We start from the raw sequence: 72089 nt of genomic DNA on the forward strand, positions 1-72089 counted from the left end.
ATTAATGCGCTTCATTTTAATAAATGATTTGGCCAATTTAGCAGTGATACAAACCTTATCGAAACATATAGACCTATGGGCTGGGGTACATGAGGTGTGCGACTATGATTAGAAAAAGTAGCAAAAAAGGCATTTTTTCTTACCTTATGCTGGGCAACAAGTGCTAATATGTCAGTTACAAGTGAAAGACTAGTATTGTCACCATCAGACTATTCTTGATTCAATCTTGTCTTTACATATGCTAAATATTATACAGTAGCAATCAAAAGTTTGGACACACCTACTCATTCAAAGGTTTTTCTTTATTTTTTTGAAGTTTCTACATTGTATAATAATAGTGAAGACATCAAAACGATGAAATAACACACATGGAATCATGTAGTAACCAAAAAAGTGTTAAACAAATAAAAATATATTTGAGATTTGAGATTCTTCAAAGTAGCCACCCTTTTCCTTGATGACAGCTTTGCACATTATTGGTATTCTCTCAACCAGCTTCACCTGGAATTGATTTTTCAACAGTCTTGAAGTTCCCACATATGCTGAACACTTGTTGGCTGCTTTTCCTTCACTCTGCGGTCCAATTCATCCCAAACCATCTCAATTGGGTTGAGGTCGGGTGATTATGGAGGCCAGCTCATCTGATGTAGCCCTCCATCACCCGCCTTCTTGGTAAAATTGCCCTTACACAGCTTGGAGGTGTGTTGGGTCATTGTCCTGTTGAAAAACAAATGATTGTCCCACTAAGCGCAAACCAGATGGGATGGCGTATCCCTGCAGGATGCTGTGGTAGCCATGCTGGTTAAGTGAGCCTTGAATTCTAAATAAATCACGAACAATGTCACCAGCAAAGCACCCCTACACCCTACAACATCACACCTCCTCCTCCATGCTTCACGGTGGGAACCACACATACGGAGATCATCCGTTCACCTACTCTGCGTCCCACAAAGACACGGCAGTTGGAACCAAAAATCAAAAATTTGGACTCATTAGACCAAGGGACAGATTTCCACCGGTCTAATGTCCATTGCTCGTGTTTCTTGGCCCAAGCAAGTCTCTTCTTCTTATTGGTTTCCTTTAGTAGTGGTTTCTTTGCAGCAATTTTACCATGAAGGCCTGATTCATGCAGTCTCCTCTGAACAGTTGATGTTGAGATGTATCTGTAACTTGAACTCTGTGAAGTATTTATTTGGGATGCAATCTGAGGTGCAGTTAACTTTAATGAACTTATCCTGTTGGGGATGGGGGCGCTGTTTAGACTATTTATGCTAATTTGGCTAATTTTTTAAACGGCTTCCCACAAAATCCTTGATCGTACAATATGCATATTATTATTATTATTGGATAGAAAACAGTCTATAGTTTCTATAGGAGTTGAAATTTTGTCTCTAAGTGGAACAGAGCCCATTCTACAGCAATTTCCCTGACATGGAGTCAGATTTGAGAAATGTTGGCCACTCTTCTGAAGTCAGTTAAAAGGGCACTGTCATTGCTATGACTATACGGACACTTCTTACGTCTTCCCCTGGATGCCTTTACGTGATGACGATTCCAATGGGGTCGATTGCGCGTTCACAGGCCCTACAAATGAAAAAACCCTGAAGCTAGTCATTCTTTTGGAGCTGCGTCATGAGCCTAGAGGACACCGGCGCGCACCTGTTCCAAGCGTTAGTTTAGCCTGTTATATTTCTCCGGTCATCTTTTCACTCGTTATAGGAGTTAAAAACATCATAAGGTAGTTAATTTAAAGCGTTTTATAGCAATTTATATCCGTTTAGTGCGATTTTGGGACATTTATTTTTGCAACGATGTGAAAAGTTGGGCACGCTTTTCAGTTCATCCCGAACGCAGTTGACATTTCCACATGGCAAGAGGACAGCTTTCCACCAAAAGACGATTTCTCCCAAGAAAGGATCCTTTGCCCAAGATACTGATGGAAGAACAGCTCAAGGTAGGACATTTTTATTATGATAAATCGTGTTTCTGTCGAAACATTTTAGTGGCTTAGGACGCCATGTTTTTTGACGTAGCTTCGCTTGGCGCAAACTGTATTGAAAAGTAAGGGTAAATTAAAAAATGTAATAACGCAATTGTATTAAGAATTAAATTGTCTATCAATCCCTGTCCACCCTATATTTTTTAGTCACGTTTATGAGTATTTATGTATAAGAGTAGATCACTGTCTAAGTGGCGCAAGGACTTTTTCTTTACCAGCTTGTCTACATTTCACATTGTCTAACCATGATTTTGGTGGCTAAATATAAACATTTTCGATCAAACTGTATATGCATGTTGTAATGTGATGTTACAGGAGTGTCATCGGAAGAATTCTGAGAAGGTTAGTGAAAAAATTAATATCTTTTGGCGATGTTGACTTTTATCGCTCACTTTGGCTAGAATCAATGCTGGGCTGCTAATTGCTATGTGCTAAGCTAATATAACGATTTATTGTGTTTTCGCTGTAAGACACTTAGAAAATCTGAAATATTGTCTGTATTCACAGGATCTGTGTCTTTCGATTCGTGTATGCTGTGTATTTTTACGAAATGTTTGATGATTAGTAGTTAGGTAAACACGTTGCTCATTGTAATTATTCTAGTCCATTTGTGACGGTGGGTGCAATTGTAAACTATGCCATCTACCTGAAATATGCACTTTTTTCTAACAAAACCTATCCCATACCATAAATATGTTATCAGACTGTCATCTAATGAGTTTTTTTGTTGGTTAGGGGCTATAAATATCTTAGTTTAGCCGAATTGGTGATGGCTACTGGTGTTGGTGGACAAATAAAAGATGGTGGATTATGCTAATGTGTTTTTAGGTAATAGATGTACATCTTTACATATTGTGTCTTCCCTGTAAAACATTTTAAAAATCGGAAATGTTGACTGGATTCACAAGATCTGTGTCTTTCATTAGCTGTATTGGACTTTAATGTGTGAAAGTTAAATATTTAAAAAAAATTTTTTTTTGAATTTCGCGGCACTGGTTTTTCAGTGGGGGGGGGGGGGGGTGTGCCGCTAGCGCCACGCTGATACTAGACAGGTTAACCTCTGCAGTAGAGGTAACTCTGGGTCTTCCTTTCCTGTGGTGGTGCCCATGAGAGCCAATTTCATCATAGCGCTTGATGGTTTTTGCGACTGCACTTGAAGAAACATTAAAAGTTCTTGACATTTTCCGGATTGACTGACCTTCATGTGTTAAAGTAATGATGGACTGTCGTTTCTCTTTGCTTATTTGAGCTGCTCTTGCCATAATATGGACTTGGTCTTTTACCAAATAGGGCTATCTTCTGCATCTATCTTCTAAATATTGTGCAACATGAGCTCATGGTCTCTCATGAAGTGTTTGATGGGATTTCCGATCACATTTGCATTTGTATCAGAGTGATTAGAGGGACAATATAGTGCCAGGTAGTTAGCAAGTTTGGTAGGCTACTAATGACCATCAGCAGCATCAGAGCATCGAGAAGCCTAATTACCTAATTACCGTGACTAAATGGTCACATGGAATTGGACTGCCTTCATGACTGGTGACTGCCGTGTGGTGGTAATACAACAGCCCTACTCAGGTGTAAACTGCTGGAGCTGACAGGAGTTTATGAACAGTGAGACAGAGGTGAGGGATCTGAGAACAAGTCCCCACAAGCAGACAGAGAGAGCAAATACAGGTCGCCTCAAGGTAGTCCAGTTGGCTCACTGACAACCTGCTTTTACACACAAACTTACATAGATGCACAAGAACACACACACACTGCACGAGCAAACGCACAAACATGCGCAATATGACTGACAGCACAGGGGGTGGTTTAAGAAAACAGTTTAACTTCTTGAGAATACAGGGGGTGCTGTTTCGCATTAGCAAAATTGCCTCTACAGATTAAACTGCCTCTTATTCAATTATTGCTGTTACTATATGCATATAACCATATACCATTGGATAGAAAACAAGCTATGGTTTCTAAAACCGTTCCAATTTTGTCTCTGAGTGAAACACAGGTCATTTCACAGCACTTTCCCTGAGCCAGAAGAAGATTGCAAGATGTGTATGCTCGCTTCAACGCTCTGCCTATATATGGTCATGCCACCTATGACCCGAAACACACTTCATTCTTCTTCCTCTGGGTGTCAGGAAGTTGTCAGAGGAGAAATTTTTTGTTTATCTTGTACTGACGTGAAATAAGACCTATTTCTTTAGCGTGACCGACAACTTCCGGTTTTCTGGAACGCGCGTTTTAGAGGTGAAATTGTCTTTTGTTATGCTGACGTTACGGATGAAAACTATCTCCGTCTCGAAGTTTGTTTGATACATGTGACCATATCACCGTAATGTATGTTTTTTCAATATAGTTTAATCAGATTATTAGAATTTTTTCGGGAGTTTTGCCGTGTTCCGTTCTTTGAGTTTTTTAACTTTGGACAGGGACCGTGCCAGTCGACCAGTACCCAGGCTAAATGAAGAGGGGAAGTTGCCATTGTGAATGGATTGAACGACTCATCAGGACTAAGGACACCTTGATCAACATTCTGATGAAAGATCAGCAATAGTAAGAACCAATTTACGATGTTATTTCATATATCTGTCGTGCATGTGAACTGGTCGGGCGCGTCCAGCTGGTTCTGGCTGGCCTGGTTATGCTAATTTAGCGCTACATTTTGTTTTCGCTATAAAACATTTAAAAAATCTGAAATATTGTTTGGATTCACCAGATGTTGGGCTTTCAATGTCTGTACGCTGTGTATTTTTTCTGAAATGTTTTAAGACAAGTAATTAGTTATATAACGTTGGTCTCTGTAATTGTTCTAGCTGCATCAGCACTATATCAGATTGCAGCTGCAATGTAGAACTGTGATTTATACCTGAAAAATGCACATTTAAAAAAAAAAAACTATGCTATACCATAAATACGTTATCAGACTGTCATCTTATGAATTTGTTTGTTGGTTAGTGGCTATCAATATCTTAGTTTAGCCGAATTGGTGATAGCACCTGATGGAGTAAGAAACTGTTGGAGTAAGAAAATGGTGTCTTTTGCTAACGTGTTTAGCTAATAGATTTACATATTGTGTCTTCCCTGTAAAACATTTAAAAAATCTGAAATGGTGGTTTTATTCACAAGATCTGTGTCTTTCATTGGGTGTCTTGGACTTGTGATTTAATGATATTTAGATGCTACTATTTAATTGTGACGCTATGCTAGCGATGCTAATCAGTGTGGGGGCGGTGGGGGGTGCTCCCGGATCCGGGTTAGGTACTCTGTAGAGGTTTTAAGTCATTTCAGAAACATTTAAAGCTAAATGTTCTGATCTGTTGCGTCAGCCACATTGCATTAAAAAAAATGTATGCTAGTGGTTGTATTGAATTGGGATCTATCTCATCCCACAACTGTCCCAGACTATGTTTGGAATAGTTATTTATTGCACAGAATAGAATAGGTCGTCTTTTGTATTACAGTGTGGGGGATAGTAGATGGACATAGGCTAGTGATTTTGCTGTTCGTTAGGCCTACTCATCTTGTTGGCTGACGAAAAGTAAATGTGGAAAGTTTTTCCAATATCTTCAATATGCACCTCGGAATTGGTTAAGGACCGATCACATGAAGGAGAGCCATGTGAGTGAGAGGTGCTTAGGAGCGCGCACGGCCACACTATTTTAGGTATTTTCAAGTGATTGTCAAATTCTGAATGAGAGCCTGATGAAGTTTACAGCCTCCGCAAAACACAAAGCAGAGCTCATGCCTTTTTAAGCGACTTTTTTCTAATCATCATTCATCATTCATGTTCTACAAGCCCAATGCTTGTAGAACAACTAAAGTTACATTAATAACTAAGGTAAGCAAGTACCTGTTTCTTTGTTAGCCGCTCAACACAGAATAGCCATTTGGAGAAAATATAATTTCTATTTCATTCAGCTTTGTTCAATTGTATTCTTCATACTTTAAAATTATGCAGCGTAATTCTAAGATAATCGTGTCTGCTAAATTAACTAGTGTAGCCCACAGCCATTTGGCATAACCAGATCAGGACCTAACATAAGGACAACTCAGAGTTTACTATTCTGTTCTTCTGAAATAGACTACATTTGATTAATATCATGCTTCTTTAGACCTGTCTAAAATAAATAATGGATTTATTGCGAAGGTGTAGGTAATATTACATGGATTGATTCTACTTTTTAAAATGTAGATGTTCCAAAGGTCTGCGTCAGTGGCTTGTAGGCTGTGTGTGGAGCCAGGAGATGCTAAGTGAGACTGACAGTTATTTGCTTGACAATCACTGGCTGACTAAATTTCGTAACCACCACAGCCCTACACCTGAGTGCAACGAAAAGTTCCACTCTTGACTTGCGATCTGATCAAAGCAGCGGACATGACCATAGAAAGCTGGCTACAGATAAAATGACTGCCAGGGCTTGTTTCTGTCTCTGTCTGATGTGAGCAAAAGGCTAACAGACAGTATGATGACAGTTTATCAGAAAAGTGTAACAGGTGAAAGCTCATTGGGAAATGTGATTATTATCTACACCGAGCCTTTCCAATCCATCATCTGTACCTGGACAGCTCAGTATGTTAAAGAGCACAGTAGTGGTTGTGGAGGTTAAACTTATGTGTGTGGTACCTGGCGGTATGGCCAAGAGGTATGGGGTTTACCCCTGCAGTTTGTCTCTGTTCCCTCTTCCTGGCTTTGTTCCAACAATGGTGAGGTGCTGAGATAAGTGTCTGAGTGTTGGAAGCCCCAGACTCACTTGATTCCCAGCTAGCACATTTGGTTCCTTGGAAGTTGTGGGAACGTATGTTTTTGGTTTTACATTGGCTGTGGGAACGATCTGAGAACAGAAGTGAACATTTAGCCTTTTCTGGCAACGTTCATTTTTAGGTTGCAGGGAGGTTCTGAGAATGTTTTACTCTTGTTACCTGAAAGTTTTCCTGGGAGGTTTTATTAATGCTCTGAGAACAGAAATGATAGGTTATTTGAAGGTAATTAAATAACATTCTCTAAATGTTGTGACCTTTTTCCCCCCATTCCAGATACAAACTTATACATACGAACAACAACTTACAGATGCACACAAACAACAACTACATATCATCTGCCCAGACCCTCATGCTTACACCACCCATCCCTAGTGCCTGCATTATTGTTTGCCAATTGGCCTTAAATGGTACCAATTCGTTTTTCTCGGTGACCCATGCTATTTCAATATTTCAATAATAATTCATTTGATTTTTCCATTGTGTTAATGATGGCGAATTGATTGAGTGATGAGAAGAGAATCATCTAGCCCCTTTGGGTATCTCACTACACCCCCATATGCCATGTCTTGAAATATGCAGATGGATTAAAAGTATGTTTACATTGTAATACTTCTGAAAGCCAACTTTAATAACCTGTTGGGGATGGGGGCGCTGTTTAGACTATTTATGCTAATGTGGCTAATTTTTTAAACGGCTTCCCACAAAATCCTTGATCGTACAATATGCATATTATTATTATTATTGGATAGAAAACAGTCTATAGTTTCTATAGGAGTTGAAATTTTGTCTCTAAGTGGAACAGAGCCCATTCTACAGCAATTTCCCTGACATGGAGTCAGATTTGAGAAACGTTGGCCACTTTTCTGAAGTAATTTAAAAGGGCTCTGTCGTTGCTATGACTATACGGACACTTCTTACGTCTTCCCCTGGATGCCTTTACGTGATGACGATTCCAACGGGCTCGATTGCTCGTTCACAGGCCCTACAAATGAAAAAAACCTTTAGCTAGCAAGTCTTTTCTTGCTGCGTAACGCGCGTGGAAGACACCGACCCTCTCCTGTTCCAAGCGTTAGTTTAGCCTGTTATATTTCTCCGGTCATCTTTTCACTCGTTATAGGAGTTACAAACATCACAAAGTAGTTAATTTAAAGCGTTTTATAGCAATTTATATCCGTTTAGTGCGATTTTGGGACATTTATTTTTGCAACGATGTGAAAAGTTGGGCACGCTTTTCAGTTCATCCCGAACGTAGTTGACATTTCCACATGGCAAGAGGACAGCTTTCCACCAAAAGACGATTTCTCCCAAGAAAGGATCCTTTGCCCAAGATACTGATGGAAGAACAGCTCAAGGTAGGACATTTTTATTATGATAAATCGTGTTTCTGTCGAAACATTTTAGTGGCTTAGGACGCCATGTTTTTTGACGTAGCTTCGCTTGGCGCAAACTGTATTGAAAAGTAAGGATAAATTAAAAAATGTAATAACGCAATTGTATTAAGAATTAAATTGTCTATCAATCCCTGTCCACCCTATATTTTTTAGTCACGTTTATGAGTATTTATGTATAAGAGTAGATCACTGTCTAAGTGGCGCAAGGACGTTTTCTTTACCAGCTTGTCTACATTTCACATTGTCTAACCATGATTTTGGTGGCTAAATATAAACATTTTCGATCAAACTGTATATGCATGTTGTAATGTGATGTTACAGGAGTGTCATCGGAAGAATTCTGAGAAGGTTAGTGAAAAAATTAATATCTTTTGGCGATGTTGACTTTTATCGCTCACTTTGGCTAGAATCAATGCTGGGCTGCTAATTGCTATGTGCTAAGCTAATATAACGATTTATTGTGTTTTCGCTGTAAGACACTTAGAAAATCTGAAATATTGTCTGTATTCACAGGATCTGTGTCTTTCGATTCGTGTATGCTGTGTATTTTTACGAAATGTTTGATGATTAGTAGTTAGGTAAACACGTTGCTCATTGTAATTATTCTAGTCCATTTGTGATGGTGGGTGCAATTGTAAACTATGAAGTCTACCTGAAATATGCACTTTTTTCTAACAAAACCTATCCCATACCATAAATATGTTATCAGACTGTCATCTAATGAGTTTTTTTGTTGGTTAGGGGCTATAAATATCTTAGTTTAGCCGAATTGGTGATGGCTACTGGTGTTGGTGGACAAATAAAAGATGGTGGATTATGCTAATGTGTTTTTAGGTAATAGATGTACATCTTTACATATTGTGTCTTCCCTGTAAAACATTTTAAAAATCGGAAATGTTGACTGGATTCATAAGATCTGTGTCTTTCATTAGCTGTATTGGACTTTAATGTGTGAAAGTTAAATATTTAAAAAAAATATTTTTTTTGAATTTCGCGGCACTGGTTTTTCAGTGGGGGGGGGGGGGGGGGGGGTGCCGCTAGCGCCACGCTGATCCTAGACAGGCTAAAGCTCTGTCCATAACTTTTTGACTTGATAGCATTCCTAGAAAGCGTGGATTATTGAGTCATTATTGGATTAAGCATACATTTTTCTTAACTGTAATTTCATTAGTTATGCTCCAACTTTCCCTCCATCTTCAGTTATTTTTAAGTCTTGGTTCCAATAGTTTAGTTTATATACTTTAGGACGTTTAAACAATATTTTTAAAATACAGTAACTGTTGTTGTTAATGTTCTTAGTTTTACCCTTGAAAACAGACATGAGAAAAGATTCTGTTGCAAAACGTTTTGCAACATAAACAATTTACTCCAAACGGAAAATGCAAATGAGAGTTTCTATTGGACAAATTCAGATAGGTCGCTCCTCGTATCTCTGTTTTCTTGCGCTTGGTTCTTATATAGTAAACGGTTTCTGTAATGAATACACCCCTGGTGTGGCCAATTAGTGGTCCCGGCCAACACACCTGAACACACTTAACAATTCACAGAATATTGCCAAGAACTGACATAAAAGAGAACCATAAATTCTCTGAATGTTCTGAGAACATTGCTTAAATCACAACATTTTTCTAACATTCTCAGAATGTAGCAAAAATATGACTTTAAATAGAACCACATCGAAACTTGTGCGCAATGGTCTGTGGAAGTACTGAAATTCCCAAAGACGAATGTTGTTTCATAACGTTCTTGAAACATTTTGAGAACATTACTTTAAATAGAACCATGAGCAAACCTGTAGGAAATGTTATGCTGAAGTACCGAAATTCCCACAGAAGAACATTCCCAATGTCAAACCAGTTGGAGGACATTAAAACGTAACCATTTTTGAACTTTTAGGAAACATTCTGTTAACAACCACACTCTTAACAAGCTCTAAGAAACATATGGTTCTCAGATAATTATGTGCTAGCTGGGTTGTTACCAAAGAAATAGAATCACTAGAATCTGCGGAGCCCCTCAGACCGCAGCAATTTGGTTCTGGAGATAATTGTTCTATGGCTGTAACTCTATGACCTTACAGTATGAGATGTATCTGTCAGGGGATAAACGCCTCTGTGGTTTGATATGATGGATGACTGTGTTGATGTGTTTGGGTGAAACGGAAGATGTGAGAGACAGGGAGTATCAGTGGATCTGAGCGTCGTCACACAGTCTGTCACCAGAGACTCTCATCAGACAACAAACATGTAATCGTCTCCTCAGACAGGGACACTGTGGTGCGGGGGTTAGCTGGCGACAGTCGCCAACATCTCTGTTTCTCTGTGCGTTTGTGTTTGTGTTTGTTTACTCCTGTGTGCTCCCGTCCCATTGAATGAAACCCGTGGGACGAGTGGATGAGTATAGGGGCGAGGTGGTTAGTATAGGGGCTCACAGTGCGGCCCGTCAGGGTGACAAGTGAGGCAGGCTGGGACAAGACCACAAGCAGGCGACCTGGGAGTGGGACACACACTGAACACATAGGGAGTGCTTCCCCTATATTTTTCTATGTCTGCCACCTCCTTAACGGTGCACTTCCACCTAAGACTTACCCCACACCATTGTGTTGCCAGTGTTATGTTAATGTAAGCTCTGGTGTAATTGCTATTGCGTCAGTAGTGTGACACTAAAGACTTGGGTATAGCAGAATCAACAACCTCTGCATCATCAAGACAGTTGCCTTTTGAAAAGGTGTTAGCCATTGAAATTTAAATGCCAGCTGGCCTGGCATTGGCCCTAAGTCAGAGCAGGTCCGCCAGAGCCATGGCCCAGTGAGACACAGATGCTGGCCTGCATAGATGGAAACAGAAACGAGCCCTAGCTATGGAACCACAATTACACTGGAGTTTACATTAACACAGTTGCATGGGTTCATGGACGCCAAGGGAAGCCAGGCTGCCCAAATATTTGATCAACAAAAAAATACAAATGATAAAATAATTTATCTTTCGTCTCTCTGTGTGTTTTTATAATTTTCCGTCAATTTGCAAGGGGCTGAATCTTACCGGAGAAATAATCCGAGCGAGGGAAACAGCATCAATCTGTCTCAGTATGTTTAGCCCATGTATCTGATGCTGTCTGGACCAAAAGAGTATAACATGTTGCTGGCATAGAATTTGATTGATTGATGCCAGCAAGCATTTGTGTCTCCTGACCCCTCCTGTCTCAGCCTCCAGTATTTATGCTGCAGTAGTTTATGTGTTGGGGGGCTAGGGTTAGTCTGTTATATCTGGAGTATTTCTCCTGCCTTATCCGGTGTCCTGTGTGAATTTAAATATGCTCCCTCTAATTATCTCTCTCTTTTTCTTTCTCTCTCTCTCTCGGAGGACCAGAGCCCTAGGACCATGCCTCAGGACTACCTGGCATGATGACTCCTTGCTGTCCCCAGTCCACCTGGCCGTGCTGCTGCTCCAGTTTCAACTGTTCTGCCTGCGGCTATGGAACCCTGACCTGTACAACGGGCGTGCTACCTGTCCCAGACCTGCTGTTTTCAACTCTCTAGAGACAGCAGGAGCGGTAGAAATACTCTCAATGATCGGCTATGAAAAGCCAACTGACATTTACTCCTGAGGTGCTGACTTTCTGCACTCTCGACAACTACTGTGATTATTATTATTTGACCATGCTGGTCATTTATGAACATTTGAACATCTTGGCCATGTTCTGTTATAATCTCCACCCGGTACAGCCAGAAGAGGACTGGCCACCCCTCATAGCCTGGTTCCTCTCTAGGTTTCTTCCTAGGTTTTGGCCTTTCTAGGGAGTTTTTCCTAGCCACCGTGCTTCTACACCTGCATTGCTTGCTGTTTGGGGTTTTAGGCTGGGTTTCTGTACAGCACTTTGATATATCAGCTGATGTAAGAAGGGCTATATAAATACATTTGATTTGGCCTCCATTGATAAAACATTTTATAAAATAATTTGGCAATCAGTGTTGACCTGAGCTGAGCTGAACTGTGGGTTGTCCTGGTGCAGCAAAACGCCCCCCAAGGGTGGCCAGTTTGGATTTGGCTTCACACCAATGAAATCAATTTCTAAGCAAAACTTAATTGTCTGTTTCTGGTCTGCTTGTATTGATGTCCTGCAATAGCATTTTTCTTTTTAATCACAGCCCCTATCTCCGCAGGAGGCCTTTTGCCTCTTTGTAGGCCGTCATTGTAAATAAGAATTTGTTCTTAATTCACTTGCCTAGTTAAAAAAAGGTTACAGAAAAAAATACATAAAAAAAGTAGCTAGCTTGCTAGGACAGCCACGTGATATTTAATAACATTGATTGGACTAAATCGTTTTTGGTATCTTTAACTATATGTATTTTATCTTTAAGCATATATAGCATTGTTGATTTGATGAACGTTTAAATAGCCTTGTTGATTTGATAAATGTTTAAATGCAAATTATGCTGGAATAGCGGATACAGTGCTCCTGTTGTTTTTGCGCTGACTCACTGGCTTGGTTTGGCTTCCTCAGTGATTTTACCCACACACTGCTACTGCATTAACATAAAACACTGGCAGCTCACTGGTTTGTGGGTAAATCTCAATGGAAATGCTATGTGAAAGCGTTCATATCTTATCTGTTCTTTCAAATTTTACATCAGTGCCCCAGGCGATATCTTGAGGTGGCCTGCCAAATACAATAGAATCTAGCTTGTGTGCATTAGCTGACAAGCATGGCTGTGTGACAGTATTGCTTCCAGGTACTTTCTGCACACATCAACAGTCAACCTCAAAGCATCGTTACCTATCTCGCCACAAAAGCCACGGTCCTTGCAGAACAAGGGAAACAACTACTTCAAGGTCTCAGAGCGAGTGACGTTACCAATTGAAACACTACTAGCGCACACAGCTAATTAGCTAGCCATTTCACGCTGGTTACAGTTGTCCAGGAATGTCCTCAAGTTTGCACCATCCAAAGGTCAGCTGTGTTGTGATCAATGATGTATATGTAACAGGGTTCTATTGGTGATTCCCCTTGCCACTTTGTTAAGCCAATGGGTTTTTGGTTTTGTCTTACCTTCACCTACTCAATATGGCATCTTATTGGATGGTTTGCGTGGCTTGCGTACGAGGGAGGATGTTTTAGTTAGAATCGTCCCAGTGAACAAGCACCAAACTAGAGGTAAGTTGTTGATTGCAAAGCTCTGTACGTCAAAAGGGATTTTTATACTCCCAAGTGATGATTTGAATGTACAATTTAGATACATTTTTGTAAATGTTATTAGAACACCACACATAAGATGCAGAGTTTTTTGTGCATATTTGTTTTGCATTTTGTTGTAGAGAATTCCAGCTAATACTAGCTAGCAACTTACTGTGTCTGGTGGGGGGGTTCGTATATTTTGTACAGTACGCGAGTGCAGAGTTGGATGGTGAGCCATGCAATTTTGTGCTGTTTCTATCAGGCACATTGTTGAAAATATTATATATTGTAATTGTTGTATCTACGTTGCCCAGTGAACAAGCACAATACCAGCGTGCGTGAGTGCAGAGTTGGATGGTGAGCCATGCATTGCATGACGTGCAATTTTGTGCTGTTTCTATCAGAGTAAATATCCATGACTGGTGCTATCATGACACAAGGCGAGACCCAGATGCAGACATATGAGGCAGATGGTTGGAGTCTTGCAATGTTTATTAATCCAAAAGGAGTAGGCAAGAGAATGGTTGTGGACAGGCAAAAGGTCAAAACCAGATCAGAGTCCAGGAGGTACAGAGTGGCAGACAGGCTCATGGTCAAGGCATGCAGAATAGTCAGGCAGGTGGGTACAAAGTCCAGAAACAGGCAAGGGTCAAGACCGGGAGGACTAGAAAAAGGAGAAATGCAAAAAGCAGGAAAACGGGAAAACCGCTGGATGACTTGGAAACAGACAAGACAAACTGGCACAGAGAGACAGGAAACAAATACACTGGGGAAAATAAGCGACACCTGGAGGGGGTGGAGACAATCACAAGGACAGGTGAAACAGATCAGGGTGTTACAGGTGATACAAGTTGGAGTTCGTGTCGATGATTGTACACAACGCAAGATGAGTACTGTTACATAAATAAACCCTGGACTGCGGATGCTATTTATTGGCCGTTGAGAGACTTTGAAGCCAACGGTCGGCCAGAAGGAGCAGTCCTCCCTAAGAATGAATGGAATTCTACAGTATTTCAATTAAATGTATATAAGTATTTTTGTTTTGTAGTAGGCACAGTAACATTAGTTATCTCTAAAAATGATTCTTTAAGATTTTTTTTTTTTATATACAATATAATAATATAATTAAAAGTATGCATTAAGGTGTCTGTAATAGAATAAATGTGTATTTTTTTGTTGTTTCCATTAATAATGCATTTATATAGCTTGCAAAATTGTTTTTACAATGGTGGGGGAGTGCCAAGATGGTAATCTAGTGTATATATAAATCATTGGTTGGAATCCATTTCCTTCCTCTAATCTTATCAGACAGTATTTGAACTAATGCCACTTTTCAGTTTTATAAATTGACCCATAAACTTCAATATGAATGGGGAAATAATGGATATACTGCACATAATAGAATATTGGAAATAAAATGGTTGTAAACAATCCCAAAGTGTACACGAGAGTGTACATGACAATGTACATGAGCCTTTTGTTATGTGATCTGGACATCTAAAGTGGGCCATAGAAACCCCCTCAGCCCTCTGGTTTCATCAGAGGACACACAGTAGAATTAGCATTCGTCGAAAAAAAGTGAAGTGGAGAGTAACCGTTTGTAAACCCCACATAAACACACTGAAAATACAACAAAAGTAAAGTGGAAGAGTTCATTAAGTTCAGTGAAATTGGTAAGACACAACATAGTAGTTAATATAACATCTGCAACGCTAGACAGGCAACTGAGGTCATGTTTTCTCAATCCATGTATCACTTTGGCAATGTGCTGTACCGCCCATATTCCTATGCAAATAGTCTGGAGCTATAATTGTGGGAATAGCAAGAATGGGTACTGGGACAAATTTATCAAAGATTATGTCTGTGGTAAGAGGAATATTGTACCAACAATCCCACCATTTTCCCAGGGTAAAGCGCTGCAGGCCAAAACTGGATTATGTTCTGACGTACAGTACCAGTCAAACGTTTGGACACACCTACTCATTCCAGGGTTTTTCTTTACTGTTTTACTATTTTCAACATTGTATAATAATAGTGAATACATCAACACTATGAAATAACAGATATGGAATCATGTAGTAACCAAAAAAGTGTTAAACAAATCAAAATATATCTTACATGTGATATTCTTCAAAGTAGCCATCCTTTGGCTTGATGACAGCTTTGCACACTCTTGGCATTCTCTCAACCAATGTAGAAAATAGTACAACTTCTGACTGGTACTGGTACTGTATATAAACAAAAGTGTAATTAATTTAGCAATATTTTTGAGACATAAATTCCAACTGAAGACAATGTAAATATGCGTTTAATGTCAGTCTACTGAACAATCCCCCAGTGAGGCCTTTGTTCTTGTAAAATACCTGCAATAAGATAACACTATCTTGGGCAAAGTCATAACAATCAACTTTCTCAAATGTCTTAAAATGTCATTCATATCTTTGATGCTCTTACTCAACTCTGATCATATTTTTGAACTGTACCAAACAAATAAAAACACAATGTCTTCTACGTACTCTGTATCCCTCTTCTTCTTTCTTTGGGTGGATCCAACAGTTTGTTCCAGACCTGTATGATTGAGCTCGAGGGCATAGTGTGGTGTTCATCTCTACCCCCATCAGCATCCGTGTTTACCAACAATACAGTCCTATTGATGTGGAATGTGTCAGTAAACACAAGGCACACTTACTGTGTCGTTGGACGTGAGGCATCTCGTCAGATTTACTCATCTGAATGGGTGCCCCATCTTACCAAGGGCAGATAGAGATAGCATTATGCCTGCCCTGTTGTATCACTAAAGACGAAAGCTTGTGTCATTTGACAGGGCAAGGTCAATAAGGTGAAGGGAGTGTGTGTGTGTGTGTGTGTGTGTGTGTGTGTGTGTGTGTGTGTGTGTGTGTGTGTGTGTGTGTGCGTGCGTGCGTGCGTGCGTGCGTGCGTGCGTGTGTGTGTGTGTGGCACATGCCGGACTTATCAGTGTATTAGTGTTGACTGTGTTATTATTGCCCCAGTGTTGCCAGGCTGTGGTCTTGATATTAAGGTCCACATTACTCTCCCCCACCTCTCCTTAATTAGAGTCATTGAGTGATTCACCCAGTTGGGATGGTAGCACACCTTTCTCTGTGTCAAATGGGTTTACTGGTTTGGATTGAATGTACTCACGTTAGGGTTGGTACAATGAACTGTGTATGTGGTGTATTACAGTAATATACTGAAATGATTACTCAGGAATTACCTATCTACATTAAGATCATATGTAACTTCCTAAAACAACGCAATACATGTGCAGGTGGACGTTGATGCAATGGGAGATGACAGTTGAAGAAAAAAAATTCAGCGTAGGACACAACATGGATAAATCACGGTCATACTGGTTCAACTCTGTCTTTTGGGATACAATACTGCTCCAAAGTTATTTTAAGCAACTGGAGAGAAAAAAAAGTCTTAATTAAATATAATGTCTGATAGAGCCTTTTCATGTCAATGAATGTCAGCAGGTCTTTTCAAATGAAAATAAAGAACCTGCCTGAATTGACGAGGTAGTGACGAAAATGCCTTTTTTGACCAAGCCACTAGAAATGTTGGGATAAGACAGTGAATCAGGAGAGAAGCGTTTGAACAGGTAGAAGTGATCCACTGTGCCATTCGCCCCCTTTTTGAACAATACCATGTGGTTTCAGACTGAGCGTGTGGATGAGCAGAGAGACGTGTACAGTGAACAGGTAGTGGGGCTTCCAGGATGCTGTTTGCCCCCTTTGGCCTCAGATGTGCCCCTGCTGTGAGCTAGAGACAGACCACCGGCACATTCCACATGTCAAACACAGGACACATTAAGCCTGGCAGCTGTTGATCTATTTGACTTGTTAGAGACATTCATTTACATATTGGGTTTTTATCTGATTATTATATAATTTCTAATTGTTTATGTATAGCGATTGTATTTACCTTAATTAAATCGGCCTGGTTAAGATTTTTTTTTTTTATATATACTTAGGGAGCCTGAGCTGGTTACAGGGAGCCTGAGCTGGTTTTTCCACTACTGTCATGCAGAAAGCTAAAGGCAAAAGTAATCTATCTTTCCCCATAAGCAACACTGACAGAAACAGTTGAAGAGGCACAAGACCGTTAACACAGGGCACACTTACTGTGATCGCTGGTCACGTATTAATCCCCTCTTTATGACACGTCTGAAAGGGGGAGGGCTGTTTCATCCAGTCGAGAACGCATTGTGTCAATAAAAAAAACATGAGGACGGGGTCACTGGAGAATGTGGGTGGGGTGGCGGCGGCGATGGTGCTATAGTTAGAGATGTGTGGCACATGCCACTCGTATCAGCTTTGACTGGGTAATGATGAGGCTGCTGTTGTCATGCGCTGACAGAGTGATTGGACGCCTGAGGGTTCATTAGGCTAATAAGACAAAGTGGGGTGATTACTGTATATCACCTGATCAGGTGGGGTAAATACTGATTATCACAACTCCTCACAAGGAGTCTCTCTCGACAGACAGGTTGCCTTCCACAATCTACCAATGTCTGCTGTTGCTCCTAGGTCTGGGTTTCCGAGACTATATCACAAGGCCTCGTTCATCTGAGGTGATCTCAGGCTATTAAATGTATATCTTTGACTCACTCTTATATCTTACATTTTGGATACTGCAGAAGTGTGGAGTTTAATTAGCACAAGTAAGAGTAAGTATTGATATTTGTCAAAACCAACCATTCACACTTCTTCTCTAACAGAGGAAAGGATGTTTTTTTTATTTAACTAGGCCTACCCCAGCCAACACTTGTCCATTTGTGCACCGCCCTATGGGACTTCCAATCACAGCTAGATGTGATACAGCCTGGATTTGAACCAGGGACTATAGTGACACCTCCTGCATTGTGATGCGGTGCCTTAGACCAATGCGCCACTCAGGAGACCGAGAGGAAAGGAAGCATCAAGTAGAGAACAGAGGCAAATTATTATACCTGTGACTATCACACAACCAAGTTCACTAAGACAAGTGATCATCCTTCCATGTTAAGGGAACCCTCTTTCCCCTTCACTCACCTTCAAGACTGAGTAGTTACAGGGGAGGTGTGGAATGAGGGGGGTGAGGTGAGGAGAGATGGATTGGAGGGCGCTGAGGCCTGCAGAGAGGATCATTATCCACTTCCCCACTCTCCCCATTCCTCCCTTCAATTTCTCACTCAATGTTTCTCTCGTGCCTCTCCACAGATTCTTCCGTGCCAGAGATATACCTGGGAATGGTTCCTCAAGCATGTTCTCTAGTCCCCCTTTGCTGCCTGCTACTCAGAGGGTGAAATAGGGTGCTGGTTCACACGGCTCTAAGCGTTGGGCTACAGATGTTGACCTCAGCATCTTACAGACCTCCTCAGTGGAATCTGTTGAGGTGACATGTTTTTTTTTAGCTCTTGTGAATATTGGAGGTGTGAGATTTTAATGTTACAGTCAGCAGTTTATACATTGCGACGAGGGGAAAGCAAATAGTTCAAGCAAATAAATACATGCCGTATACTGTATGTAATGAGTCTACTTTCACATTGATTCCCAGGTTGTACAATTGTGGATACTCTACATTATGGCATAGAGAAGCTAAAAGAAGCTTCAAGCCGATGGTGTGCTACAAAAATGTTGAAGTCTACATTTAATAATGTGACTTGAACAGAACTCAATTTGAATTGTAAAAAGGGTGGGACAGAAACGGAACAGGCGTGTAGTCTATATTTTACATGTCCAAAGGAGATGAGAGGCCATCCAAAGTTGAAATGCCACACCCACCTCCAAACCCTTGCGGAAGAGTTCATGGGGTTGCTTAAAGATTGTATATCCCAATATGGGGAATAGCACTCAATTGCAAATAGCCTTTTAACGTTTTTAGGTGTGCTGTTCATATAGTTTAAAATGAAATTGATCTGTTAAATAGGTTATTATGTCTCCAAAAGCATGGCTGACTAATGGTGAGAGGCATTAGCTTATACCCTGAACCCAAGAGGGGCAAATAAAGGGAGATAGAGGTGAGGGGGCTGTAACTGTAAGTGGGAGCAGAGGGCAACCTTGAGGAACAAGTTCTGTTGCATATATCTTTTTTCCCTGGCTCTCACCTGCCCCCACCCCCCGTTCAGTGTTTAACGGTTTCTTTGCCTCCCTCATTTCACACCCTGTCTCCAGGTCATTGACTGTAATGGGAGCTTGACTTGTCTTATCTCAATCAAAAGAGCTGGCAATCAGATCTTGATTAAACTGCATGATATGTTTAAGTGTCCTAAATAGCTATTTCCGAATTAATCATGTTTTGAAGTGTGACACTAATCTGTATTTGCCTCTTTAAATCTGTGTTCCTGCAATAAATACTCCCAGAAAAATAGCAGTGAGAATTTCTTATTTTTGTTGTTCTTTATTTTAAAAAAAAATGGAAAAGCTTGATGACAGGACATTTACGTACATCACACACATAACCTACTTTTTTTTTATCCAAGAATCCCTCAAACATTTTACAGATAGTTGAGTTCATATTATAAAGACAGTATATGGAACAGCAAACAATATACATTCGTACAATCAATTAAGAGAGAGGGAAAAAACCATTGTAAATCATCCTCTTTAGTATGAGTTCAGTGAAGTTTCATTCTCTGCTGAGGAAGACGTTGTAGTGAGAGTTTGCCCAAAGGCAGGCTGCCCTATGGAGTACAGTGGCTCTATCAGTTGTGCTTTACACCTCTGTGCCTTCCTGTTGGTAAAGCATTGAGTCCAAGGCTGGGTATAGCTGGCTGCTGAGCCGGGAGAGGACAGAGTCCCTGTAGCCCCCAGGGTAGAGGGGAGGGGAGGAAGGGATGGTAGGGTGCTGCGGATGAGACATATGGACCTCCCAGTGAGGCACTGTAGCGTTGAGAGAGTAGGAGCCGAACCCCTGGGACGGAGAGGCCCGTTGGGGTACCTCTATAGGCAGCCTGGGTCTGTGGAGGGTATCTGCCACTTCTGTGTTTGATACCGTCCCCACTTCAGCCATCTGAGACAGGAAGCTGTTCAGGCAGAGGGAGGGGGCTGAGGAGATGGGGGAGGGGCCGCGGTCAGAGGAGCTGGACACGTCACTCATGTTGTTGGGGTGTTTGGGGCTGGACTCTAATGACTCAGAACCTGAGGAGCCCCCGTCGCCAGGCAGGGATTCCGACTTCCTCTTCCTCTTGCGACGGAAGTTGCCATTGTCGAACCTCTTCTCACAGTTGGGGTCCAAGGTCCAATAGTTACCCTTGCCTATAAGGAGACACATAAGACATGTTTGTTGAGGATTTTCTCTCACATAGTTGGGCAAGAGTTAATATCGGTCTGAGACACATTACACCAATTTTTTTTTAAAGGTTACAAATGTATACATTTCTTTTTTGTAAATCGAAAATTGTGTTGACATGGAACACCTTGAAATAAAAATACCAATTTTTTTAAAACGAGGAAATGTTCTTACCTGGATCATCCTCATCTCGGGGCACCTTCTTGAAGCAGTCATTGAGGGAGAGGTTGTGGCGGATAGAGTTCTGCCACCCGGCCTTGCTTTTGTTGTAGAAGGGGAAGTTGTCTGCTACATATTGGTAGATCTGGCTCAGAGTGAGCCGTCTCTCTTGGGCCCCATGGATCGCCATGGCAATAAGGGCAGAGTAGGAGTAGGGTGGCCTGACTAGCTTCATCAGCTCTTCCTGAGAGGGCATGGAAAACCAGCTCAGGTCCCCTACCACAACCCCCGGCCCATCAACATCCAGATAGGGCCTCTGCGTGTTGTAGTGTTGGGGCACATAGGGCCCACAGGCTGGCCCCGTGGGTCCCCCTATGTAGGGAACACTGTTGAGTTCTGGGCCATTGAACCACAGGTAAGGGTTGGCAGGAGGGCTGGTGTAGTCTCCCAGGTCGTAGGCAGGAGGGGTGGCCTGTTGCAGGCTAGGCACGGCTGGAGGGCTGTAGAAGCTGTCGCTGTACAGGCTGAACTCTGGAGACTCCTGTCCCAGACTTGGGTACTGGGTCCCACATGGAGGTGGAGAGAGGCTCTGTGGCACAAACAACGTCATGCTCACCCACAGACTGGTCTTTGGATTGGCAGCTGGTCTCTTCAGTCTGATAAATGGCTCTGGTAAAAAAATATATAATATCTGGATCTCGCTTTTCTTCAGTATTATCTGTTCCTCTGCGTCTAGCTGAGAGGTGAATTTGCATTTCACTCTGTTCTATTTTGTGTCCAGTACAGGTGCATCACAACCTGCCACCTGTCTCACCTGGTCAATTTATAGTACTACAGCGACACCCACGTCTGCTCTGATTGGTTATTTCTGTGACAGTGTCACACTTTGCATTTGAGTGAGTTTAGGCCTGTTTAGGCGTGGAGGATTCCCTTTGAATTGGAGGTGGAATTCCACCAGTACTCCAACAGCAGTTAGTCTAAGCTCTGTGAAATGTTTTGCCATTTTAATTTGACACCCACCCAGTCACTATGGTTAAGAACATGTTAAAAATTATTGTATTACTGAGTAATGGGAAATTGGTGCTACATTTACAAATATTACAGTAATTTAAAAGCATGCATAACAATTTAGACTCTAATATAATAGGTCACTTATTCTTTGGGGTAATCCTATACATGGGTTAGCTAACAACGTCACAAAAACGATGCACACATATCAATGGGGCAGAAGTCCGGGAGTTGTTGTGAGTCTGGGTGGCCAGATATCTACCAACAAGGAAAAGAAACTGCCATGTGGGGAATAGTAAGTGACTCGTTTCAGCTAGTTTCATCTTGTTCTTGATACCCAACCAGGTCTCAGAGCATTTCGTATCATTCTGTACGTAAATCTACAACACTAGTTTTTGTATGATATGTTATGTTTCGTATGGTGTGTACTAATTTGTGGATGTCCATCATCCATTTCAATTACAATTCGTATAATATGTTTTACAAATTGCAATTTGTACAATATGCTACAAACAGGGCCTAAAACTATGTTTTCCTTCTACCAGCCACTGAGATTTTTTACCAGTCAAAATGTTTTTTAAACATGAGGATAAAGTCTCACGTTAGTAGTTAGATCAACTGTTATGCCTGTGTGCATTGGTTCTAAAAACAAATCTTTCAGCACTTCACTCACAGCGCCCACAGCCCTCCAGCAGGGATTCCTATTTATTAGTGTATTACCAGATATGAAACAAAATTTAATTAAATTCTTGCATTGTAGAGCCCTGTGTGTGACCATCCGCCAACGTGGCTGGTGAATTAGACATTCTTACCCGCCAATGCCAAAATCTACCCGCATTTGGCGGGCGGCGGGTGTTAATTTTAGGGCCTGGTTACGAATGTCCAAAACGTACAATATGTTACGAATTTGCAAAATGTATGACATGTTACGCATTCCAATTTGTTGTGACTAAAAGGTTAAGGTTAGGGGAAGGGTTAGCTAACATGCTAAGTAGTTGCAAAGTAGCTATAAAGTAGAAAGTAGTCGAAAAGTTGCTAAGTAGTTAAAATGCTAAAGTTGTCCGTGATGAGATTCAAACACACAACCTTTGGGTTATATGCCCACCCATTCACCCCGACCAACCATCCTCCTTTCATTTTTGCTTAAAGTAACATTCTGTCTTATGTAACCATACCAAACAGTAACATATCTTACTAATTTAGGTGGCTAATTTAAGTTACTATGTTATGTCTAGAGACCAGGCTGTGATACCATGTCTTGTTTTGAAGTGTTTTTACTCATTTCATGTCATTGCTAATATGGCTCAAAGTCACTGGCTAGCTAACCAACAAATGTAACAATGTATTTGAGAGACAAACAAGTGATCATTGTGCAAATGTATTCATGTTTTCAAGAAACATTGGAGACGAAATATAGTTTACATGTCAACAATCTAAGCCAACCCTATCTGTTTTACAACATAGTTGCACATGCATCTGGTTTTGTTGCTAAACAACCAACCCGTCTATGGTGAAATAACTGGTGTTTTTGTAGGGTTTTTAAATTAACACCGAAAATATGGTCATTGGTAAACACAGGCTTAGGAGATCTTATACGTTTTGTTCTATGATATCATCTTCATCAGCTAATGTCACTTTTTGTGAATTTTGAAGCATTTAGGGATTTTTTTTAAGTACATAAAGGCTTCATAATTCAGAAAGGTCATGACTGATATTATCTCATAGAACCTGTGTTAACCTCAGACCTTATTTTCGGCTTTTATCCCAAAACCCTATTATTTCCCCATTCATTTTCCCCATAGGGACGGCTGAACGAACGAGAGGTAACTCATTTCCGGGTTTTATGATACAAGCTGGCAAGCTCTGTTGTCATGAGTCTTGCCCTGGAGACAGGACCTAGGGGGATACAACCAATTACAGGCACGTATTGACATTCGCGTATTGATTGATTTTACAGCTTTCTTATTGAAATAATATAGAATGATTTTAATGTACTGCTCAAACTCCTTTTAGAAAACAAGGAAGAATGTTTTTTTATTTGTGAATTTATGTGAATGAATATGACATTTCCCCATTAGTACAATTAAATGTGAAATTGTCTTTCTTTATCCTTACTATAGTTAAGGAAACCGAGCAGCACATTTTCCCATAATAAACAAAAGTCATCAAGAATATTATCAATTGGGCCTCCCGGGTGGCGCAGTGGTCTAGGGCACTGCATCGCAGTGCTAACTGCGCCACCAGAGTCTCTGGGTTCGCGCCCAGGCTCTGTCGCAGCCGGCCGCGACCGGGAGGTCCGTGGGGCGACGCACAATTGGCATAGCGTCGTCCGGGGTAGGGAGGGTTTGGCCGGTAGGGATATCCTTGTCTCGTCGCGCTCCAGCGACTCCTGTGGCGGGCCGGGCGCAGTGCGCGCCAACCAAGGGGGCCAGGTACACGGTGTTTCCTCCGACACATTGGTGCGGCTGGCTTCCGGGTTGGAGGCGCGCTGTGTTAAGAAGCAGTACGGCTGGTTGGGTTGTGCTTCGGAGGACGCATGGCTTTCGACCTTCGTCTCTCCCGAGCCCGTACGGGAGTTGTAGCGATGAGACAAGGTAGTAATTACTAGCGATTGGATACCACGAAAATTGGGGAGAAAAATGGGAAAAAAATAAAATAAAAAAATAAAAAATAATATTATCAATTATAAATCTGCAAATATCTTGCCATAATCTCTTTACATGTAGACAATGCCAAAATACATTCAAAAATGTTTCTGGATGCTCATCACAAAAAGTACAGTTAATGCTAATGTATGTTCTTATGTTAGCCATGGTATATTGGCCATATACCACAAACCCCCAAGGTGCCTTATTGCTATTACAAACTGGTTACCAAAGTAATTAGAACAGTACAAGTTTTTTCTTGTCATACGCATTGTATACGGTCTAATATACCACAGCTTTCAGCCAATCAGCATTCAGAACTGAAACCACCCAGGTTATATTAATTAACAAATTAACTCCAGTAAGTTGTAACATAAGGAATAAATACAACATCCCTTTGAAATAAAGCACATGTATATCTATCATTGAACTGAGGGAGCAAGGAGAAACACATTTTTCCTGGATAGTCAACAGGAGGGTATTTCAAAAAGGTGAGTTCTGGTTACACCTCTAAACGGCATGAGAGTTCCAGATGGAATAGTATCAAAGCCTATGGCAAACTCTCTAGGATAGCGTATATGCTATTCTTGCTTGTTTGTTTGTTTAAATGCTTCCTGTATGTATACTGGTGTTTTGTGCAATAAAATAAATAAATAATAATAATAAACAATTTAAATAAACAGGGACGTATGTACCGCCATGGACTTTTTCAGGGTGAGCGAGGGCTTTGATTTCAGTGATCCATGCAGGCTTTACTGCAAACATTTCTGCACAGTCATAGATAATTCAAGCCTGAATTTGGGCAAACAGAGGCATATGGCAGTTGGGTAGTTTTTGCTCTTCATCATTTGTTCCTCCCAAAGATATATCCCACCTTATCAGCTCAGAGTTGTCTCTCTCTCTCTCTCTCTCTCTCTCGTTGCCTGCAAGGACAGGTTAAGTGTTCTATGATTCATTTCCAGGAAAAAAATCTTGGAGGCTGCCAAGGATGGCAGTTAGTGTGATTGATGTAATCCTCTCCTGCTGTGCTGACACAGACATAACAGCATGTCTGTCTCTCCAGGAGGGTTATATTGTCTGCTATTGTATTTTACATACAGTACGCTTTATATCTTCTGTCTCGGCAGAGGAGTCAGGTTTAACATGTATTACACTAATGTAAGGCTTGTGTAAATGATAACAAACACATTTGAGATTAGGGAAATAAAGCTTTTATACACAGATTATGATACCAGTGGTGAGGCATTATGTTTTACAACAGGTTAGTGGTGCAGATGCAACACGCTTACATTTTTGGGGGAATTTGTATTAATATTACACTACAAGATCAGCAGTGAGACAACCCTTTTGTCATCGTCTATGTTTCAGGCAAGTTGGAGAAACAATGGAAGTCGTTGACAAAAGCCAATGAAAAAGATGGGCAGAATTTGGCACAGAGGTCAGTGACGTTTTTCTAGTGTGCCGCCATCAATGACCAATGATTTGTAGAATTTCTGCCACAAGTTTCCAATAAAAAGATTGTTTAAACAGTAAATACAACTACATAAAGGAACATACAGTGTCAGAAATTAAATAATATTGCTTTCATTTAGCCATGCAGGAAAGAAATACTGTTTTATTTGGAAGCCAATCAATTCCATATTATGAAAGCTCAGCAGTAGTGATTGACTGTTTACCCCACTATTTCCTTACTTGGATAATGTATGCTGGTTCTGATTCACAGCAGAGCTTGCTGCTATCTAGGCTTGTAACAGGAAAATAACAGAGAGCAACATAAACATTTACAGAACTAGGCACATATGGACATTTTCAGCTTCTGTGGTTTCCGTACTCAAATAAATACATAAGTAGAGAAAAAAAACGACAAATATTGTTAAACCAGTATTGACTTTTCTTTTTGAAGTCCATCGAGTAAACAGTTGACAGTGGTGTACTCTTCATCCAAGAGTCATTTGGCTTTACATTAAATGACTGTACATGTAAAGACAATGAACTGGAATTCAAAGGTTGCATAATTCATTCCCCCATAATGTTAGTGGTATTCTTTTATTAAAACCAATGTCAATCTTGACTATTGCTCCATGTGGTTGTCCTCCCTCCCCCAGGTTTCTATTAAAAGGATGGATGGAGACCTGCTGGGTAGATCAGGGGACACTGGTTCTGCTGACCTGATTCACGGTTCTTAGCATCAATCAGCAGAAGTGGATGCTGTCTGTAATGGTTGATGATGTGTACCACCATCGGAAAGGTCTGAAACATAAAACACGAACCCATCCATTAGCAGGGGTTCATTCAGCCGTATCATAACAGAAGCTGAAACATACATGTCGGATGGCTGTACATCTAATCAAATCTTCTCGTTGATTTTGGGGCAAAAAGTACTATATAACAAACTTTCAGATTACAGATACATGGGTTCAGTTCACTAAGCTCACTACGTCATCTTCAGAGTGCTTGCTAATATGATATAGAATTACACATGTTACTCTGACTGGTCATAATTAGGGCTATGAATTTATTTTTGACCATTTGACCTGATCAGGAACAACTCCTAGCCTTAGTCAGGATGAATGAGGTAGATATTGTGTACCTCTGAGCCCTTAAGACCAGTTCCCAGCAGAAACTCATTCTGTTCGCAGCGAATCTGGATATTGTAGACTTTGTCCTGGTAAAGCACCATGAGCGTATAGGGCTGGATGGACGAGCGCTTAGAACTGTCTCGTACCAGAAATGCACCATCCTAATCAGCAAATGAAACAGAAAAACACTTCTCATCATAGTGGTGTTTGTGTTGTATTCTATCACCACAGAGCACTGGTGAACTATACATATTTATTGAAATAATATTGTCATTTTGGACATTGGACTATGTATGATATTTCATTGTCCCCTTCAAAAACCATTGTCACGATGAATCTGTAAGTACAGTGCATGAATGAGAGTTATTACAGTCAACCAGGTGTGTGAGTGATATTGGCAGCAGAAGACGCCTCACCTTGTTGACCCGTCTGAGACAGCCCTCCGCTTGGCTCCGTGTCACCTGGCCAACGTACCACTGAGGGTTCATGTCCTACACATTCACACAGGAACACAATCACACATCAATAATATGGGATTTGTGACCTGTTGCTAATTTCTGTAATAGGATTCAGACAAAAACCATGTCACAACAACAATTGCTACGTTTGCAATGTTTCCAAATGTTTCAATAGAAGTGAGTTGTCATCTTTTACGAACCTGTCAAGAATATTTTTTCCATCTTCGTAACATTGCCTAAATCAGAAATGTTTTGTCCAAAAATGTGCAGAAAAGCTAATCCATGCTTTTGTCACTTCTAGATTAGACTACTGCAACTCTCCACTCTCCGGCTGCCCGGATAAAGCACTAAATTAACTTCACTTAGTACTAGACTCGGCAGCTAGAATCCTGACTAGAACCCCAAAATGTGATATTATTCCAGCGCTAGCGTCTCTACACCGGCTTCCTGTTAAGGCTTCCTGTTAAGGCTAGGGCTGATTTCAAAGTTTTACTGCTAACCTACAAAGCAGTACCTATCTCTCCGATTTGGTCCTGCCGTACATACCTACAAGTACGCTACGGTCACAAGACCCAGGCCTCCTAATTGTCCCTAGCATTTCTAAGCAAAAAGCTGGAGGCAGGGTTTTCTCCTATAGAGCTCAATTTTTATGGAATGGTCTGCATATCCATGTGAGAGACGCAGACTCGGTCTCGACCTTAAAGTCTTTACTGAAGACTCATTTCTTCAATAGGTCAGTAGGTCCTATGATTGAGTGTTGTCTGGCGAAGTTGAACGGCAAGGTACTGGATCGACAAACCGCCCTTGCTGTCTCTGCCTGCCCGGGTCCCCTCTCTCCACTGGGTTTCTCTGCCTCTGACCCTATTACGGGGGCTTAGTCACTGGCTTACTAGTGCTCTTCCATGCTGTCCCTAGGAGAAGTGCGTTACTTTAGTGGGTTGAGTCAGACATTATCTTCCTGTCTGGTTTTGCGCCCTGTCGGGCTTTAGTGTCGGAGGAGATCTTCGTGGGCTATACTCAGCCTTGTCTCAGGGTAGTAAGTTGGTATTCTGTTGATATCCCTCTAGTGGTGTAGGGGTTGTGATTTTGCAAAGTGGGTGGGGTTATATCCTGCCTGGTTGGCCCTGTCCGGGGGAATCGTCGGGCGGGGCCACAGTGTCCCACTTGACATTTCCCACATGTTATGTTACAGCCTTATTCTAAAGTTGATTAAATAAATAAAAATCCTCATCAATCTACACGCAAATTCCCATAATGACAAAGCGAAAAGAAAAAACATAAGTATTCAGACCCTTTACTATGACACTAGAAATTGAGCTCAGGTGCATTCTGTTTCCATTGATCATCCTTCAGATGATTCTACAACTTGACTGGAGTCCACCTGTGGTAAATTCAATTGATTGGACATGATTTGGAAAGGCACACACCTGTCTATATAAGGTCCCACAGTTGACAGTGCATGTCAGAGCAAAAACCAAGCCATGAGGTAGAAGGAATTGTCCGTAGAGCTCCGAGATAGGATTGTGTCGAGGCACAGATCTGGGGAAAGGTACCAAAACATTTCTGCAGCATTGAAGGTCCCCAAATGTAACGATCGTCTACTTCGTCCTCCTCCTCAGACGAGGAGAGGCGAGAAGGATCAGAGGACCAATGCGCAGCGTGATAGTTTGACATAGTGATTTATTTAAATGATAGACGAAACACGAAAACACTTTAACAGACTACAAAACAAATAAACGATGTAGACAGACCTGACTTGAGAACTTACAAACTACAAGAACGCACGAACAGGAACAGACTACATACACAAACGACAAACGAAACAGTCCCGTGTGGTAGACATACAGACACGGAAGACAACCACCCACAACAAACAATGTGAAACAACCTACCTATTATTGGTTCTCAATCAGAGGAAAACGTCAACCACCTGCCTCTGATTGAGAGCCATACAAGGTCAATTAACACTGACACTTAACATAGAACAAACAACACAGACTGCCCACCCAGCTCACGTCCTGACCCACTAAACACAACTATACAAAAGGAAAACAAGGTCAGGAACGTGACACCAAAAACAAAGTGGCCTCCATCATTCTTAAATGGAAGAATTTTGGAACCACCAAGACTCTTCCTAGAGCTGGCCGCCAGGCCAAACTGAGCAATCAGGGGAGAATGGCTTTGGTCAGGGAAGAGACCAAGAATCCAATGGTCCCTCTGACAGAGCTCCAGTTCTTTTGTGGAGATGGTAGAAGGACAACCATCTCTGCAGCACTCATCCAATCAGGCCTTTATGGTAGAGTGGCTAGACAGAAGCCACTCCTCAGTAAAAGGCACAAGACAGCACACTTTGAGTTTGCCAAAAGGCATCTAAATGACTCTCAGACCATGAGAAACAAGATTCTCTGGTCTAATGAAAACAGGATTGACCTCTTTGGCCTGAATGCCAAACGTCACGTCTGGAGGAAACCTGGCACCCATCCCTACGGTGAAGCATGGTGGTGGCAGAATCATACTGTGGGGATGTTTTTCAGCTGCAGGGACTGGGAGACTAGTCAGGATCGAGGGAAAGATGAAGGGAGCAGAGTACAGAGAGATCCTCCTGCTCCAGAGCGCTCAGGACCTCAGACTGGGGCGAAGGTTCACCTTCCAACAGGACAACGACCCTAAGCACGCAGCCAAGACAACGCAGGAATGGCTTCGGGACAAGTCTCTGAATGTCCTTGAGTGAACCTAATTCAACATCTCTGGAGAGACCTGAAAATAGCTGTGCAGCGACGCTCCCCATCCAACCTGACAGACCTTGACAAGATCTGCAGTGAAGAATGGGAGAAACTCCCCAAATACAGATGTGCCAAGCTTATAGCATCATACCCAAGCAGACACGAGGCTGTAATCACTGCCAAAGGTGCTTCAACAAAGTACTGAGTAAAGGATCTAAATACTTATGTGATATTTCTTTCTTTTTTTTCTTCTAAATTTTCAAACATTTCTAAAAAACATGTTTTTGCTTTGTCATTATGGGGTATTCTGTGTAGATTGATGAGGAGAAAAAAAGATTTAATCCATTTTAGAATAAGCCTGTCACGTAATAAATGAATGCACTGTATCTGGTGTAATTCTCCTGTCTTATCTGTTGTCCTGTGTGAATTTAAGTATGCTCCCTCTAATTCTCTCTCTGTCCCTCCCCTCCCGGAGGACCTGAGCTCTAGGACCATGTCTCAGGACTACTTGGCCTGATGACTCCTGGCTGTCCCCAGTCCACCTGGTCGTGCTGCTGCTCCAGTTTCAACAGTTCTGCCTGTGGCAATGTTCACCGGACGTACTACCTTGTCCCAGACCTGCTGTTTTCAAAATCTCTCTCTCTCTACCGCACCTGCTGTCTCGACTTCTGAATGCTCGGCTATGAAAAGCTAACTGACATTTAGTCCTGAGGTACTGACCTGTTGCACCCTCTACAACCCTGCTGGTCATCTATGAACATTTGAACATCTTCAAGAACAATATGGCCTTAATGGCCATGTACTCTTATAATCTCTACCCGGCACAGCCAGAAGAGGACTGGCCACCCTTCAGAGCCTGGTTTCTCTCTAGGTTTCTTCCTAGGTTCCTGCCTTTCTAGGGAGTTTTTCCTAGCCCCCGTGCTTCTACATCTGCATTGCTTGCTGTTTGGGGTTTTAGGCTGGGTTTCTGTATAGCACTTTGTGATTTTTGCTGATGTAAGAAGGGCTTTATAAATACATTTGATTGAATGATTGATTAAATGCTCAAAATTACATTTTTTTTCACATACAGTACTGTATGAGGGCCTACTGAAACATTTGATTGATTCAATAGGAGCTGACGGTCTCACATAGAGTCAAAGGGCTCTGCTCGTAGACACCACAGCAATTGAGACTAGGGGCTGCAGCCAGAATCTACAATACTCCCTCAGAAGAACAATACAATGTCACCACCTACTGAGCTATGCAAGTCATTGCATCACTAGAGCAGGTCCAACGTAAGTACGTTCATATTCGAGAATCTGTCTGTCTGTCGGTCTGTCTGTATGGTAGGCGGTCACCTGTTCATCCTCTAGGTCTGCCGGTGGGGGCATGGAAGCTTGCACAGGTGACGGCACGGGCATAATCTTGCTCCTGTGTGAGAAAGCTTAGAAAGGACAAAGGAGAATCCAATCAGTGATCAATCGAGAAGTTGTGAGTCATAGTTGTCAGTTGTGAGTCATAGTTGTCAGTTGTGAGTCACACAGTATCATTTACCAGAGTAGTGTTTGACAATGGGGACCCGAAGTGGAAACACAACACTCACATGCCTGCAGTCTTGAAGCAGTTGTAGCGATATTAGGTGGCAAGCTGGAGAGAGATGAAACAAGAGTTTACAGATTACCATTCAAATGTTCACTTTTTAATTCCATCACCTCTGCAAAGTTATGTCCTCCATATGATCCATTTTCATTCCTAACTTTGACATGACAAAACAACTGATCTTACCAGTCTGAATGTAAGGGTGGTCTAGGGAGCCCTGGTCTAGGAAATGTGTTAGAGTTGAAGGATTTGGCCATGGACACTAGAAGAGATACATACAATCAGTATGAGAATGAAAGACATACTGCATAGTCCTTCAAGGTGAAAAACAGGATGAAGATGAAGTATAATGTAAAGTTCCCTTGTACAAGAAGAAAAAGCTTTTAGAAAATGGCTTACCTTCATTTCGTACCTGTTGATGACATAAGAGAGGAACATGGTATGAGGTGGAACTACAGCGTTTTCTCAAGCCCCGTTTACACCTGGTGTTAACATAAGTCCTTTGTTTTGACCTTGTCCACGTTCTGATTGTGCCCACTTTTGCAGATACGTGTCTACACATGGTATTAAATATGTATTTTATCCGTCCACTGTGTCCGCATTGTGACCAGATTTCCTGGTCATTATTTGAAGGGATATCCTTTCAAAATAATATTTATTTATTTTAAGACACATGCCACCTGTCAATGATTTTAGAGGGCGGGATAATGATGATTTAAATGTTTTCACTATCCAGATCCATCTACACTTACAAGATATCCAGACACAATGAGTGGTCAGGAAGATCTGATCACAATCAGATCACAATGTGTTTTTTATTTTCTTGCTACACCTGTCAAAAAATATGGGCACAATCATAATGTGGACAAGATCAGGACAAAGGACGCATGTTAGAACCAGGAATAAATAGGGGTTTAGTGAAGCTAAATACACAATTTCAAAATCATTATTAGCACCCTGCATCTCACTGCTGGCTTGCTTCTGAAGCTAAGCAGGGTTGGTCCATGTTGGTCCCTGGATGAACCAGATGCTGCACCCTTTCCTCTGGTCAAAAAAACAAAAAAAACAATGCCCCAGGGAAGTGATTGGGGACATAGCCCTGTGTAGGGTGCTGTCTTTCAAATGAGACTTTTAACGGGTGTCCTGACTCTCTGTGGTCCCTAAAGATCCCATGGCATTTATCGTAAGAGTAGGAGTGTTAACCCTGGTGTCCTGGACAAATTCCCAATCTGGCCCTCATACCATCACGGTCACCTAATCATCCCCAGCTTACAATTGACTCATTCATCCCCTCTCCTCACCGCTGTAACTATTCCTCAGGTCGCTGCTGTAAATGAGAATGTGTTCTCAGTCAACTTACCTGGTAAAATAAAGGTAAAATAAAAATAAAAAACTTCCACCATTGTGGTGATCCAGTGAAATAGTCTTACCTCATTTCTTGCACCAGGCACAAATCTGCAACAGAAATGGACATTACAGATGAATGAGTTGTTATATTCACTTGCATATTTCTAATTAGCGTTAAACTGAGTAAGCGAGCACAAAGATTTAGCCAAATATGTGCAACAGCCAACAAATCAAACGAAACACAGACGGAAAACTGGAAGGGTAATACTAAAATGATACACACATTGTGATGCAGAGAGCTTCTCCTTTGCACCACAAGCAAAGGTCCTACAAAGGAGTGATCTGTGGCAGTGATTCACCCCAGCTCAAATAGCTCAGCTAACTAAACAACCACAATTCCACTCCTCCACCCCATGTATTCCTGATGGAGTGCACTGTACTTCCCTAACCATTCAACCACAGTGTGTTTATTTAAGGATCAGCTGATATGTAGTGTATATGACATAATGTGTCTGGGGCTGTACTGTATGGAGCATGAAGGGAAGCTGGATGCATTGCAGACCTGTTGTTGCCCACCGACGAGCTGCTCCTGATGACTCTAGCTGACAGAGGGAGGGGAGGTTTGGGCATCCTGGGAGGGTCTGGACTCCTCTCTTCTGCCTGAGGCCTGGAGATATAAGGTATGCGAAGTCAGAGGTTCCCATACTGGTCAGTGTAGTGAGCATTTCAGTTATACCTTGTTTAATTTCTTGAGAAAAGGTACAGTTATATAACTGAGTGTATGTACAACCCATGTGGCACATATACATACACATGTGCAGTCACAATTCAAACGTGGCAGGCGGTGCATTGTCAATGACATGAAATAGAATTGAGAGAAGTCATATGAAGCAAAGCAATACACAAAAAAAGAAGACTTCTTTACCTCCATAAATGTGGAGCAGGCTGTGTGTGTGAGGAAAAACAAACATGTCATATACTTCATTGTGAAATCTACCTATTTCAAACTATTTGTAAAGATTCCGGGATGGCCTTTAAACACTCACATGTGGTCATGCTTCTAGATAAAATGTATACAGTTAATAAAAAAGCTAAATATAACAGTTATAAAAACAGCTAAATATAACTTCAGCAAGCACATAAAATATATATGTGTATATTTGTCTTCACTGGACATTGAGCGATGATGTAGGGATGAGAAGAAAGTTGTTTGGACACAATAAGGACTAATTAGAACATAATCAAATGTAATTCTCACCCTATCTGTTGTGTTCAACTTCCTTGCTGTGTGGACAAACAGAGCAGGTGTAAGAACAGACAACTACTGTAGTAAACTTTTGCTTGCTAGGTTAAGATTGGTGTGAGAGTACCTGGTATTGGAGATTCCTTAAGGTTTGTTCGCTCCAGTTTGGTGGGCTTTATTCTGCGGTCAACTAGTGGAGCAGGGGGAGCACTTGAGAAAGGAGCGGGCACTTTAAAAGACAATATGAAAAGACAAGGTAAAAATCAATACAAGTGACTAAAAAGTGTTCAAATGCTATATTTATAGTGAGATACTAACATTCCAGAGTGTACACTTACTCTTACCAGGGAGTCTGCCAGGGCGCTGGGGAGATTGCTCCCTTCTGGGTGGGGGAGGCTCCACTAGCTGCAGAAACAAGGAGTTTAACGTAATGATGAAGGACAGAGTGAAAGGAGAGAGTGTGGAGGAGTGAAAGAGGGGTGCAGTCAGAGGGGACATACTCACACTAGGGCGACTGGCGGAGGGGAGTGGAGGACCAGGCCCAGGGCGTTGAGGTGGTGGAGGTGGTTGCCCTGTAGCTGTACCGCGGTGCGGGTTACTATCTAAACAGACAGACAGACAGACAGACAGACATACAGACAGACAGACAGACAGACAGACAGACAGACAGACAGACAGACAGACAGACGCAAACATACACACACAAATTGTAATCAATGTGGGACAATACAAAGTGACAACATATGTCCTTTGTGAGAGTAGTTTTGCATGGCAGTGTTGTACTGATGTCTCCGTACCAATGTAGTCATCGTCAGCCAAGCGCGTGGCAGCACAGAGTTTATGGGGAATCTCATCAGGCGGCTCAGACGGAGGTGGCTCATAGTCGTTGTCACTGTCCTCACCTCCAACCTCCGGCCCCTCTGTTGGTGACTCATAATCGCCCACACTGCCGTCATCATCATCAGCATCTGGGCTTTCATAGTCATCGTCACTCACCTCATCCTGGGAGTGACAGACAACCAAGTTAAATACTGATGAAAAAATAAATAATCCAGAGAGGAACAAGACTTGAAATGAACTAAACAGGGAGGAATGGAATGCAGTAAAGTAACATAGCCAAATACAGACTTACAAATTCATCAGGTCCCCAGGGCTGAACCTCTTGTGAAGTATCTGCAGTAGAATGGTAAAATGTCCCATTTATCATGGTCCAATTGCTTCTATGTCAATCATAATAACTTGATCTAGGGTAAGGTCTATGCTTTCAAATTCTAAATAATACATACCTGGTTCATGATATTTTGGGGCTGCAGATCTGGAGAAAATACAGAGGAGAGCAAGATTGTGCTTGGATATTGCTTTGAATTAAACTACTAATGTTTAATAGCTAAGAATTGCAAGAAGTGCACACCTTTTAGTAAAGAATGGCCTTTTTTCTTCTTTCCTGTTGATTTCACAGCATATTTTGGAGATAAGTCTGTAAAAAAGAGCAGACAACATTGTGTCAGTCAATACTGGTACCATCTATTGGGGCAAACCGTGTTTCCATCTTTTGTCACACAGTCGCGTATCGACACAGTCAATAATTCCCTTATAATTGTATTCTGAGCACGTGTCACATGTTTAATATTGTGAGCAGTGATTGGTGAGTACTATTTGAGTCCGCCTGTGACAGGATGTGGGATCTAAAAAGTAGATTGAAATTTCATTGTCACTCTTTGGCTCTCCAAATGTTCTTCTAAAATAAGGCACCCTACCACTCTCCTCCTTATCTGTCTATCCCTTCTCGTCCTCCTTCCCTCTTTACTGTTTCCTGCCCTAAAACACTAACGTTAAAAAAGGTTATCTCTGTTGAATAGTTTCCTCTCCCTGTGTAATAATCATACTTCCCAACATGTTCATTGTTCAGGGGCATAAGAGGCTGAGTGGTCTTCATTTTGCCTTACAATGGTCCACCCAAAAGTGGAGTACTTTTTTCAGGGTGCTTAGTCTACCTGGGTGCCAATGCTGGTTTTCCATGTGAGCATGTAAAAATGGTTTGACGTAATTGTCGAAATGTTCAGTTTAACAAAATTCAAGAGAAATGAATGAAATACTCACGGTGAATGGACTTTGGGGAATTTCTGAATGTCATTTTCACTCATGTTCTACAAAATGATAGATGAAGTATTTCCATCAAGTGATATATTACATGACAGTCCAAAGATTAATTATTTTGTCTTCCAGTCCAACTAGGAACACGTGGGAAAAGGGACACACATTTGCTTCATATTTCTTACCAAGAACCTTTGCCCATTTATGTTACATTTCACGATGACTTTGTCACATCCACTTAACTCCAACTGTAAAAAAATTAAATAAAATAGAATTAATATGGACACTGTGAAACAGCTTTGAATATGATGTTGTATGACAGAGAATTAAGGAAAGCTTTTACAGGTTGTGAACTGTCAACAAAAGGTGCAAAATTAACCTGAAAAGGACTTACCTTCCTCATGTAGTCTGACAATTGGTGTGGATTCCAGCCCATGACCTCTGACTTGGATGGCACTCTGTCAAAACTCATTGTCTCCCCTCTGTCTTCTGAATATAAATGAAATATTTACAATCTCCTTTGAAAGACAGCTGGCTGGGAAACCTCCTCTGTTACGGGGCAGTCATATCCATAGCCATGTTTGACTTTGAGGCCTGTCAGAAAATGGCTCCTTGTATCTCGCTGCGACACCCTTGGCAATGCTCTGTCTGGCGCTGTGCGGAGGAAGTGTGCAGCCTGAACAGTGTTCACAGAAATAAAATGGGAAGATATCACTCTTTCACAACACAGAAAAGAGGCAGAACAACACCCACCACAAGTGCTATCTGAGGGAAAAAGTTGAAAAAAAAAAAAACGATTCTGTGAAATCGTGTTAGGTGTGATGTCAAGTGGCTGGTAGGTGATGAAATCCATCCACCAAGAGTTATGTATGATCTGAAGTCCAGACAACAGCGACATATACACTTGAATGTTTTAACATCTTAAAAGCAAGTCCGTTCTCTGAGAGCTCTGAGAAAAGAAAGAAAGCAAACTTCCTCTTGCGTTTCCTGTTGATGATGACAGTAGTGGTGGCAACAGCAAGGGGAAGTACAGCGCTTTGTAAGAAAAATACCCGTTAACATAGCTAGGAGCATAACATACACAATAGGCCTAATGACACTCACAGAAATAGATGGGAAAGGTGGAGGTTAGAGGAAGGCAAGGACTAAAGACAAACCAAATATAACTATTGAAAAACAGATTGTGTCCGTAAAATGTATATACTATGTGTAAGCCTTTATTAGTTTACTCCAACTAGGGGAGGGGTGGTAGGGTTTGCGGGAAATAATTAAGGAAAAGACAATAAAAAAATACATATATATATATATATATATATATATATATATATATATATATATATATATATATATATATATATATATATATATATATATATATATATATATATATATATTTATACATGTATGTGTATTTGTATGTATGTATATGTATGTGTATATTTGGGGCGGCAGGTAGCCTAGTGGTTAGAGCATTGGACTAATGACCGAAAGGTTGCAAGATCAAATCCCAGAGCTGACAAGGTAAAAATCTGTCATTCTGCCCCTGAACGAGGCAGTTATCCCACTGTTCCTAGGCCGTCATTGAAAATAAGAATTTGTTCTTAACTCTCTTGCCTAGTTAAATAAAGGTTTGTTTAAAAAAAAAATATATATATATACACTGCTCAAAAAAATAAAGGGAACACTTAAACAACACAATGTCACTCCAAGTCAATCACACTTCTGTGAAATCAAACTGTCCACTTAGGAAGCAACACTGATTGACAATAAATTGCACATGCTGTTGTGCAAATGGAATAGACAAAAGGTGGAAATTATAGGCAATTAGCAAGACACCCCCAATAAAGGAGTGATTCTGCAGGTGGTGATCACAGACCACTTCTCAGTTCCTATGCTTCCTGGCTGATGTTTTGGTCACTTTTGAATGCTGGCGGTGCTTTCACTCTAGTGGTAGCATGAGACGGAGTCTACAACCCACACAAGTGGCTCAGGTAGTGCAGCTCATCCAGGATGGCACATCAATGCGAGCTGTGGCAAGAAGGTTTGCTGTGTCTGTCAGCGTAGTGTCAAGAGCATGGAGGCGCTACCAGGAGACAGGCCAGTACATCAGGAGACGTGGAGGAAGCCGTAGGAGGGCAACAACCCAGCAGCAGGACCGCTACCTCCGCCTTTGTGCAAGGAGGAGCACTGCCAGAGCCCTGCAAAATGACCTCCAGCAGGCCACAACCTATCCGTATCTCAGCTCACTGGTCACCATAGCAACTTCTCAAAAGTTCTCCAAAGTTGTGGAGAAGTACAGATCAGGGTTGGGTTATAAAAAAATATCAGAAACTTTTGAACATCCCACAGAGCACTATTAAATCCATTATTAAAAAACTCAAGTACCAGGCAAGGAGGGCATTAATCAGAGAGGCAACAAAGAGACCAAAGGTAACCCTGAAGGAGCTGCAAAGCTCCACAGTGGAGATTGGAGTTTCTGTCCATAGGACCACTTTAAGCCGTACACTCCACAGAGCTGGGCTTTACAGAAGAGTAGCCAGAAAAAAGCCATTTCTTAAAGAAAAAAATAAGCAAACACGTTTGGTGTTCGCCAAAAGGCATGTGGGAGACTCCCCAAACATATGGAAGAAGGTACTCTGGTCAGATGAGACTAAAATTTAGCTTTTTGTCCATCAAGGAGAACGCTATGTCTGGTGCAAACCTCTCATCACCCCGAGAATACCATCCCCACAGTGAAGCATGGTGGTGTCAGCATCATGCTGTGGGGATGTTTTTCATCGGCAGGAACTGGGAATCTGGTCAGAATTGAAGGAATGATGTATGGCGCTAAATACAGGGAAATTCTTGAGGGAAACCTGTTTCAGTCTTCCAGAGATTTGAGACTGGGACAGAGGTTCACCTTCCAGCAGGACAATGACCCAAAGCATACTGCTAAAGCAACACTTGAGTGGTTTAAGGGAAAACATTTAAATGTCTTGGAATGGCCTAGTCAAAGCCCAGAACTCAATCCAATTGAGAATCTGTGGTATGACCTAAAGATTGCTGTACCCCAGCGGAACCCATCCAACTTGAAGGAGCTGGAGCAGTTTTGCCTTGAAAAATGGGCAAAAATCCCAGTGGCTCGATGTGCCAAGCTTATAGAGACATACCCCAAAAGATTTGCAGCTGTAATTGCTGCAAAAGGTGCCTCTACAAAGTATTGACTTTGGGGGGGTGAATAGTTTTCCGTTTTTTTTGTCTTATTTCTTGTTTGTTTCACAATTTATAAAAATTGCATCTTCAAAGTGGTAGGCATGTTGTGTAAATCAAATGATACAAACCCCCCAAAAATCTATTTTAATTCCAGGTTGTAAGGCAACAAAATAGGAAAAATGCCAAGGGGGATGAATACTTTTGCAAGCCACTGTATATATTTACCCAATAATATATGGGGGATTGGAAATTATGCAAAAAAATTACATTGATGGAGGCTACAATCTATCCACAATGTTAAAGCTGATCTACTTCCTAAAAAAAAAAAAAAAAAAGGTGTAAACAAAGTCCAAGACCAAGGCCAGTCACACAGGACTTTCGCACGCTCCTCGGCGGAGGTCTATTATTACGTAGCTAGCTAATCACACAGGTAAGGTTCTTTGATGTAATAGAAGCACCAGAATCTATGTATCGTGTCTGCCGCCTTCACAAGCAGTCACTCACGAGCCTGATAACGTGAACAACACATAGCTAATGTGCTTATACTTGTAGCTATTTGTTTAGCTAGCTACTTGCTTGTTTGTCATTGCATAGTTAGCTAATGGTTGCACTATCGAACCTGCTAGCAAGCTAGTAGCTATTTGTGCTATCATTCTTTTTTTCCCGCGGGGGGTTACAGGTACAAAAACAATCAAAGAAATGCATACAAAGAAAACCCCAACCCATTCCCCACCTCAGTCACCATCCAACCGACCACATCCTCCCTCCCCACCTGGAAACCACTTTTCCCAACCCGTCTTCCACCATTCGACTTGCACCATTAATTCTCGCTGTCGATAATTCTAATGTTATAACTTTTAATTGTAACTGTATCCACTGGTTAAATGGGAGAGAGTGGGTTGGTTGCCATCTTAAGAGACAAAAACATTTTCCCCAGAAGTGCTGCCTACCAGCCGTAATCTTCTCTGATTGATTGAGAGATTGAAGTTATCGACGTTAAGTAACATAATAGATGCAAAGCATTGAATATTTACATTCATGCAAATCAAAAGTAATTTTGTAACTTTGCCGCAGAAACATTTAAGGGCACTCCCACATCCTATGAAGGAATGTGCCTACCGAATTTAGGGGACGCCGTGAAACTTTTCCTTGGTGTTAAAAACAGTCTGGGAACAAACTTGAAATGTTGATGGTTTGGATTACGGGATGCCAAATTCATATTTTTCCATATTCTGTTCCAGTTAAAGGGTTGTTCGGATTCAATTAGGACTATGGACAGTACTTTTTTAATAAACTTTCCAAAATGTGTTTATACATATTATAGAGATCAGTCCTTTCGGGAGTCCGGATAATTTATTTTTTAAATCCCATCATTGGATGACTGGGTAGTTGGGTTTCCCAAGGGACTCCATAGCCAGCATAGCTGTCCAAAATTGTAAATATAGAAAAAAAGAGTTGCCTGGTAATGTGTATGTATCTTTCAAATCTTGGAATGTTATAAAATCGTTACTGTCCATGATATCGGTAAGGAGTCCACATTTGGACGATTGGGGTGATGCAAAAGGCCGGCCTCCAGATCGCAAGGCATTATTGTGAAATATTGGAGTATGGGCATGCAATTTTGATTCCCAGTTACATTGTTTTTCAATGTTTCTCCAAATAGAGATTGTGTGAGCAATAATAGGACCAAAGCATAGTTTACATTATTTAAGGGATATATCAGTGAAGACCACCTCCTCCAGGGCAATAGGAGACACCATATTTCTCTCTGTACTCAGCCAGGGGCAGAATAATCATGTCTAAACCAATTTAGGATGGGGCAAAATGCTATTGCCTCGAGATACAACTTAAAGTTTGGTACGGAAAGTCTTCCTACGTCTTTCCCTCTTTGTAAATTTGATCATTTTTATCCTGGATCGTTTACCTTGCCATATACAGTAAAAGTTCTTATTTGTGGATTTTTTTTATTTTTATAACTATAGCTAAGACTAGGATTGGACATGACTCAAGTTTGGGCTTGCGTTTGTGGAGGCCGGCAAGACAGATCCAAAGAATGTCTCCAATGTCATATAAAAAAAATGTAGCAGACAGTTGAAAACAAATTGAACGTTTTCACAATTTGTTTCCAATGGTGGGTGGTGGGGGGGCACCTATCTTGAGCTGCACACCCACCTTTGAATTTTTTTAGGGGCATCTTCAATAACACCTTTTGCAATATGTAAATGTAAACTTTGAAGAAGATCATTGTGTGAGATTTTAATCTATGAAGAATCAAGAATCACATCCAAAAACTGAGACTGATATTTCAGGCTACTGTAGCTGTCAAATGCTCACATGCCTCAACTGACTCCAACCCATAAACAGGTTGTAAGCAATATGCTTGCATGTTAGTGCAGTAGCAATAGCATGCATGTTGCTTGCTGTCTTGACAGCAGTTGTTTCAATAGCACAGTTTCCACTTCCTGGTGACTGATGTGGCAAAGTAGGAGTCTGTGAACTATGTTTACAGGTCAAAGAAGAAAATGAGTAGGTGACTGTGTAGATCATGAAGATCTTTACATCTGCTGGAAAAAAGTAGTCATGCTTTTATGCAATACAACTGACAAAACAATAGGCCTAACGGGTAAAGCAAAGTTCACTATTTCTTTTAACCCCTTTTCCATCCATTCTTTGCTTTCACAGTTGTCACCTTGCTGGCCTTGCATTTGCCTTTGGGGAGCACAACACTTTTATCAGAACCCAATTCTTCCCCACACTGGTCAACACAAACATGGTGCACTTCTTCAACTATGTTCGCTGTGCTGTGGCCACTACTCTGGCACTAGGGGCTGCCAACGAGAGAACAAAACCCACCTCATATCTGCAGGGTTGGGGTGCAGGCTTGGGGTGTTACGTTAAAGGCAAAAATATTGTAATCAGATTACAGATACTTAAAAAAAATATGATGATTACTTGTTGATTACTTTTAAATTCAGATGTTTGCAAAAAAATACATTATGGTACCTTACTGTTTTCACAATGACATTCAATTCAGCACTGAAAAAAAGCAGAAGTTTAAGTTGGTTCCACCGAAGCGAATCTGACCACAAGTGAGAGACCACTATGATGACACACCAAATGTGTTTGATGGATCGTTTTTGTCTTCTCCTAATGCATAAGGGGAAAGTAATCAAAAAATAACTGAAAGTAATCTATAAATTACATTACTGATTACAAGGTAACTAGTAACTGTAACCAATTACATTTAGAAAGTATCCTACTCAAACCTGCATATGTTTTCTCAGGTATTCTCACTCACTGATTCTAAAACCATGGTTTTTGGGCCACTTTCTCTCCACTCAATACTTTTGAGGTGAGGTTTGTTATATGGCTTGTGTTGAGAGTGTTCTTGTTTTCTCAGAACTAATCTACCCGCTGGCTTGTCACTGGGTCTGGGACCAGCAAGACATCGTCAGTCAAACCTCTGCCTCCTACCCATCACAGGTGTGAACCAGTCACATACCTAAATCCTGAATTTGAGTATGGTATGTATTATAAGCAGAGAGATTATCTCGTATTGACCCACATTTCTATCCAGTACTATGCAGACTCTATCAGTGTGATCTTGCTGGGTTATGCAGCTGCAGCCATCTCACTGCGGGCTATAGGATCATGGACTTGATACTGGAGTCCCAATTTCAAAGGCCATCGGAAAGTATTCAGACCCCTTTGACAGCCGTATCCTAAAGTGTTTTAAATTGTTTTCCTCTCATCAATCTACAAATCAATCAACAAACAATACCCCATAATGACAAAGCAAAAACAGGTCTAGATTTTTCTCTCACATTTATCTAAAAGCATTTTTTTTTAAATTCCATTTACATAAGTATTCAGACCCTTTACGCAGTACTTTGTTGAAGCACCTTTGGCAGCAATTACAGCCTCAAGTCTTTTGGGGTATGACGCTACAGGCTTCGCACACCTGTATTTGGGGAGTTTCTCCCATTCTTCTCTGCAGATACTTACAAGCTCTGTCAAGTTGGATGGGGAGCATCGCTGCACAGCTATTTTCAGGTCTCTCCAGTGATGTTTGATCAGGTTCAAGTCCGGGCTCTGGTTGGGCCACTCAAGCACATTGAGACTTGTCCTGAAGCCACTCCTGCGTTGTCTTGGCTGTGTGCTCAGGGTCATTGTCCTATTGGAAGAAGAACCTTCACCTCAGTCTGAGCGCTCTGGATAAGGTTTTCATCAAGGATCTCTGTGTACTTTGCTTCGTTCGTCTTTCCCTCGAACCTGACTAGTCTCCCAGTCCCTTCCGCTGAAAAACATCCCCACAGCATGATGCTGCCACCACCATGCTTCACCGTAGGGATGGTGCCAGGTTTCCTCCAGACGTGATGCTTGAAATTCAGGCCAAAGATTCAATCTTGGTTTCATCAGACCAGAGAATCTTGTTTCTCATAATACAGAACACCCTCAATCTAATTATAACAAGTGCGCTGAGAGTCGGGAAGCAAGTTCAGGGAGTGAGTGTTTTAATAAATAAAGGAACACAAAACACAAACAATGCATGAAAACAGAGTCAATAACACCTGAGGAAAGAACCAAGGGGAGTGACAGATATAGGGAAGTTAATCAAGGAGGTGATTGAGTCCAGGTGAGTGTCATGAGGCGCAGGTGCACGAGACGATGGTGACAGGTGTGCAGGATAATCAGCAGCCTGATGACCTAGAGGCCGGAGAGGGAGTATAGTGACACTAATAGAATACTACAGACAGCAAAGTTTTCTTTGTGATCAAATACATGTCTTTAGGTAATTTTGTTTTGTTTGAGGAAACAAATCCTAAGAATCCTATCATGTCAGCGATTTCATCATTCTCCTCGAAGAGATCCCCCTCTGCTTTAAGAATCTTTTCTTTCTGCTTCTCCTTCTTGTAAGCTTTTACTTTCTCCTCCTGGGAAAAGAAGTAGCAGGGATACATCAAATCAAATTGTATTTGTCACATGCGCCGAATACAACCTTAGCAAAATGCTTGTTTACAAGCCCTTAATATAGGGGGTGCTGTTTTCACTTTGGGAAAAAATGGTGCCCAAATTAAACGGCCTCGTACTCTATTCTAGATCATACAATATGCATGTTATTATTACTATTGGATAGAAAACACTCTGAAGTTTCTAAAACTGTTTGAATTATATCTGTGAGTAAACCAGAACTCATTTGGCAGCAAACTTCCAGACAGGAAGTGAAAATTCTGAAAAAGGGGCTCTGTGTCAGGGCCTGCCTATTCAACTGGCTTATATTTATGGATCTGTATGCACTTCATACGCCTTCCACTAGATGTCAACAGGCAGTAGAAGGTTGAATGGGGTGTCTAGCTTGATGTGAGGCCGAATGAGAGCTTTTGGAGTGACAGGTCTGCTCTTTTGTCAGTTTTCAACGGCGCACAGGGGAACTCCACATTGTCTTCTGAAATGCGTTCGGTTTACACGACGAAATGCTCCGGCTCTGATCTTATTGGATACATATGAGAAAAACATCATAAAGTAGGATTTTTCAACCGAGTTTGACCAGTTTATTCAACGTTTATTGGGACTTTTGGAGAGAAAAAAAATCGTTCCAGGCGCAAACATTTCTTGGACACGTGAGCTCCACATGGCTAGCCAAAGTTGCTAATTCGACAGAAGAAATGGACATTCTAAAACCAAACAATGATTTATTCTGGAACTAGGACTCCTTGCACAACATTCTGCTGGAAAAACATCAAAAGTAAGAGAATATTTATGATGTTATTTCGTATTTTTGTATTTTATGTTGGCTCCAACAAGGCGGAGAATTGTAGAGCGCTGTCTCACAATATTGCATGCTGTATGTTGTACTAAAGTTATTTTAAAAAAATCTAACACAGCAGTTGCATTAAGAACCAATGTATATTTCATTTGCTGTACAACATGTATCTTTTAGTAAAGTTTATGATGAGTTCTTTGGTTAGATTAGATGACAGTCCAAAATATCTCCGGACATTTTGGTGCTATTTGTGACGATGGCTGCGTTGTAAAACCCAGATTTGTAGCTCTAAATATGCAAACTTTCGAACAAAACATAAATGTATTGTATAACATGATGTTATAAGACTGTCATCTGATGAAACTGTTCAAGGTTAGTGATACATTTTATCTCTATTTGTGGGTTTTGTGAAAGCTACCTATGCGGTGGAAACATGGTGAAAACATGGCGTTGTGTGTTTGGCTATTGTGGTGAGGTAATATAAATACATATTGTGTTTTCGCTGTAAAACATTTTAAAAAATCGGAAATGATGGCTGGATTCACAAGATGTTTATCTTTAATTTGCTGTATTGGACTTGTGATTTCATGAAATTATATTATATGATATCCCTGTCCCGTTAGGCTAGGCTATGCTAGTCTGGCCATAATGACCATCGTTATGTTTGGAGGAAAAAGGGGAGGCTTGCAAGCCGAAGAACACCATCCCACCCACCATCCCAACCGTGAAGCACGGGGGTGGCAGCATCATGTTGTGGGGGTGCTTTGCTGCAGTACGTGATAATTTTAATGAAAGGGGAAGCCAAAGAAAAATGTCCATCCTGGATGGACAATAAGGTTTTATTCTATTCTATTTAAAAACAAATTGCTGACCTGGACTAATTGACTGACTATGAGTGCTTGACATAACATGCAAAAAACTGCTGATGCACAACCACATTTCAGAATAGCACCTGTGTATCCTACTATTCTAACTCACAACAGTAAGTTGAGACCCTGACTGAGTTGCAAAAATATATATTTTATTAGATTTTGGGGAAATTGATCCGAGGGCCTTCAGAAAGGGCCAAGTTGCCCATGCCTAGACAGATGATACCGGTCATCACTAGTTATCATAGCCACAGTCATTAACCTGCCTTTTTCTACAATTCATATTTTTTAAATGTGACTTTAAACCTTAACCCTAGCATTAACCACACTGCTAACCTTATGCCTAACCCAAACCTTAAATTAAGACCAAAAAGCAACAAAAAAAAAGTAATATTTTTCAGCTCTAGCCAATTTTTACTTTGTAGTCGTTTGCGGACGCCATTTTGTTCGGGTCTGTGCTTTTCCAGTCCTTGGAACGTCCCCACGCCAAACCCTATACCCCTACCGTGACCATTTCACATTTAAACTTCAATGGGGTAGGTACGTAAATTGTAGTTATGGCGAGCTCCCTGTTATTGGGAAAATAAATAGTCTATTCCCCCTGTTCATACCAAGTAGTAGATTTATCATATAATACATATCATATCATATAAATCTCACTGCTTAATTAGAATTTTCGCCTTGAGTCATTTAATTTGATGGAACAACTGATTGTTTTGCATTAAGATAAACAATCACATTGTTGTCTGCTGTACATCAGGTAAGATTATTAAAGAAATTACTTTAACCATACTGAGATGCCGAACCAAAGAGCAATTGACCAACCCTTAAAATAGCACCAAACAGGGACAAGCATGTTCCTCAGTCAATATACAGTCGTTTTAAACTACACATGATAGAATGACCAAAAAAACATAGCGCTCGGCTCCATAATTGCACGTGTGAAACGTGTGATCCAGTCCAAACCATATGGAATTTAGCAAACATTCGAACTGAACGCACCCAAGATGCACACCCCTGCGGCCCCGCCCTTATGGCGCTTGGCGTTAATTTAAAACCTGTCCTTTCAGCAATGACGAATTTACTGCGTGGCTTCAGACAAATTCATCATGCGTCGAAACTGCATTTCAAGGTCCATTTATGGAGCCGAGGTCTGTATGTTTTTTTTTTTTGTGTCATTCTATCATGTCGTTTAAAACGACCCTACTGACTTAACATTTAAGATGATTAGCCTATTTTCATTGTGTATGACCGAAAATCCCCCCTCGACGAAGTGGCCTACCACTATTAAACTGTTTTTGTTTTATCTGCCACTAATTACCACCAAAATGATCACGTAATTGACTCTGACAAATTGCAAAGGTCTACCCCCAAAGTGGTATAGTTTAACAAAGAAACTCATTCATGTACAGCCGTGGCCAAAAGTTGAGAATGATACAAATATACATTTTTACAGTTTGCTGCTTCGGTGTTTTGGATATTTTGTCAGATGTTACTATGGAATACTGAAGTATAATTACAAACATTTCATAAGTGTCAAAGGCTTTTGAAATGAATGAAAAGATGAAAAGAGTCAATATTTGCAGTGTTGACCCTTTTTCAAGACCTGCAATCTGCCCTGGCATGCTGTCAATTAACTTCTGGGCCACATCCAGACTGATGGCTGCCCATTATTGCATAATCAATGCTTGGAGTTTGTCAGAATTTGTGGGGTTTTGTTTGTCCACCCGCCTCTTGAGGATTGACCACAAGTTCTCAATGGGATTAAGGTCAAAATATCGATGTTTTGTTCCCCGAGCCACTTAGTTATCACTTTTGCCTTATGGCAAGGTGCTCCATCATGCTGGAAAAGGCATTGTTCGTCACCAAACTGTTCCTGGATGGTTGGGAGAAGTTGCTCTCGGAGGAGGTGTTGGTACCATTCTTTATTCATGGCTGTATTCGTCGGTAAAATTCTGAGTGAGCCCACTCCCTTGGCTGAGAAGCAACCCCAAACATGAATGGTCTCAGGATGCTTTACTGTTGGCATGACACAGGACTGTTGGTAGTGCTCACCTTGTCTTCTCCGGACAAGCTTTTTTCCGGATGCCCCAAACAATCGGAAAGGGGATTCATCAGAGACAATGACTTAACCCCAGTCCTCAGCAGTTCAATCCCTGTACCTTTTGCAGAATATTAGTCTGTCCCTGATGTTTTTCCTGGAGAGAAGTGGCTTCTTTGCTGCCCTACTTGACACCAGGCCATCCTCAAAGTCTTCACCTCACTGTGCGTGCAGATGCACTCACACCTGCCTGCTGCCATTCCTGAGCAAGCTCTGTACTGGTGCTGCCCCAATCCCACAGCTGAATCAACTTTAGGAGACGGTCCTGGCGCTTGCTGGACTTTCTTGGGCGCCCTGAAGCCTTCTTCACAAGAATTGAACCGCTCTCCTTGAAGTTCTTGATGATCCGATAAATGGTTGATTTAGGTGCAATCTTACTGGCAGCAATAACCTTGCCTGTGAGCCCTTTTTGTGCAAAGCAATGATGACGGCACATGTTTCCTTGCAGGTAACCATGATTGACAGAGGAAGAACAATGATTCCAAGCACCACCCTCCTTTTGAAGCTTCGTATGTTATTCAAACTCAATCAGCATGTCAAAGTGATCTCCAGCCGTGTCCTCGTCAACACTCACACCTGTGTTAACAAGAGAATCACTGACATGATGTCAGCTGGTCCTTTTGTGGCAGGGCTGAAATGCAGTGGAAAAGATTTTTGGGATTCAGTTAATTTGCATGGCAAAGATGGACTTTGCAATTAATTGCAATTCATCTGATCACTCTTCATAACATTCTGGAGTATATGCAAATTGCCATCATACAAACTGAGGCAGCAGACTTTGTGAAAATGAATATTTGTGTCATTCTCAACTTTTGGCCAAGACTGTATTTCAAGGACAGGCAACTCCAGCCCTGGCGGGCCTGATTGGTGACGTTTACTAACACACCTGACTCCAATAATCAACTAGCCATGGTCTTTAGTTTGTAATGCAATTAGTTGAATCAAGTGTTTTAGCTATAGGGCTGAGGGAAAAGTGACACCGATCAGGCCCTCCGAGGACTGGAGTTGCCCCTTCCTGCTGTATATTGACAGAGTAACATCCAGAGCAACAACTCATTCATACAGCCCTGAACCTTGGCTTCTTCCAGGCTGTAGCGCCCTCTAATTGAGATACCAGAGTTTCTTTGTTGATTCAGCACAACAGCCAAAAATCAAAACATATCCAGAGAAGCAGGTTTAGGGTAAAAAATATGTCCATATGTCTGGATTACTTTTAGACTAGCCAGCAGATCTGACTCGCTTGCTTACAACTGCACTGGGGTCTGACAGCATTCCAGTGTAGTTTAGGAATGTAAAAATGTGTTGTACTCTGAATTGTCCTATTAGCCTAACTGTTACACAGAGAAGATTGTGAAAGACTGCTATAAATAAACTAGCAGTCATAATCTTCTATGCGTTTTCAATTTGATAATGGGACAACGCCACAGATAAACAAAGAGGCAGGTATTTCACTGGATGTATATATGTGAAGCATCTGGTTGGCATTTCAACTCACTGATAAGAGGAAGCCCGGTGGGAGGAGATGGATTTTGGCCAAACATTCTGCAAATGTTCTTATCAATGAAACAAAGATGTAACACAGCCTTTAAAAAATAATAATTAATAGACGTTTGCCAAAGTTGATTTAAAAATGGTTGTTTAGGAGTGCAAGGGTGAATTGAGTTATTGCACACGTGCACTTCGGAGTAGGAGTTCCCTAATGGCAATATGAAAATAAATGCTAGAACACGCCAATAGGATCTACCTAGTTTGGCTCTGCCCACCTCTTTGCTTGTTCTGCTCACTGATTAATATGCTCCCATTGGAAACGACAGGCTCTGGAAACGACAGGCTCTGGTCAATCTTAGGTAAGTTATACAAATCTTTGACAAAGCATTTCTCATCCCTGGATTGAGGTACATTTTCCGAGGCATATCTCACATTGGCTCTGCAGTGTCTTAATCTACATAAGAATGCTGTCTGACCCTAGTGCAGCTGGCTACTTTTACTGCTGGCTACTTTTACACAGGCAGAAAATGAACAGCGGTGCATTAACCAATGTTAACTTTTATGCCTTTCCCTAAACCTTACCTTCACCTTACTGAAACTATAACTAACCCTTTGTTTTCCTTAACCTAATGTTAAAGGTTGGCTCAACTAAATTAAGTTGCCATGAGCAGCACCGGAGATATTGAGATGCAAGACACACAGTATCTGTGCATGGGTTTGCTTCACTCTGAGTGTGGTAGTTACAAAACACTGGGGGAGTTTAGCCTCACGCTTCAACGCTCTTAGTTGTTTTGGAAATTGACCCACTATGCCGTTTACTTTTTGCACCTACGTCATATTGCTGAGTCTACCTTTAACCCTAACTTTAATTAATTTTGACCCCTATTTTATTTTTTTTTTACATTTCCCCTTTATTTTTAACCAGGTAGGCTAGTTGAGAACAAGTTCTCATTTGCAACTGCGACCTGGCCACTGCCAAATCTTAAATATTTGTTCAGCCGGTCAAATATCCATTTCCCTACTTTTATCTTTATCACGTTTTTAATCACCATTTACTGTCCCTTTTTTAGTAATTCAGCCCCAGCCATGCCTACCTCACCCATGAATGGTGAAATGGGACCTGCCCCTGCTATACAAAAGCCTTGCAGGTACTGTTCATGACTATGGTATTCTAGCACCTACCTTGGACTTAGTGCATACGTAGCAAAATGTTTTGCAAATGAAAATATCAGGTTCTTATTGGATAAGTTCATGGAGTCTCTGGTTGCTTTTCCCATCAGGTCATCCATTCTTGAGCGATGTATCCTAAGCATGTCTACTGCCAGTGTTGCTGTTGGAACAGAGGACATGGGTGGTATCAGGAGGTCAGTATGAAAAATGTATGCACTCACGACTGCAAGTCGCTCTGGAGAAGCACGTCTGCTTAATGACTAAAATGTAGATAATAAAACATTGTTAACCTAAAGAGCACAATTAAGCACACTCATCTGAAGGGCCTCAGTACCTCAATTGGTGGAATTGAACCATTTACCATTCTACATTACCCTTCCTCTTTTGAAATGTACTGCATGTTCTCTATTTCCATGCACAATATTATTTCAAGCAACATTATAGAGGGAAATCATGAAGGCTTGTTTTTCCTAGGTCCCAGGCAGGGATGCGGTGGGCCCTACGAAACCTGGATCCAGCTCACACAGAAGGCAATGAATCGGTCCTGAAACGACAGCAGAAACAGATTCAGTACAGCAAGAACACGTCTGGCTACCAGAATTACCTGGAGCAAGTTCCCAAGTACGAGAACTGATTATACTACAATACATTTTTATTGTAACTAGGTTCTGAAAGGTAACTGATGGCCTGTGAAGAGCCCACAAAAACACATTTATTGAACTGTTTATTGGATGAGACCTACAGTGTATTCAGACTCCTTGTTTTTTTCCTGACATTTTGTTACCTTACAGCCTTATTCTAAAGTCAATTCAATTATTCCCCCCCCCCCCCCCCTCATCTGCACACAATACCCAATAATGACAAAGCAAAAACAGGTTTTTAGACATTTTTACAAATGTGTTAAACATAAGTATTCAGACCCTTTGCTATAAGACTCGAATTTGAGCTCAGGTGCATCCTATTTCCATTGATCATCATTGAGATATTTCTACAACTTGATTGGAGTCGACCTGTGGTAAATTCAATTGATTGGACATGATTTGGAAAAGCACACACCTGTCTATGTAAGGTCCCACTGTTGACCGTGCATGTCAGAGCAAAAACCAAGCCATGAGGTAGAAGGAATTGTCTGTAGAGCTCTGAGATAGGATTGTGTCGAGGCACAGATCTGGGGAAAGGTACTAACAAATTTCTGCTGCATTGGCGGTCCCCAAGAACAGTGGCCTTCATTTACATTTACATTTAAGTCATTTAGCAGACGCTCTTATCCAGAGCGACTTGCAAATTGGTGCATTCACCTTATGACATCCAGTGGAACAGCCACTTTACAATAGTGCATCTAAATCTTTTAAGGGGGGGGGTCAGAAGGATTACTTTATCCTATCCTAGGTATTCCTTAAAGAGGTGGGGTTTCAGGTGTCTCCGGAAGGTGGTGATTGACTCCGCTGTCCTGGCGTCGTGAGGGAGTTTGTTCCACCATTGGGGTGCCAGAGCAGCGAACAGTTTTGACTGGGCTGAGCGGGAACTGTACTTCCTCAGTGGTAGGGAGGCGAGCAGGCCATAGGTGGATGAACGCAGTGCCCTTGTTTGGGTGTAGGGCCTGATCAGAGCCTGAAGGTACTGAGGTTCCGTTCCCCTCACAGCTCCGTAGGCAAGCACCATGGTCTTGTAGCGGATGCGAGCTTCAACTGGAAGCCAGTGGAGAGAGCGGAGGAGCGGGGTGACGTGAGAGAACTTGGGAAGGTTGAACACCAGACGGGCTGCGGCGTTCTGGATGAGTTGTAGGGGTTTAATGGCACAGGCAGGGAGCCCAGCCAACAGCGAGTTGCAGTAATCCAGACGGGAGATGACAAGTGCCTGGATTAGGACCTGCGCCGCTTCCTGTGTGAGGCAGGGTCGTAATCTGCGGATGTTGTAGAGCATGAACCTACAGGAACGGGCCACCGCCTTGATGTTAGTTGAGAACGACAGGGTGTTGTCCAGGATCACGCCAAGGTTCTTAGCGCTCTGGGAGGAGGACACAATGGAGTTGTCAACCGTGATGGCGAGATCATGGAACGGGCAGTCCTTCCCCGGGAGGAAGAGCAGCTCCGTCTTGCCGAGGTTCAGCTTGAGGTGGTGATCCGTCATCCACACTGATATGTCTGCCAGACATGCAGAGATGCGATTCGCCACCTGGTCATCAGAAGGGGGAAAGGAGAAGATTAATTGTGTGTCGTCTGCATAGCAATGATAGGAGAGACCATGTGAGGTTATGACAGAGCCAAGTGACTTGGTGTATAGCGAGAATAGGAGAGGGCCTAGAACAGAGCCCTGGGGGACACCAGTGGTGAGGAGACAGATTCTCGCCACGCCACCTGGTAGGAGCGACCTGTCAGGTAGGACGCAATCCAAGCGTGGGCTGCGCCGGAGATGCCCAACTCGGAGAGGGTGGAGAGGAGGATCTGATGGTTCACAGTATCGAAGGCAGCCGATAGGTCTAGAAGGATGAGAGCAGAGGAGAGAGAGTTAGCTTTAGCAGTGCGGAGCGCCTCCGTGATACAGAGAAGAGCAGTCTCAGTTGAATGACTAGTCTTGAAACCTGACTGATTTGGATCAAGAAGGTCATTCTGAGAGAGATGGCAGGAGAGCTGGCCAAGGACGGCACGTTCAAGAGTTTTGGAGAGAAAAGAAAGAAGGGATACTGGTCTGTAGTTGTTGACATCGGAGGAATCGAGTGTAGGTTTTTTCAGAAGGGGTGCAACTCTCGCTCTCTTGAAGACGGAAGGGACGTAGCCAGCGGTCAAGGATGAGTTGATGAGCGAGGTGAGGTAAGGGAGAAGGTCTCCGGAAATGGTCTGGAGAAGAGAGGAGGGGATAGGGTCAAGCGGGCAGGTTGTTGGGCGGCCGGCCGTCACAAGACGCGAGATTTCATCTGGAGAGAGAGGGGAGAAAGAGGTCAGAGCACAGGGTAGGGCAGTGTGAGCAGAACCAGCGGTGTCGTTTGAATTAGCAAACGAGGATCGGATGTCGTCGACCTTCTTTATCATTCATCATTCTTAAATAGAAGTTCGGAACTTTTCCTAGTGCTGGCTGCCAGGCCAAACTAAGCAATCGGTGGAGAAGGGCCTTGGTCAGGGAGGTGACCAAGAATCCAATGGTCACACTGACAGAGATCCAGATGGTCACTCTGACAGAGATCCAGAGTGCCTCTGTGGCGATGGGAGAACCTTCCTGCAGCACTCCACCAATCAGGCCTTTATTTTAGAGTGGCCAGATGGAAGCCACTCCACAGTATAAGGCACATGACGGCCCGCTTGGAGTTTTCCAAAAGGCACCTAATGACTCTCAGACCATGAGAAACAAGGTTCTCTGGTCTGATGAAACCAAGATTAAACTATTTGGCCTAAATGCCAAATGTCACATCTGGAGGAAACCTGGCACCATCCCTATGGTGGTTGCAGCATCATGCTGTGGGGATGTTTTTTAGCAGCAGGGACTGGGAGACTAGTCAGGATCGAGTCAAAGACGAACGGCGCAAAGTACAGAGATCCTTGACTATATCCTGCTCAGGACCTCAGACTGGGGCGAAGTTCACATTCCAACAGGACAACAACTCTAAGCATACAGTCAAGACAACACAGGAATGGCTTCAGGACAAGTCTCATTGTCCTTGAGTGGCCCAGCCAGAGCCCGGACTTGAACCCGATCGATAATTTCTTGAGAGACCTGACCTGAGCTGTGCAGCGATGCTCCCCTTCCAACCTGACAAGAGATTGAGAGGATCTGCAGAGAAGAATGTGAGAAACTCACCAAATACAGATGTGCCAAGCTTGTAGCATCATACCCAAGAATACTCTAGGATGTAGTCGCTGCGAAGGTGCTTCAACAAAATACTGAGAAAAGGGTCTGAATACTTATGTAAATGTAATATTTCAAGTTATATTTTGCTCAAATTTCTAAACCTGTTTTTGCTTTGTCATTATGGGGTATTGTGTGTAGATTGAGGGGTGGAAAAACTCTTTAATCCATTTTAGAAAAAGGCTATAACAAAATGTTGAAAAAGTCGAGGGGTCTGAGTACTTTCCGAATGCACTGCTACTTCCAAACACAAATGATGGCTTTACATTTAAGTCTCCGTGATGAATGGGTGGAATATTTGTTTTTGCTTGTCTTCCCTCTCTCTGATACAAGGCGTCTGAGAATCCCTGGGCTGCACCCATCCACTCCAAACAAATATAGAAAATACAGCCTCCGATCCTGGGAAATGCAGGTTCGTCTCTGGCGGAGAGCTCTGCATGGGTGGGACCCTCCATCTGAATCGCAGAGAGAAGCCGAAGGACAGGACCCTGTTGACCAACTGTAGGTATTGGTGATTTTACATTTGTAATGGTATTTCCTTGTCTTAAGTTGACCTCATTGTTGCTTGACTATATGCAGGCAGGGGTTGTTTGAGTGGATGAATTGCAAGCTATATGAAGACAGTGGAGTTAAAAAGGGGACCAACGGGAGAGGGCTACCTTCAGATTCAAAAGCCCCCTTCTCCCCTAACCTGCTGGAATGTCATTCAACAGTCCCTGGATGCTTCCCAATGGATTTTACTGTTCCTATGTTAGCAGACATTGTCTTGTTTGTAGACATCCATTCACTGTAGTTTGCATCTTTAGGTGGATGTGTCTGGTCCTCAGGTCTCATCCTCCAAGCCAGGCTTGGGGTCCTCCTTTAGCAGTTGCCTAACAGCTGAAGAGAATGTGTTGGGGTGGCTGAGATTTCTCCTGGAAACTGATCATGATCAACAAGTGCCCATGCAGGGAGACTGGCTACCGTGGAAACCATACTGATCATGGCTGTCAGTCACAGTGGTATAGACTTGCAGGGGTGCCCTGGGTGCTGACTGAAAGATATGATTGCTGTAAAATATTGACCACATACTTGTCAGTTTTGGGACACTTTTTACACATTGTTTTGTATCAAACACATGTTTAAGCAGTATCTGCTTCACTAAGGGCCTCTGGCAGTCTCTATGGGGGTGCCACAGGGTTCAATTCTTGGACCGACTCTTCTCTGTATACATCAATGATGTCGCTCTTGCTGCTGGTGAGTCTCTGATCCACCTCTACGCAGACGACACCATTCTGTATACTTCTGGCCCCTCTTTGGACACTGTATTAACAACCCTCCAGGCGAGCTTCAATGCCATACAACTCTCCTTCCATGGCCTCCAATTGCTCTTAAATACAAGTAAAACTAAATGCATGCTCTTCAACCGATCGCTGCCTGCACCTGCCCGCCTGTCCAACATCACTACACTGGACAGCTCTGACTTAGAATATGTGGACAACTACAAATACCTAGGTGTCTGGTTAGACTGTAAACTCTCCTTCCAGACTCACATCAAACATCTCCAATCCAAATTTAAATCTAGAATTGGCTTCCTATTCCGCAACAAAGCATCATTCACTCATGCTGCCAAACATACCCTTGTAAAACTGACCATCCTATGGTCAGTTTTACAAAGTCCCCCCTTATCTCAGCTCGCTGGTGACCATAGCAGCACCACCTGTAACTCGCGCTCCAGCAGGTATATCTCTCTGGTCACCCCCAAAACCAATTCTTCCTTTGGCCGCCTCTCCTTCCAGTTCTCTGCTGCCAATGACTGGAACGAACTACAAAAATCACTGAAACTGGAAACACTTATCTTCCTCACTAGCTTTAAGCACCAGCTGTCAGAGCAGCTCACAGATTACTGCACCTGTACATAGCCCATCTATAATTTAGCCCAAACAACTACCTCTTTCCCTACTGTATTTATTTATTTTGCTCCTTTGCACCCCATTATTTCAATCTCTACTTTGCACATTCTTCCACTGCAAATCAACCATTCCAGTGTTTTACTTGCTATATTGTATTTATTTCACCACCATAGCTTTTTTTTTTTGCCTTCACCTCCCTTATCTCACCTCACATTGTATATAGACTTGTTTTTCTACTGTATTATTGACTGTATGTTTGTTTTACTCCATGTGTATCTCTGTGTTGTTGTATGTGTCAAACTGCTTTGCTTTATCTTGGCCAGGTCGCAATTGTAAATGAGAACTTGTTCTCAACTTGCCTATCTGGTTAAATACATTTACATTACATTTAAGTCATTTAGCAGACGCTCTTATCCAGAGCGACTTACAAATTGGTGCATTCACCTTATGATATCCAGTAGAACAACCACTTTACAATAGTGCATCTAACTATTTTAAGGGGGGGGGGGGTTAGAAGGATTACTTTATCCTATCCTAGGTATTCCTTAAAGAGGTGGGGTTTCAGGTGTCTCCGGAAGGTGGTGATTGACTCCGCTGACCTGGCGTCGTGAGGGAGTTTGTTCCACCATTGGGGTGCCAGAGCAGCGAACAGTTTTGACTGGGCTGAGCGGGAACTGTACTTCCTCAGAGGTAGGGAGGCGAGCAGGCCAGAGGTGGATGAACGCAGTGCCCTTGTTTGGGTGTAGGGCCTGATCAGAGCCTGAAGGTACTGAGGTGCCGTTCCCCTCACAGCTCCGTAGGCAAGCACCATGGTCTTGTAGCGGATGCGAGCTTCAACTGGAAGCCAGTGGAGAGAGCGGAGGAGCGGGGTGACGTGAGAGAACTTGGGAAAGTTGAACACCAGACGGGCTGCGGCGTTCTGGATGAGTTGTAGGGGTTTAATGGCACAGGCAGGGAGCCCAGCCAACAGCGAGTTGCAGTAATCCAGACGGGAGATGACAAGTGCCTGGATTAGGACCTGCGCCGCTTCCTGCGTGAGGCAGGGTCGTACTCTGCGAATGTTGTAGAGCATGAACCTACAGGAACGGGTCACCGCCTTGATGTTAGTTGAGAACGACAGGGTGTTGTCCAGGATCACGCCAAGGTTCTTAGCACTCTGGGAGGAGGACACAATGGAGTTGTCAACCGTGATGGCGAGATCATGGAACGGGCAGTCCTTCCCCGGGAGGAAGAGCAGCTCCGTCTTGCCGAGGTTCAGCTTGAGGTGGTGATCCGTCATCCACACTGATATGTCTGCCAGACATGCAGAGATGCGATTCACCACCTGGTTATCAGAGGGGGGAAAGGAGAAGATTAATTGTGTGTCGTCTGCATAGCAATGATAGGAGAGACCATGTGAGGATATGACAGAGCCAAGTGACTTGGTGTATAGTGAGAATAGGAGAGGGCCTAGAACAGAGCCCTGGGGGACACCAGTGGTGAGAGCACGTGGTGTGGAGACAGATTCTCGCCACGCCACCTGATAGGAGCGACCTGTCAGGTAGGACGCAATCCAAGCGTGGGCCGCGCCGGAGATGCCCAGCTCGGAGAGGGTGGAGAGGAGGATCTGATGGTTCACAGTATCAAAGGCAGCCGATAGGTCTAGAAGGATGAGAGCAGAGGAGAGAGAGTTAGCTTTAGCAGTGCGGAGCGCCTCCGTGATACAGAGAAGAGCAGTCTCAGTTGAATGACTAGTCTTGAAACCTGACTGATTTGGATCAAGAAGGTCATTCTGAGAGAGATAGCAGGAGAGCTGGCCAAGGACGGCACGTTCAAGAGTTTTGGAGAGAAAAGAAAGAAGGGATACTGGTCTGTAGTTGTTGACATCGGAGGAATCGAGTGTAGGTTTTTTCAGAAGGGGTGCAACTCTCGCTCTCTTGAAGACGGAAGGGACGTAGCCAGCGGTCAAGGATGAGTTGATGAGCGAGGTGAGGTAAGGGAGAAGGTCTCAGGAAATGGTCTGGAGAAGAGAGGAGGGGATAGGGTCAAGCGGGCAGGTTGTTGGGCGGCCGGCCGTCACAAGACGCGAGATTTCATCTGGAGAGAGAGGGGAGAAAGAGGTCAGAGCACATGGTAGGGCAGTGTGAGCAGAACCAGCGGTGTCGTTTGAATTAGCAAACGAGGATCGGATGTCGTCGACCTTCTTTATCATTCATCATTCTTAAATAGAAGTTCGGAACTTTTCCTAGTGCTGGCTGCCAGGCCAAACTAAGCAATCGGTGGAGAAGGGCCTTGGTCAGGGAGGTGACCAAGAATCCAATGGTCACACTGACAGAGATCCAGATGGTCACTCTGACAGAGATCCAGAGTGCCTCTGTGGCGATGGGAGAACCTTCCTGCAGCACTCCACCAATCAGGCCTTTATTTTAGAGTGGCCAGATGGAAGCCACTCCACAGTATAAGGCACATGACGGCCCGCTTGGAGTTTTCCAAAAGGCACCTAATGACTCTCAGACCATGAGAAACAAGGTTCTCTGGTCTGATGAAACCAAGATTAAACTATTTGGCCTAAATGCCAAATGTCACATCTGGAGGAAACCTGGCACCATCCCTATGGTGGTTGCAGCATCATGCTGTGGGGATGTTTTTTAGCAGCAGGGACTGGGAGACTAGTCAGGATCGAGTCAAAGACGAACGGCGCAAAGTACAGAGATCCTTGACTATATCCTGCTCAGGACCTCAGACTGGGGCGAAGTTCACATTCCAACAGGACAACAACTCTAAGCATACAGTCAAGACAACACAGGAATGGCTTCAGGACAAGTCTCATTGTCCTTGAGTGGCCCAGCCAGAGCCCGGACTTGAACCCGATCGATAATTTCTTGAGAGACCTGACCTGAGCTGTGCAGCGATGCTCCCCTTCCAACCTGACAAGAGATTGAGAGGATCTGCAGAGAAGAATGTGAGAAACTCACCAAATACAGATGTGCCAAGCTTGTAGCATCATACCCAAGAATACTCTAGGATGTAGTCGCTGCGAAGGTGCTTCAACAAAATACTGAGAAAAGGGTCTGAATACTTATGTAAATGTAATATTTCAAGTTATATTTTGCTCAAATTTCTAAACCTGTTTTTGCTTTGTCATTATGGGGTATTGTGTGTAGATTGAGGGGTGGAAAAACTCTTTAATCCATTTTAGAAAAAGGCTGTAACAAAATGTTGAAAAAGTCGAGGGGTCTGAGTACTTTCCGAATGCACTGCTACTTCCAAACACAAATGATGGCTTTACATTTAAGTCTCCGTGATGAATGGGTGGAATATTTGTTTTTGCTTGTCTTCCCTCTCTCTGATACAAGGCGTCTGAGAATCCCTGGGCTGCACCCATCCACTCCAAACAAATATAGAAAATACAGCCTCCGATCCTGGGAAATGCAGGTTCGTCTCTGGCGGAGAGCTCTGCATGGGTGGGACCCTCCATCTGAATCGCAGAGAGAAGCCGAAGGACAGGACCCTGTTGACCAACTGTAGGTATTGGTGATTTTACATTTGTAATGGTATTTCCTTGTCTTAAGTTGACCTCATTGTTGCTTGACTATATGCAGGCAGGGGTTGTTTGAGTGGATGAATTGCAAGCTATATGAAGACAGTGGAGTTAAAAAGGGGACCAACGGGAGAGGGCTACCTTCAGATTCAAAAGCCCCCTTCTCCCCTAACCTGCTGGAATGTCATTCAACAGTCCCTGGATGCTTCCCCATGGATTTTACTGTTCCTATGTTAGCAGACATTGTCTTGTTTGTAGACATCCATTCACTGTAGTTTGCATCTTTAGGTGGATGTGTCTGGTCCTCAGGTCTCATCCTCCAAGCCAGGCTTGGGGTCCTCCTTTAGCAGTTGCCTAACAGCTGAAGAGAATGTGTTGGGGTGGCTGAGATTTCTCCTGGAAACTGATCATGATCAACAAGTGCCCATGCAGGGAGACTGGCTACCGTGGAAACCATACTGATCATGGCTGTCAGTCACAGTGGTATAGACTTGCAGGGGTGCCCTGGGTGCTGACTGAAAGATATGATTGCTGTAAAATATTGACCACACACTTGTCAGTTTTGGGACACTTTTTACACATTGTTTTGTATCAAACACATGTTTAAGCAGTATCTGCTTCACTAAGGGCCTCTGGCAGTCTCTATGGGGGTGCCACAGGGTTCAATTCTTGGACCGACTCTTCTCTGTATACATCAATGATGTCGCTCTTGCTGCTGGTGAGTCTCTGATCCACCTCTACGCAGACGACACCATTCTGTATACTTCTGGCCCCTCTTTGGACACTGTATTAACAACCCTCCAGGCGAGCTTCAATGCCATACAACTCTCCTTCCATGGCCTCCAATTGCTCTTAAATACAAGTAAAACTAAATGCATGCTCTTCAACCGATCGCTGCCTGCACCTGCCCGCCTGTCCAACATCACTACACTGGACAGCTCTGACTTAGAATATGTGGACAACTACAAATACCTAGGTGTCTGGTTAGACTGTAAACTCTCCTTCCAGACTCACATCAAACATCTCCAATCCAAATTTAAATCTAGAATTGGCTTCCTATTCCGCAACAAAGCATCATTCACTCATGCTGCCAAACATACCCTTGTAAAACTGACCATCCTATGGTCAGTTTTACAAAGTCCCCCCTTATCTCAGCTCGCTGGTGACCATAGCAGCACCCACCTGTAACTCGCGCTCCAGCAGGTATATCTCTCTGGTCACCCCCAAAACCAATTCTTCCTTTGGCCGCCTCTCCTTCCAGTTCTCTGCTGCCAATGACTGGAACGAACTACAAAAATCACTGAAACTGGAAACACTTATCTTCCTCACTAGCTTTAAGCACCAGCTGTCAGAGCAGCTCACAGATTACTGCACCTGTACATAGCCCATCTATAATTTAGCCCAAACAACTACCTCTTTCCCTACTGTATTTATTTATTTTGCTCCTTTGCACCCCATTATTTCAATCTCTACTTTGCACATTCTTCCACTGCAAATCAACCATTCCAGTGTTTTACTTGCTATATTGTATTTATTTCACCACCATAGCTTTTTTTTTTTGCCTTCACCTCCCTTATCTCACCTCACATTGTATATAGACTTGTTTTTCTACTGTATTATTGACTGTATGTTTGTTTTACTCCATGTGTATCTCTGTGTTGTTGTATGTGTCAAACTGCTTTGCTTTATCTTGGCCAGGTCGCAATTGTAAATGAGAACTTGTTCTCAACTTGCCTATCTGGTTAAATACATTTACATTACATTTAAGTCATTTAGCAGACGCTCTTATCCAGAGCGACTTACAAATTGGTGCATTCACCTTATGATATCCAGTGGAACAACCACTTTACAATAGTGCATCTAACTATTTTAAGGGGGGGGGGGTTAGAAGGATTACTTTATCCTATCCTAGGTATTCCTTAAAGAGGTGGGGTTTCAGGTGTCTCCGGAAGGTGGTGATTGACTCCGCTGACCTGGCGTCGTGAGGGAGTTTGTTCCACCATTGGGGTGCCAGAGCAGCGAACAGTTTTGACTGGGCTGAGCGGGAACTGTACTTCCTCAGAGGTAGGGAGGCGAGCAGGCCAGAGGTGGATGAACGCAGTGCCCTTGTTTGGGTGTAGGGCCTGATCAGAGCCTGAAGGTACTGAGGTGCCGTTCCCCTCACAGCTCCGTAGGCAAGCACCATGGTCTTGTAGCGGATGCGAGCTTCAACTGGAAGCCAGTGGAGAGAGCGGAGGAGCGGGGTGACGTGAGAGAACTTGGGAAAGTTGAACACCAGACGGGCTGCGGCGTTCTGGATGAGTTGTAGGGGTTTAATGGCACAGGCAGGGAGCCCAGCCAACAGCGAGTTGCAGTAATCCAGACGGGAGATGACAAGTGCCTGGATTAGGACCTGCGCCGCTTCCTGCGTGAGGCAGGGTCGTACTCTGCAAATGTTGTAGAGCATGAACCTACAGGAACGGGTCACCGCCTTGATGTTAGTTGAGAACGACAGGGTGTTGTCCAGGATCACGCCAAGGTTCTTAGCACTCTGGGAGGAGGACACAATGGAGTTGTCAACCGTGATGGCGAGATCATGGAACGGGCAGTCCTTCCCCGGGAGGAAGAGCAGCTCCGTCTTGCCGAGGTTCAGCTTGAGGTGGTGATCCGTCATCCACACTGATATGTCTGCCAGACATGCAGAGATGCGATTCACCACCTGGTTATCAGAGGGGGGAAAGGAGAAGATTAATTGTGTGTCGTCTGCATAGCAATGATAGGAGAGACCATGTGAGGATATGACAGAGCCAAGTGACTTGGTGTATAGTGAGAATAGGAGAGGGCCTAGAACAGAGCCCTGGGGGACACCAGTGGTGAGAGCACGTGGTGTGGAGACAGATTCTCGCCACGCCACCTGATAGGAGCGACCTGTCAGGTAGGACGCAATCCAAGCGTGGGCCGCGCCGGAGATGCCCAGCTCGGAGAGGGTGGAGAGGAGGATCTGATGGTTCACAGTATCAAAGGCAGCCGATAGGTCTAGAAGGATGAGAGCAGAGGAGAGAGAGTTAGCTTTAGCAGTGCGGAGCGCCTCCTTGATACAGAGAAGAGCAGTCTCAGTTGAATGACTAGTCTTGAAACCTGACTGATTTGGATCAAGAAGGTCATTCTGAGAGAGATAGCAGGAGAGCTGGCCAAGGACGGCACGTTCAAGAGTTTTGGAGAGAAAAGAAAGAAGGGATACTGGTCTGTAGTTGTTGACATCGGAGGAATCGAGTGTAGGTTTTTTCAGAAGGGGTGCAACTCTCGCTCTCTTGAAGACGGAAGGGACGTAGCCAGCGGTCAAGGATGAGTTGATGAGCGAGGTGAGGTAAGGGAGAAGGTCTCCGGAAATGGTCTGGAGAAGAGAGGAGGGGATAGGGTCAAGCGGGCAGGTTGTTGGGCGGCCGGCCGTCACAAGACGCGAGATTTCATCTGGAGAGAGAGGGGAGAAAGAGGTCAGAGCACAGGGTAGGGCAGTGTGAGCAGAACCAGCGGTGTCGTTTGAATTAGCAAACGAGGATCGGATGTCGTCGACCTTCTTTATCATTCATCATTCTTAAATAGAAGTTCGGAACTTTTCCTAGTGCTGGCTGCCAGGCCAAACTAAGCAATCGGTGGAGAAGGGCCTTGGTCAGGGAGGTGACCAAGAATCCAATGGTCACACTGACAGAGATCCAGATGGTCACTCTGACAGAGATCCAGAGTGCCTCTGTGGCGATGGGAGAACCTTCCTGCAGCACTCCACCAATCAGGCCTTTATTTTAGAGTGGCCAGATGGAAGCCACTCCACAGTATAAGGCACATGACGGCCCGCTTGGAGTTTTCCAAAAGGCACCTAATGACTCTCAGACCATGAGAAACAAGGTTCTCTGGTCTGATGAAACCAAGATTAAACTATTTGGCCTAAATGCCAAATGTCACATCTGGAGGAAACCTGGCACCATCCCTATGGTGGTTGCAGCATCATGCTGTGGGGATGTTTTTTAGCAGCAGGGACTGGGAGACTAGTCAGGATCGAGTCAAAGACGAACGGCGCAAAGTACAGAGATCCTTGACTATATCCTGCTCAGGACCTCAGACTGGGGCGAAGTTCACATTCCAACAGGACAACAACTCTAAGCATACAGTCAAGACAACACAGGAATGGCTTCAGGACAAGTCTCATTGTCCTTGAGTGGCCCAGCCAGAGCCCGGACTTGAACCCGATCGATAATTTCTTGAGAGACCTGACCTGAGCTGTGCAGCGATGCTCCCCTTCCAACCTGACAAGAGATTGAGAGGATCTGCAGAGAAGAATGTGAGAAACTCACCAAATACAGATGTGCCAAGCTTGTAGCATCATACCCAAGAATACTCTAGGATGTAGTCGCTGCGAAGGTGCTTCAACAAAATACTGAGAAAAGGGTCTGAATACTTATGTAAATGTAATATTTCAAGTTATATTTTGCTCAAATTTCTAAACCTGTTTTTGCTTTGTCATTATGGGGTATTGTGTGTAGATTGAGGGGTGGAAAAACTCGTTAATCCATTTTAGAAAAAGGCTGTAACAAAATGTTGAAAAAGTCGAGGGGTCTGAGTACTTTCCGAATGCACTGCTACTTCCAAACACAAATGATGGCTTTACATTTAAGTCTCCGTGATGAATGGGTGGAATATTTGTTTTTGCTTGTCTTCCCTCTCTCTGATACAAGGCGTCTGAGAATCCCTGGGCTGCACCCATCCACTCCAAACAAATATAGAAAATACAGCCTCCGATCCTGGGAAATGCAGGTTCGTCTCTGGCGGAGAGCTCTGCATGGGTGGGACCCTCCATCTGAATCGCAGAGAGAAGCCGAAGGACAGGACCCTGTTGACCAACTGTAGGTATTGGTGATTTTACATTTGTAATGGTATTTCCTTGTCTTAAGTTGACCTCATTGTTGCTTGACTATATGCAGGCAGGGGTTGTTTGAGTGGATGAATTGCAAGCTATATGAAGACAGTGGAGTTAAAAAGGGGACCAACGGGAGAGGGCTACCTTCAGATTCAAAAGCCCCCTTCTCCCCTAACCTGCTGGAATGTCATTCAACAGTCCCTGGATGCTTCCCCATGGATTTTACTGTTCCTATGTTAGCAGACATTGTCTTGTTTGTAGACATCCATTCACTGTAGTTTGCATCTTTAGGTGGATGTGTCTGGTCCTCAGGTCTCATCCTCCAAGCCAGGCTTGGGGTCCTCCTTTAGCAGTTGCCTAACAGCTGAAGAGAATGTGTTGGGGTGGCTGAGATTTCTCCTGGAAACTGATCATGATCAACAAGTGCCCATGCAGGGAGACTGGCTACCGTGGAAACCATACTGATCATGGCTGTCAGTCACAGTGGTATAGACTTGCAGGGGTGCCCTGGGTGCTGACTGAAAGATATGATTGCTGTAAAATATTGACCACACACTTGTCAGTTTTGGGACACTTTTTACACATTGTTTTGTATCAAACACATGTTTAAGCAGTATCTGCTTCACTAAGGGCCTCTGGCAGTCTCTATGGGGGTGCCACAGGGTTCAATTCTTGGACCGACTCTTCTCTGTATACATCAATGATGTCGCTCTTGCTGCTGGTGAGTCTCTGATCCACCTCTACGCAGACGACACCATTCTGTATACTTCTGGCCCCTCTTTGGACACTGTATTAACAACCCTCCAGGCGAGCTTCAATGCCATACAACTCTCCTTCCATGGCCTCCAATTGCTCTTAAATACAAGTAAAACTAAATGCATGCTCTTCAACCGATCGCTGCCTGCACCTGCCCGCCTGTCCAACATCACTACACTGGACAGCTCTGACTTAGAATATGTGGACAACTACAAATACCTAGGTGTCTGGTTAGACTGTAAACTCTCCTTCCAGACTCACATCAAACATCTCCAATCCAAATTTAAATCTAGAATTGGCTTCCTATTCCGCAACAAAGCATCATTCACTCATGCTGCCAAACATACCCTTGTAAAACTGACCATCCTATGGTCAGTTTTACAAAGTCCCCCCTTATCTCAGCTATCTCTGTGTTGTTGTATGTGTCAAACTGCTTTGCTTTATCTTGGCCAGGTCGCAATTGTAAATGAGAACTTGTTCTCAACTTGCCTATCTGGTTAAATACATTTACATTACATTTAAGTCATTTAGCAGACGCTCTTATCCAGAGCGACTTACAAATTGGTGCATTCACCTTATGATATCCAGTGGAACAACCACTTTACAATAGTGCATCTAACTATTTTAAGGGGGGGGGGGGGGGGGGTTAGAAGGATTACTTTATCCTATCCTAGGTATTCCTTAAAGAGGTGGGGTTTCAGGTGTCTCCGGAAGGTGGTGATTGACTCCGCTGACCTGGCGTCGTGAGGGAGTTTGTTCCACCATTGGGGTGCCAGAGCAGCGAACAGTTTTGACTGGGCTGAGCGGGAACTGTACTTCCTCAGAGGTAGGGAGGCGAGCAGGCCAGAGGTGGATGAACGCAGTGCCCTTGTTTGGGTGTAGGGCCTGATCAGAGCCTGAAGGTACTGAGGTGCCGTTCCCCTCACAGCTCCGTAGGCAAGCACCATGGTCTTGTAGCGGATGCGAGCTTCAACTGGAAGCCAGTGGAGAGAGCGGAGGAGCGGGGTGACGTGAGAGAACTTGGGAAAGTTGAACACCAGACGGGCTGCGGCGTTCTGGATGAGTTGTAGGGGTTTAATGGCACAGGCAGGGAGCCCAGCCAACAGCGAGTTGCAGTAATCCAGACGGGAGATGACAAGTGCCTGGATTAGGACCTGCGCCGCTTCCTGCGTGAGGCAGGGTCGTACTCTGCGAATGTTGTAGAGCATGAACCTACAGGAACGGGTCACCGCCTTGATGTTAGTTGAGAACGACAGGGTGTTGTCCAGGATCACGCCAAGGTTCTTAGCACTCTGGGAGGAGGACACAATGGAGTTGTCAACCGTGATGGCGAGATCATGGAACGGGCAGTCCTTCCCCGGGAGGAAGAGCAGCTCCGTCTTGCCGAGGTTCAGCTTGAGGTGGTGATCCGTCATCCACACTGATATGTCTGCCAGACATGCAGAGATGCGATTCACCACCTGGTTATCAGAGGGGGGAAAGGAGAAGATTAATTGTGTGTCGTCTGCATAGCAATGATAGGAGAGACCATGTGAGGATATGACAGAGCCAAGTGACTTGGTGTATAGTGAGAATAGGAGAGGGCCTAGAACAGAGCCCTGGGGGACACCAGTGGTGAGAGCACGTGGTGTGGAGACAGATTCTCGCCACGCCACCTGATAGGAGCGACCTGTCAGGTAGGACGCAATCCAAGCGTGGGCCGCGCCGGAGATGCCCAGCTCGGAGAGGGTGGAGAGGAGGATCTGATGGTTCACAGTATCAAAGGCAGCCGATAGGTCTAGAAGGATGAGAGCAGAGGAGAGAGAGTTAGCTTTAGCAGTGCGGAGCGCCTCCGTGATACAGAGAAGAGCAGTCTCAGTTGAATGACTAGTCTTGAAACCTGACTGATTTGGATCAAGAAGGTCATTCTGAGAGAGATAGCAGGAGAGCTGGCCAAGGACGGCACGTTCAAGAGTTTTGGAGAGAAAAGAAAGAAGGGATACTGGTCTGTAGTTGTTGACATCGGAGGAATCGAGTGTAGGTTTTTTCAGAAGGGGTGCAACTCTCGCTCTCTTGAAGACGGAAGGGACGTAGCCAGCGGTCAAGGATGAGTTGATGAGCGAGGTGAGGTAAGGGAGAAGGTCTCCGGAAATGGTCTGGAGAAGAGAGGAGGGGATAGGGTCAAGCGGGCAGGTTGTTGGGCGGCCGGCCGTCACAAGACGCGAGATTTCATCTGGAGAGAGAGGGGAGAAAGAGGTCAGAGCACAGGGTAGGGCAGTGTGAGCAGAACCAGCGGTGTCGTTTGAATTAGCAAACGAGGATCGGATGTCGTCGACCTTCTTTATCATTCATCATTCTTAAATAGAAGTTCGGAACTTTTCCTAGTGCTGGCTGCCAGGCCAAACTAAGCAATCGGTGGAGAAGGGCCTTGGTCAGGGAGGTGACCAAGAATCCAATGGTCACACTGACAGAGATCCAGATGGTCACTCTGACAGAGATCCAGAGTGCCTCTGTGGCGATGGGAGAACCTTCCTGCAGCACTCCACCAATCAGGCCTTTATTTTAGAGTGGCCAGATGGAAGCCACTCCACAGTATAAGGCACATGACGGCCCGCTTGGAGTTTTCCAAAAGGCACCTAATGACTCTCAGACCATGAGAAACAAGGTTCTCTGGTCTGATGAAACCAAGATTAAACTATTTGGCCTAAATGCCAAATGTCACATCTGGAGGAAACCTGGCACCATCCCTATGGTGGTTGCAGCATCATGCTGTGGGGATGTTTTTTAGCAGCAGGGACTGGGAGACTAGTCAGGATCGAGTCAAAGACGAACGGCGCAAAGTACAGAGATCCTTGACTATATCCTGCTCAGGACCTCAGACTGGGGCGAAGTTCACATTCCAACAGGACAACAACTCTAAGCATACAGTCAAGACAACACAGGAATGGCTTCAGGACAAGTCTCATTGTCCTTGAGTGGCCCAGCCAGAGCCCGGACTTGAACCCGATCGATAATTTCTTGAGAGACCTGACCTGAGCTGTGCAGCGATGCTCCCCTTCCAACCTGACAAGAGATTGAGAGGATCTGCAGAGAAGAATGTGAGAAACTCACCAAATACAGATGTGCCAAGCTTGTAGCATCATACCCAAGAATACTCTAGGATGTAGTCGCTGCGAAGGTGCTTCAACAAAATACTGAGAAAAGGGTCTGAATACTTATGTAAATGTAATATTTCAAGTTATATTTTGCTCAAATTTCTAAACCTGTTTTTGCTTTGTCATTATGGGGTATTGTGTGTAGATTGAGGGGTGGAAAAACTCGTTAATCCATTTTAGAAAAAGGCTGTAACAAAATGTTGAAAAAGTCGAGGGGTCTGAGTACTTTCCGAATGCACTGCTACTTCCAAACACAAATGATGGCTTTACATTTAAGTCTCCGTGATGAATGGGTGGAATATTTGTTTTTGCTTGTCTTCCCTCTCTCTGATACAAGGCGTCTGAGAATCCCTGGGCTGCACCCATCCACTCCAAACAAATATAGAAAATACAGCCTCCGATCCTGGGAAATGCAGGTTCGTCTCTGGCGGAGAGCTCTGCATGGGTGGGACCCTCCATCTGAATCGCAGAGAGAAGCCGAAGGACAGGACCCTGTTGACCAACTGTAGGTATTGGTGATTTTACATTTGTAATGGTATTTCCTTGTCTTAAGTTGACCTCATTGTTGCTTGACTATATGCAGGCAGGGGTTGTTTGAGTGGATGAATTGCAAGCTATATGAAGACAGTGGAGTTAAAAAGGGGACCAACGGGAGAGGGCTACCTTCAGATTCAAAAGCCCCCTTCTCCCCTAACCTGCTGGAATGTCATTCAACAGTCCCTGGATGCTTCCCCATGGATTTTACTGTTCCTATGTTAGCAGACATTGTCTTGTTTGTAGACATCCATTCACTGTAGTTTGCATCTTTAGGTGGATGTGTCTGGTCCTCAGGTCTCATCCTCCAAGCCAGGCTTGGGGTCCTCCTTTAGCAGTTGCCTAACAGCTGAAGAGAATGTGTTGGGGTGGCTGAGATTTCTCCTGGAAACTGATCATGATCAACAAGTGCCCATGCAGGGAGACTGGCTACCGTGGAAACCATACTGATCATGGCTGTCAGTCACAGTGGTATAGACTTGCAGGGGTGCCCTGGGTGCTGACTGAAAGATATGATTGCTGTAAAATATTGACCACACACTTGTCAGTTTTGGGACACTTTTTACACATTGTTTTGTATCAAACACATGTTTAAGCAGTATCTGCTTCACTAAGGGCCTCTGGCAGTCTCTATGGGGGTGCCACAGGGTTCAATTCTTGGACCGACTCTTCTCTGTATACATCAATGATGTCGCTCTTGCTGCTGGTGAGTCTCTGATCCACCTCTACGCAGACGACACCATTCTGTATACTTCTGGCCCCTCTTTGGACACTGTATTAACAACCCTCCAGGCGAGCTTCAATGCCATACAACTCTCCTTCCATGGCCTCCAATTGCTCTTAAATACAAGTAAAACTAAATGCATGCTCTTCAACCGATCGCTGCCTGCACCTGCCCGCCTGTCCAACATCACTACACTGGACAGCTCTGACTTAGAATATGTGGACAACTACAAATACCTAGGTGTCTGGTTAGACTGTAAACTCTCCTTCCAGACTCACATCAAACATCTCCAATCCAAATTTAAATCTAGAATTGGCTTCCTATTCCGCAACAAAGCATCATTCACTCATGCTGCCAAACATACCCTTGTAAAACTGACCATCCTATGGTCAGTTTTACAAAGTCCCCCCTTATCTCAGCTATCTCTGTGTTGTTGTATGTGTCAAACTGCTTTGCTTTATCTTGGCCAGGTCGCAATTGTAAATGAGAACTTGTTCTCAACTTGCCTATCTGGTTAAATACATTTACATTACATTTAAGTCATTTAGCAGACGCTCTTATCCAGAGCGACTTACAAATTGGTGCATTCACCTTATGATATCCAGTGGAACAACCACTTTACAATAGTGCATCTAACTATTTTAAGGGGGGGGGGGGGGGTTAGAAGGATTACTTTATCCTATCCTAGGTATTCCTTAAAGAGGTGGGGTTTCAGGTGTCTCCGGAAGGTGGTGATTGACTCCGCTGACCTGGCGTCGTGAGGGAGTTTGTTCCACCATTGGGGTGCCAGAGCAGCGAACAGTTTTGACTGGGCTGAGCGGGAACTGTACTTCCTCAGAGGTAGGGAGGCGAGCAGGCCAGAGGTGGATGAACGCAGTGCCCTTGTTTGGGTGTAGGGCCTGATCAGAGCCTGAAGGTACTGAGGTGCCGTTCCCCTCACAGCTCCGTAGGCAAGCACCATGGTCTTGTAGCGGATGCGAGCTTCAACTGGAAGCCAGTGGAGAGAGCGGAGGAGCGGGGTGACGTGAGAGAACTTGGGAAAGTTGAACACCAGACGGGCTGCGGCGTTCTGGATGAGTTGTAGGGGTTTAATGGCACAGGCAGGGAGCCCAGCCAACAGCGAGTTGCAGTAATCCAGACGGGAGATGAGAAGTGCCTGGATTAGGACCTGCGCCGCTTCCTGCGTGAGGCAGGGTCGTACTCTGCGAATGTTGTAGAGCATGAACCTACAGGAACGGGTCACCGCCTTGATGTTAGTTGAGAACGACAGGGTGTTGTCCAGGATCACGCCAAGGTTCTTAGCACTCTGGGAGGAGGACACAATGGAGTTGTCAACCGTGATGGCGAGATCATGGAACGGGCAGTCCTTCCCCGGGAGGAAGAGCAGCTCCGTCTTGCCGAGGTTCAGCTTGAGGTGGTGATCCGTCATCCACACTGATATGTCTGCCAGACATGCAGAGATGCGATTCACCACCTGGTTATCAGAGGGGGGAAAGGAGAAGATTAATTGTGTGTCGTCTGCATAGCAATGATAGGAGAGACCATGTGAGGATATGACAGAGCCAAGTGACTTGGTGTATAGTGAGAATAGGAGAGGGCCTAGAACAGAGCCCTGGGGGACACCAGTGGTGAGAGCACGTGGTGTGGAGACAGATTCTCGCCACGCCACCTGATAGGAGCGACCTGTCAGGTAGGACGCAATCCAAGCGTGGGCCGCGCCGGAGATGCCCAGCTCGGAGAGGGTGGAGAGGAGGATCT

At 43.3% G+C, this 72089-nt stretch overlaps 2 protein-coding genes and 1 long non-coding RNA gene across 4 annotated transcripts; all 3 read right to left on the reverse strand.

Annotated features, from left to right (window-relative positions):
• Nucleotides 1–19786: 19786 nt before the first annotated feature.
• LOC129868925 (forkhead box protein I1-ema-like) lies at nt 19787–21425 on the reverse strand. The gene is made up of 2 exons (XM_055943271.1): nt 20794–21425; nt 19787–20585 (listed from the first exon to the last, which is right to left on the reverse strand). Exons 1-2 carry the CDS (start codon nt 21386–21388, stop codon nt 20044–20046), a joined length of 1137 nt encoding a protein of 378 aa, XP_055799246.1. The 5' UTR covers nt 21389–21425; the 3' UTR covers nt 19787–20043.
• Nucleotides 21426–25626: 4201 nt separating this feature from the next.
• On the reverse strand, nt 25627–37419 carry LOC129821747 (lymphocyte cytosolic protein 2-like). 2 transcript variants are annotated; one of them, XM_055879380.1, is made up of 21 exons: nt 36851–37419; nt 36642–36704; nt 36463–36509; nt 35774–35839; nt 35649–35677; nt 35495–35535; nt 35160–35364; nt 34867–34964; nt 34707–34767; nt 34490–34591; nt 34378–34403; nt 34045–34064; nt 33682–33786; nt 33203–33227; nt 32172–32184; nt 31959–32034; nt 31777–31820; nt 31532–31617; nt 27427–27501; nt 27022–27171; nt 25627–26681 (listed from the first exon to the last, which is right to left on the reverse strand). In XM_055879380.1, the coding sequence occupies exons 1-21, from the start codon at nt 36926–36928 to the stop codon at nt 26544–26546; spliced, it is 1548 nt and encodes a 515-aa protein (XP_055735355.1). In that variant the 5' UTR covers nt 36929–37419; the 3' UTR covers nt 25627–26543. The 2 variants fall into 2 exon arrangements, with proteins under 2 accessions (XP_055735355.1, XP_055735346.1); XM_055879371.1 differs by having other exon boundaries at nt 34701–34767.
• Nucleotides 37420–44145: 6726 nt separating this feature from the next.
• Nucleotides 44146–51848, reverse strand: LOC129821760 (uncharacterized). Its single transcript, XR_008754405.1, has 2 exons — nt 51053–51848; nt 44146–44582 (listed from the first exon to the last, which is right to left on the reverse strand). It is a non-coding gene; the product is annotated as an uncharacterized LOC129821760 (long non-coding RNA).
• Nucleotides 51849–72089: the final 20241 nt, after the last annotated feature.

The sequence above is a fragment of the Salvelinus fontinalis genome, chromosome 2 (genome assembly GCF_029448725.1).
Source record: "Salvelinus fontinalis isolate EN_2023a chromosome 2, ASM2944872v1, whole genome shotgun sequence".
NCBI lineage: Eukaryota > Metazoa > Chordata > Actinopteri > Salmoniformes > Salmonidae > Salvelinus > Salvelinus fontinalis.

Bases quoted from the DNA above. Each gene is read 5' to 3' on its own strand.
- LOC129868925 (XM_055943271.1), bottom strand. From the start codon at position 21,388: ATGACGTTGTTTGTGCCACAGAGCCTCTCTCCACCTCCATGTGGGACC. The intron at 20,586-20,793 runs GTAAGAACATTT...GTCTCCTTATAG, and splicing joins CCGAGATGAGGATGATCCAG to GCAAGGGTAACTATTGGACC.
- LOC129821747 (XM_055879371.1), bottom strand. From the start codon at position 36,928: ATGAGTTTTGACAGAGTGCCATCCAAGTCAGAGGTCATGGGCTGGAAT. The intron at 31,618-31,776 runs GTGAGTGTTGTG...GTCCTTTCTAAG, and splicing joins TGCTTCAAGACTGCAGGCAT to CTTTCTCACACAGGAGCAAG. The intron at 27,502-31,531 runs GTGACCGCCTAC...GTGAATGTGTAG, and splicing joins CAGACCTAGAGGATGAACAG to GACATGAACCCTCAGTGGTA.